Genomic DNA, 72089 nt, shown 5'->3' on the forward strand with positions numbered 1-72089 from the left:
GATGGTCAAAAGATAAAGGGAAGCTAAATAATTATGGATTAATGCTGTTAGATTTATGTAAAGAAACCGGATTGCCTATTTTAAATGGTCGATTTGATAGAGATAAAAAAAAAATAGCCCTTTTAATATGCAAGGGCTTTTTCTACACATTTTGGGAACACAAAATTGGACCTTTATTTGGGAATATTTATAGAATAATCCTTAATTTGGAATGGAAAGTCCAGGGGTAACCTGATAAAATAGGAAATTCTGCATGATTTTAAATTAATTTGCAGTTGGGAATGGGTCTGAATATCTGACCTGTGGAGTGGCTAGAAAAAGGCTTGTATGCATACACTAATATATTGGAGCGGGCCTTATCAATATATTGTTTGTTTTTCAAGAAATACATTGTTTTCACAGAATCTGTGTTCACAAATCAGGAAAATATTATGTTTCTTTCAAGGGAAATGGATGATTTTTTTGCAATTGGAAACAGCCTTTAGAAGGCAGAATATTGCACCAAGACAAATCATGAATGTGCAAGTCAAAAAATCTTGTTCATTAAAAAGCAGCTAGACTTCATATTAAAAGGTTTTCAGATATTTAATGCAACAGCCAGCTGGCTTTTTCTTGGAATGGTTCAACGTAGAAACACAAGAGGACAAAATTCTATTGAGGCTCATAGAAACATAGAAACAATCTTAAGTCGTAATTCAATTTTCAGAGTGATGCTGGTTTGACTGGCCGTAAGATTATCGTTGACACATACGGAGGGTGGGGGGCACATGGTGGTGGAGCATTCTCTGGTAAAGACTACACGAAAGTTGACCGGTCTGCTGCTTACGCTGCCCGCTGGGTGGCCAAGTCCCTTGTCAAGGCTGGCCTCTGCAGGCGGGTTCTTGTACAGGTAGGTTGGGCCAAAACTTTGTGTTAGCTATTAAAAGAGCTATATTTATTATAATAAAATAATAATAATAATAATAATATCTTTACTATAAGCTATTGCTATTGCTATTGCAGTTCAACTGACAAACAAATGGTGCTATAAAGCAACACGGTTCAAATTGTACCAATTCATTCAACATTGATGGTTATAACATACTTCAAAATTATCTTCGATTGCAATGTTGTCGTCTCGATAAACTTCACATGTCTTTAACTACGGTAATATTTTAGATTGACTTTAAAAAAAATTGCATATAAAATGTTCATTGTTTCCTTTTTGTTAATCCAATGATGACCAATACCCCATAAATTTTAGTAGTGGTGCATCTATTAAATGTTGTTTGTTGTTTTCAGTTGTCGTATGCCATTGGTATTGCCCAGCCCCTGTCTATCACAGTTCTCAGCTATGGAACTTCGACCAAGTCAGAGCGGGATCTGCTGCAGATTGTCAGAAACAACTTTGACCTGCGACCTGGCAGAATTGTCAAGTATGTGCTGGTGCTTTAATGTACAAATGTCACTAAAATAAGGATTGATTTCATGACCATTTGGCTTATCAAAATTGTAGCAAGCCACTTCTTTTTACCATCGCTATTTTTAAGAATTTAGATGAACAAGCCAGAATCAATTAATATTATTCAGCTTTTCAAAATTGTATCAAGCTCAATAATGTGAGTTTTTCCAAAAACCAGTTCACAATTATTAAGCTTCTCAGTGTGTTTAAATTTTGACCCTTGGTTTAAAGGTTGTATGTTAAGTCTGACATACTGGAGATGTGTAGTATATTACAAACTATCAAAATGTTTGATCACATTAGGAGTTTAAATTTTATTCAAACCTATTTGTTCTTGACTGTCATTCACTTGATAATTTCTGTTTAATTGGGTTATCTCGCTGTTCATTGAAGTGATTTAGGTGATTAAATAAGCTTTCAGGTGATAAAATGTTATGGGTTAACCTTGAGCCAAAAGCAAAAATTGAATTGTATTTCTCGACTTCAGGGAGCTGAACTTGAAAAATCCTATCTACCAGAAGACTGCCTGTTATGGACATTTCGGTCGCCCCGAGTTCACTTGGGAACAGGCAAAACCTCTCAAGCTTTAGTTCTGCAGTGCAAACAAACATTGTTGTGATCTGTTTTATTGTTAACTTACTGTATTTGGTGCTCTGTCTGAAAAACTACGAAGGTTCTAGCCAGATTCTGATGTCAACATGAGAACAGTATAGGTTCATGGTCAATCGTGAGATCTGGGGCATCCATTTTGTGGTCTTGACTTGTTTCAATTATTCTTGGCATTTGTTTTTGTTGATGATGATATGTATTTTATTGTCATTATTTATATTTTAATAGTAGTTGAAATTGTGCACTATGTATTGCAGAAACTTTCTTTTAGTAATTGTCACTATATTTCATTTGAATTACGACTTACACATATTCTTACACATTTAGATAAATTGCCCATGTTTTAACTATGATCATGTATGAAATGTTGGTTGATGCATTATGTGGGGTAACTGTATCATTTTATTATTATTATTATTATTATATGTTGTTTTACATATCCACCTGTATTATCTGTGTGTTTGTGATTCATTGGATAAAAGGTGCATGTTAAATGCCAGCTTTTATTTGGATATTGAGAGAAAACCCCGATTATGAAACTTTGTTGCAGCCTTGTCAGTTTGTCTGTCTCTCTCCAGCCCGATACTGGGCCATCTTGTCAAGATTTGTAATCAAACTAAATTGATAATAGTTCAAATACTGGGCCATCTTGTCAAGATTTGTAAAAAAAAATGGATTGACAATAGTTCAAATACTGGGCAATCTGGCCCTGACAGTGTAATTTATCGTCACGTACTGGACAACTTTTTGAATCTATGTAAGAATTGTACATCAAATATTGCACTTTTACCTCAACTGAGGTGTCCCAATATGATTTATATGTACCCATTTTTGACTGGTTAATGTTCTGGAGTTCATTGTTCAAGTTTATATATGTTAGTTATCTTGGACTTAAAATGAATTAATCCAGCTGTATAGTGCTGCAAAGTGTCAATCTCTGTTTCTGTAAAAGTGACCACTGATATATGCTGATATGAACTTGTGGAGCACAATCTTACAAACATGACAGTAAATATTCAAAGGTTGAGTAGTGTACACAATTTATTCTTAGCTGTACATTAAATAATCATATTTGATCAAATGAAACCTGTCTAAATGCTTACACAAGACTTGCTTTTATGTCCACTGCTGGCATGTACAAAATACAAATCTGTATTTCCTGAATAATATACATGTAACGTGCTACGTCAAAGACGCAACAGATCCCTTCAGAGAAAAGCATGCTCGACCCTGAAGGGGTTCCGCTGGTCTTTATATCCAGTAAATTCTCAATCCACACAGAGCCCGGGCTTTGCTAATTTGCATATTACCAACCAAGTAAACATATGTACTATGAACATACTTCCGTCTATAATGGAATGTTATACTATGAACGCACATCCACCGCCTACAGCGGACTGTTACATTATATAACATGTTTTTTTAAACACTTTTATATCTGCCGAGTTACATCATCAGTAGATAAAAACAATCAAACAAAGGATTTGACATAAATTTAATGCACTGTTTAATTATTTCATTTTTTAGTGTATAAGCATACAAACATAATATATTTAAACTGCTATAAGGTAAGATAATTGAAGCAGTTGTAAAACAAATCAAAATGTTCAGCTGTGACTTGAATCGCCCCCCCCCCAAAAAAACCCAGATAAAAATGCCTTTATAAAAAAAGGTTTGTCCCTTTCTTCTGATACATAGGGTTTCATGAGTTATTTACTGAGTATGTTAACAATCTTACAGAATTTATATTAAAATAACTGCTGGTGATGATGATGATTTAAAAGTAACTTTTATGAATGAGTAGAACAGGAAAAGGAAATGAAAAAACAAAGTTCCTGGATCTTTAGCTCCACTTAGAATAAGGAGGCTTTACTACTGGCCTCGGTGTCCGCATCTGGTTACGGTTTTAAGACAAGTTGGCATTTCACTTATAACTTCAATACCCTTCATTCAATTCACATCATACTTCACACAGTTGTTCAGGACCGTCACACAACGAGGTTACATAACTCCATATTAGCCTATATACAAATTATGGCCCCTGATTGACTAAGAAACTTAGGTTTAAGTTTTAGGGCACATTGTGTCAGGTTAAAGTTTAAGGGCAAGTTGGAATTTTCAATAATAACTCCTATATCCTTCATTCAATTCTCTACATATTTCACACAATCTACAATTACATTACATAACTCCATACTATGGCACATATAATCATTAATGCATTCATTTCTAAGACAAAGTGGTGTATAATCGACCATTCTGTCCTACTCGAGCGCTTGTTTTTTATGAGCTCTGAAAGAAAGTCATTCGCACCTGTTTAAAATGGCCAAATTCTTGTGCACGAATCTTTCATTCCCATAATACCATTCTATAACCGCCTATAGAAAAAACAAAATCAATACTTTTCAATGGTATTATTTTGGAAGTCTCAGTGAAGCAATTTGGGAAACCGATTAACACATACAGCATAAACTTGCAAAATGAGCATGTCTAACAACGTGCTTGCAAAAGATGGAGCTTACAGACGTGCTCGACTGGCCGAGGAAAAACTGAGATAAAACCTTCTGGGGAAAACTCAGAAACCTCTGCCAGTTTGTCATCAAGATTTACAGGATTTGTCTCATACCACAAGATGTCGGGCCTCATCACCCGTGAGCTCCTTAACAATTATGTATAAAAAAACATATGATTTATATAATTCATGTATTTTTATACATACTAGATCAAGTTATACAAGTGATAATTACAACCATACGACTATGTATACAAGTGAGTACAAATAGATCATTCATATGATGAAATTGCATAATAAGAGAAAACTTTCACCTGAAACATTTGCTTGTACAATTTAACAATCAATTGTATCGATGTGAACTTTCGGCTTCCCAGCGCTGAATGCCTTTACATTTATATGCGCACAAAATACTCATGCATATAAATCACTCGTGCTTATAAAACACCACCTGGCGGTTATTCCATTATAAACAAGGGAAAATAATTTTCTTCTAGTTTGTTTTACTCAAACACAGAAAATAATGTTTATGCATGGTTTTCCTTCACTATTATACGAAATGCTTTTCACAAAATAGGAAAATCAGGGGATCAAGTGCTGGATGGTAGGCATCATTCTTTGTGCACGCACATGGTTAAATATTTGAACTACAAGGGAGCTAAGAGCTGAAAACTAAATATATTTAAAACAACGGAGTTTGTTTCCCTTACGCTATATATATACATATAATATATGTATTTTAGGAATGCAAACAAATGGCAAACTTGATATTTGAATATTGGATAATTTTTTCAATCAAATATTTGATTACCAAAATGAATCTTTTAGAGGTGTAGAAGACTATTATTATAATTTGCTATGGTAATAGCCGAGGCCTTTTTACCATTATTTGTCGAAGCCTGTACATGTGAAGGACCCTGATCTTTCCCAAAATTAGCCTCTGAAATTCATCATTTTCAGAAAAATAAATCCAACAAAATGCAATAGAATTTGATCATACAAAAAACAACTTCAAATAATTTTAATTCCTTTGCATTCGGATTTGTAAGCAAGGTGAAGATCATATATTTCTGGTTGAATGTCGTGATGCACCAACGGAAGGTCGTTCTGTAGGACGAACAGCCTGTGTGTGTGACGTTCTGAAATTGACCTCTACTAATTATAACTATGGAAAATTCACACCAACTCGAGAACAAATTAAATAATAAAACGAAAATTTTGATTGATCTTTTGTACAAAAAATATGTCCTAAGACGCTATTCTATACAGTTACATTTCATAGCACAAATGTTATATTGAAACATGGAAAACAGTTTATAGCACATTACTAGCTCATCATTTATATCATCACAGTGATGCACCGATTAATCGACCTCCAAGGCAACACTTTGGTGGCCGATTCTGTAAATCCTTCAATCATTAAAAATTGCCGAAAATAAATAAAACTTGTTCGACGTCACTTGTCTTATAGCCATTTTAGAGCTGTTTATGTTCCCCAACGATAGATCAATAATTGACATATGACGCGCGTATAGTGCATTTTCATCACATTCACCCCTCTGACATTAGGTGACATTAGTTGTAAAAACAAGACAAGATTAGATTATACAAAACAACACAGTTGTAGCAAAAAAGTTTATTATTTTATTTACTAAAAATCATTGAATATAATCAAATTCTGATTTTGACATTTGAATACCAAACGTCCGATCGAATATTCGTTTGCATCCCTAAATTATATATATAATATAAAAGATGGCATTAGCTTGGCATGCTATGTGTCCACTGCCAACAGGCAATCCAGTATGTTTAAATCATGAAATTAGGGCCAGGCAAGGAAGCTATGGATGTACCCTATTTACCTGGCAGACATAAAGCGATGTTGTTCATGACCTCATTATTTCCAGTGTCAAAAGTTCATGTCCTCTCTAACTTGGAAGTTTTGTTATCCAGTTTTTACCAAACTTGGTTACAAGGTGTATATGCATAATAGATCAAACAGTTAAATTGCACGTTTACCCAAGAAATCCTGAATTGTGATTATGTATGTCAAGGTTTGTGTAATGCTAGTGACTTTTAACCATTGACAGACACAAATAATTAGTACACTATAAAATCCTGCTTTTTCTCATTGAATAGGATACAATCAAAACCCGCTGGCTGGATATTGGCTCGATATTACAGGGACCAACTTTACCTTATCAAATAGTAATTTTAAAAACTCTTTGCTACTTTGTTACTTTTGTCCTAAAGCAGATTGAATATCAAAAAGGTTTCTGTATTGTTGAGTAAATTGAAACACAATTGGCAGAGGAATTAGTTTGAAATTGGTTCTAGAGAGTCTCTCCTTATGGCTAGGGCATGTCTCTTTATGGCTAAGGAGTATCCCTTTATGGCTAAGGAGTATCTCTTTATGCCTAGGTAGTCGGTCGTTATGGCTAGAGGGTCTCTCTATATGGCTAGGTAGTCTCTACATAGCTAACGAGTCTCTCTCTATGGCTAGAGTCTCTCTTTATGGCTAGGTATTCTCTCTTTATGGCTAGGGAGTCTCTCTGAATGGTTAGACAGTCTCTCTATATGCCTAGGTAGTCTCTCTTTCTGGCTAGAGGGTCTCTCTATATGGCTAGGTAGTCTCTCTTTATGGCTAGGGAGTCTCTCTGTATGGCTAGACAGTCCCTCTATATGCCTAGGTAGTCTCTCTTTCTGGCTAGGGAGTCTCTCTGTATGGCTAGACAGTCTCTCTATATGGCTAGGTAGTCTCTCTTTATGGCTAGGGAGTCTCTCTGAATGGTTAGACAGTCTCTCTATATGCCTAGGTAGTCTCTCTTTCTGGCTAGAGGGTCTCTCTATATGGCTAGGTAGTCTCTCTTTATGGCTAGGGAGTCTCTCTGAATGGTTAGACAGTCTCTCTATATGCCTAGGTAGTCACTCTTTCTGGCTAGAGGGTCTCTCTATATGCCTAGGTAGTCTCTCTTTCTGGCTAGAGGGTCTCTCTATATGGCTAGGTAGTCTCTACATAGCTAGAGAGTCTCTCTATATGGCTAGGTAATCCCTCTTTATGGCTAGAGAGTCTCTATATGGCTAGGTATTCTCTCTTTATGGCTAGAGAGTCTCTCTATATGGCTAGGTAGTCTCTCTTTATGGCTAGGGAGTCTCTCTGTATGGCTAGACTGTCTCTCTATATGGCTAGGAAGTCTCTCTGTATGGCTAGAGTAGAGGGGATCTCTTTATGGCTATGTAGTCTCTCTTTATGGCTAGAGTCTCTCTTTATGGCTAGGTAGTCTTTCTCTATGGCTAGAGGGTCTCTCTATATGGCTAAGGAATCTCTCTTTATGGCTAGGGGTCTCTCTATATGGCTAAGGAATCTCTCTTTATGACTAGGTAGTGTCTCTTTATGGCTAGGTAATATCTCTTTATGGCTAGAGGGTCTCTCTATATGGCTAAGGAATATCTGTTTATGTCTAGGTAGTATCACTTTATGGCTAGGGAGTCTCTCTTTATGGCTAGGGAGTCTCTCTTTATGGCTAGGTAATATCTCTTTATGGCTATGGGGTATCTCTATATGGCTAAGTAGTCTCTCTTTATGGCTAGGTAGTCTCTCTCTATGGCTAGAGGGTCTCTCTTTATGGCTAAGAAATATCTGTTTATGGCTAGGTAGTCTCTTTTTGGCTAGAGTCTCTCTATATGGCTAAGGAATCTCTTTTTATGGCTAGGGGGTCTCTCTATATGTCTTAGAAATATCTGTTTATGGCTAGGTAGTATCACTTTATGACTAGGGAGTCTCTCTTTATGGCTAGGGGATTTCTCTATATGGCTAGGTAGTCTCTCTTTATGACTAGGGAGTCCCTCTTTATGGCTAGGTAGTCTCTCTTATGGCTAGGGAGTCTCTCTTTATGACTAGGGAGTCTCTCTATATGATTAAGGAGTATATCTTTATGCCTAGGTAGTCTCTCTTTATAACTAGGGAGTCCTTCTTTATGGCTAAAGCATCTCTCTTTATGGCTAGGAAGTCCCTCTTTATTGCTATGGACCCTCTATGGCTGGAGATCTTTCTATGGTTAGGAAGTCTCTCTTTATAGCTAGGAGTCTCTTCTTTCTTTATGGCTATGGAGTCTCTATGGCTAAGGAGTTTGTCAGGCTAGGGAGTCTCTCTTTATGGCAGAAGATTCTCTCTTTATGGTGGCATCAGTTCAAATTCAATCCTTTTCTAGATATATTCTTAAATGTTTTAAACATATGTTGTCAGTAAAACAAATTGATCTTTCACATAATTATGAATTATATCTTTATATTGTTCCGCTTTCAATGCATTGTTGTAAACAAGCTTACAGCAGATGAAGCCAGACATCTAGTGGTTGGAAAGTCGGCTAACTCTGGGGACAAACTGGTAGGTGTCTTGAGCTTTTCCCTAAAGAGGGTTTTAATCTCAAATTAACTTTTGTCTTTACGAATTGCCAAGTCTGTAAGCTTAATTTTCTGTTTTTCAGTTTATTGTGAGAAAGATAGTTAGGATAAATAAAAACAGCTGTACTGGTATTGATATATTTGTAAGAAACAAAGGAAATATTACATCAACAATAATACTTACAATCTTAAAATTACTTCAAAATTTTGATTTACTTAGCAAGATCATAGTTTAGATATAAGTTTAATTTCCATATAGCTACAACCATTCGATTGACCGAGATACACTCGATTGACATGAAGCTGAATCAACGATATAAATATTCATTGTTTAACTTGGAGATGCAATTGTCACATTATAACTCTTGACAAACTAAAGCTATCCTCGTCTTCATGAATATCCAAGAATGTCGCCTGGCAACACAGGAATGGTTAAACGCCTAGAGGTGGAATTGACAAGCCTTTTAGTGTATTGTGAAGGAATGACAGGTACACATCAGCCTAGGCTAACCTATTTCCATCAAGTTTCAATAGAGTAGCTACAATACTTTCGGTGCTTCATACATGCTTTTGTTTGTTTATTTGAGTTTATCAAGGTCTGCCCACGCCCATTGGCTGCATTTATAGCTTGACCCTGCCGTGACGCCATCACGACTTAAATTGTGTTTAAATGCCATAAGTGACATGAGATAGAAGTGACAGTACATTCAAATCCAGACATTGGAAGACTTGAAGAAACAGAGTGAGATACAAGAGATCCGGGTGCGATACCCTAGCTCTTTGCGAAGAGACCTCTTGGTTCTTTAACCTGCTTGGTGTAAAGTACCGATACACGGGATACAACTTTCCTGGGTAGAACCAGTACTGAGTACACCACTTTTCCAAGCACTACCCTTTAAATGCCGAGCGCCAGGCAAGGGAGCTACTTGTACCAACTTTTAGCATCTTTCGGTATGACGCGGCCAGGGATGGAACCCACGACCTCCCGCTCCGTAGGCGGACGCCTTAACCACTAGGCCATGGAGACGGTTACATACATGCCTCACAGACCATTCTTTATTAAGTCAAGGGCAATAACTCTTATAAAATCAGGAATTGTCACCAGCACAGCCCTTGCTCCCCAAAATTCCCATGATGTGTCTTTAGTGTGGTGACAATACTTCTGGTATTAAATGTGTACATGTATATAGTTTTTACAGATATAAGTTTAATTTCCATATAGCTACAACCATTCGATTGACCGAGATACACTCGATTGACATGACGCCGAATCAACGATATAAATATTCATTGTTTAACTTGGAGATGCAATTGTCACATTATAACTCTTGACAAACTAAAGCTATCCTCGTCTTCATGAATATCCAAGAATGTCGCCTGGCAACACAGGAATGGTTAAACGCCTAGAGGTGGAATTGACAAGCCTTTTAGTGTATTGTGAAGGAATGACAGGTACACATCAGCCTAGGCTAACCTATTTCCATCAAGTTTCAATAAAATAGCTACAATACTTTCAGTGCTTCATACATGCTTTTGTTTGTTTATTTGAGTTTATCAAGGTCTGCCCACGCCCATTGGCTGCATTTATAGCTTGACCCTGCCGTGACGCCATCACGACTTAAATTGTGTTTAAATGCCGAGCGCCAGGCAAGGGAGCTACTTGTACCAACTTTTAGCATCTTTCGGTATGACGCGGCCAGGGATGGAACCCACGACCTCCCGCTCCGTAGGCGGACGCCTTAACCACTAGGCCATGGAGACGGTTACATACATGCCTCACAGACCATTCTTTATTAAGTCAAGGGCATTAACTCTTGTAAAATCAGGAATTGTCACCAGCACAGCCCTTGCTCCCCAAAATTTCCATGATGTGTCTTTAGTGTGGTGACAATACTTCTGGTATAGTTTTTTCAGATTTTTTTTTAACTAGTTCAAGGGCTATCACTCATGCAGGACCAAAAAAAATCTGAAAGAAATGGCATGTGCATAACAGCCAATGCGGCGCGGTCTAACATTTCTTTTAAGTTTCATATGTGTAGGTGCAATACTTTTGGAGGTATATGCGACACAAGATCATTCAGGGGTGTGACGGGACACCAGGCCTACCACATCTTGTTCAGCCAATTGCAAGCATTTCAAACACAGCACAATAATATTCGTGTGTTTTTTTTATCAAATATTTTATTTAAGTCACAAAGGACATTTTCATTTCACAATGATCAATATTACAAAAATTAAACATGCAAGCATCATTTACACTACATTACATAATCTGTACAATTCATTTTCAAAACTGACAAAAAACATCTCATCATATTTTAGGTCTTACTGACAATCCATGTATGTAAGAAATAAGAGTAAGTTATCTGCAGGGATTAACGCAATTTCATTTATGGCTATTTTTGGAGAGAAATATGTTTTAACCAGAAATGCCATCATATGTGTTGATACTTCATTTATGAAGAGATCTAGACAGGGTTTTAGTTGTCAATAATGTAAATGTTTTATCGTTGTGTCTACATGTTTAATAAAATTGTCAGCACATTTCAGTACATAAGAGGAATTAAAAGATTGAATAAAAAACAGTTAAAATACCATAAAATAAGTTACTGAAAACCATTCATATACATGTACCAGTATAATATACAAACTTGAAAAAAAATATTAAAAAATATGAACTGTACAAATGTAATGTTTCACCTCTAATTCTTTATTTTGGAATTATGCAAAAGGCAAAGCAACTACATGAAATTCAGTTGAATTCTTTATTTACTAGAGAAAAGCAAATGTACATGCACCCACAAGGCACCACTCTCCATTCTAAGGGGTCAGATCGTTTTGTTATATACAAGCAACATGTTAAAGCTCAACAGCAAAGATCCATTAAATCCAACATTTTTCCAAACTTAAAACTTTCAGCAAAGTATATTGACTGACAAAACAGAAAATCCACTTCTAACAATACTTTCTATGTAAATGGCAGCCATATTGGATGCAATCTTGCAATCAGATGTTTTGCAAGAAATTGTGTTTTTTTAATGTCAGTGAAAAGACTTTCTTTTGTGCAAGTTTAAGATTTGGACAACAAATTGAGAAAAAGCCCTCAGCTGTCTAAGGAAGATTCTGATCCAGCGGTATACAGCAACATAATGTTGAGATCAGGGTGTTCACAAGACTATAATTATGGAGTATTCCATATGATAAAGCTAGAGTTTGAACATGTATGCTTGTGATATTCTCAATAATTTAGCTATGCCCCACATATGTTAGTGTCCAACACTGCCTGAATGTGAATGGAATTTCGAAATGGCTTAATGGTACTAGACGTGAATTAATGCCCATGTGGAATACTGTAATGATGCTTTAAAATGAAGAAAGCATAACTCTGAACGGCAATTATTCCTTTACTGCATGCAATTCATCAAACGGCACCTATCAGATTAAACAACTAATAAACAATACATCTCTATACTGAGTATACATTACAAACAACATGTTCAATTCAATAATGATGACAACTAAACACATTTAATGAATTACTTGCCAGGGTAAGATTAGAACCTAGAAGCATGTTTAAGACTAGTCCATAAGGTATTAAGAAGAGCCATATTATTAGATTAATCAAAGTTGTTAATATGGGTATGTATTTGTTCTTGTTCTAGCCAAAAATGTTAAACCAAGCAAATTCTGTATGCAAGATGATGAACCAATAAAAAGCCACTTAAAGATGTGATGATACGAGTGTTGTGATATAAAGCAGTCAATCTAACACAATGGGTAGCTGGAGGGTGTGTGGACGGTGTAAGGCCGAATGGGGCAGGGAGTAAGGGTATATTCACCCTTGTATGTTGCTTATTGCAGAAATTGTGGTGAAAAGAACCCATTTATGTGGCTAATTAATATGTAGGGATAAATACAACCTTGTATGTCACTGATAAAGGGGGTGGGAATTAAAACACCCTTGTATGTCACTGATTGAGGGGGTGTTGGTTAATACACCCTTGTGTGTGACTGATTGAGGGGGTGTTGGTTAATACACCCTTGTGAGTGACTGATGGAGTAGGGGTTTATAAACCCTTGTGTCTGCTGGAGGTGTGAGGGTAAATACACCCCTGTATGCCACTGGAGAGGATGGGGGTACATACACCTATGTATGTCACTGGTTCCCTTGTATGCCACTGATGGAGGGGGTGGGACTTATAAACCCTTATATGAGACTCAGATAAGACACAGATAGCTCAACTTTTCCCTGATATTAACTTAGCTGCAGCAGAGGTGAACGCAATGGACCAAATGCAGGGTAAACGTGTGACTGATCATATGTGTGATCATTAAACATGAGATGTGATGTTTATGGCTACCAATATCTTGCATTGTATTATAAGGTATGTGTTAAACACAACATGCAGGACCTCGAAGGGCACACAGGAATTTGATGCCCTGATGAAGGAATCAATAATTACAGTAACGTTGAATAACTAGCTTGAATAACTAGCTTCGGTAAACCTGTTGTTACTCAACAACACTGTTTGACATTTCTAAAATTATGGGAAAAATTATGATTGTTTGTCTAATACCTAAAGAGAAACAAATTTACAAACGGTTTTAGTTCTATGAAGTTACAAAGTTGAGTTTCCTTTTAAAAGCTGACACATCCTATAGAATTTAAAAGCTGTTGCTTTATCAAGAGTATCTCAAACCATAATTGAATAATAACTTCTTTTTCCCAAAGGATAGCAGATAGTGCAGCTAAACAATAACATTAAAAACTTTATATTACAATGCTGCCCCCCCCCCCCCCCCTCCCGCCCCTTAAAAGCTTGGAAACACAGAGAAGACAGCCAGTTCTGACCTTAAATATCATATCTAAACAACAGTGTTGAGGAGAAATGGCAAAGCACCAAATAAATCATAGTTGAAGATATATAAGAACAATGGGATCATTAATACTGGTCACCGGAGAGAATTGATCATTATCTGTATTTATACTGGTACTAAATGTTTGGACTAATGCCCTAGAACATGTCAGTAGACTGGACATTATGCCAACCTGGAATTACAACATTATAATCAGTGGATTACACCCTTGTCTAAGTCTGGATATTATGATTGCTTAGTTTGTATAGTTATATAATCAATAATGCTCAAAGACATCTTAAAATATATGGTGTTGCACTGACAAAGTATGGTCCTTCGGTAAGATTAATCGTATTTAGGGTTGCTTAGGTTCTTATATTAAGGTTAATTCTGATAAAACATTGTCTTTTATATTTTCAACGACTTGTGTCATTTGTTGGCTGGTAAAAATACAACATCAAATAGTTGACCTGAACAACATTTTTGAGCAAATCTACACTTTCTCAAATACATGAAACAAGATCTGTACAACATAATTTATAAAACCATGTTTTAATGCTTAAATCCTTTTACACTTCATTTCTAAAAATAACTTTTTAACCTTTTCTTCAAAACAAGATTGTTGATTTCTTATTGATACTTTTGAAAAAAAATGACAAAAAATGAAAGACCTGAAAGTGACAGGAGCATCAACACCTGGTGAATGAATTTCCCTTCTCAATGGCAGAGACCAGTACACATTCCAATAATGAATAAGGGCATTGAAGGACACAGCGGAGGAGCTATCTGTTTTTATTTTCCCTGTGGACGCCACTGCCAATTGCACCGAGGGAGCTTGGCTTGTGAGAATCTTCCTTGAGAATGGTATTGATGTCTGGGTACGGCACAGGCATCTCAAACTCGACAAACAGCGAGAAATGATCCGAGGGGATATGCGGGTGTGGGCAGCCAACAACCTTGTTCTCAATAAACCAGTTCTCATCCATAGGCCCAAGTACACCAAGCAGGTTCATGTATTTGCGAGAGTAGAAGATGTAGTCGATAATACCCTTAAACTCAAACCTGAAACAAATAGCAGAAAATTTAAACTCGTATCACTGTAACTGAAAGAGTTTGGCTTATTAGTTTTGAAATGTTCTGAACTTGCCCAAATTTTAAATACTGGCAAAATATGAACAGTACTACCAAAATTGATGTCAGTAAATTATATACAATTCTAAAGATCCATGCAGCCAATTGAATAAGATCAATTAAGGTTTTTGGTTCAGTCAAAGTTATCCAAACAAGAGATGTTTGTCAAACATTATGCCCCCCCTGAGCGCCATGTTGTCAGGATTATATGGACAATTGAATGAAATACATTGTATGCATGGACCAAAATGACAGCTGATTTGTCGCTGACATTGGATGCCGTTGAGGCAGTTTTAAGATTATGACCATTCAAAGTTTGAGGATAGAGTGTGTTATGACCATGACTTTTGACTCTATGACCTTTTACCATTCAAGGTCACTGTGACCTTGACCTTTGGCCCGATGACCCCCAAAAACAATAGGGGTCATCTACTGGTCAGGCCCAACCTCCAAGTCAATTATGAGGGCCATGGGTGCAGGCATTGTTAAGTTATCACTTGGACAACCTCTTACCATTCAAGGTCACTGTGACCTTGATCTTTGACCCGATGAGCCCCAAAAACAATAGGGGTCAGCTACTAGTCAGGCCCAACCTCCAAGTCAAGAATGAGGGCCATGGGTGCAGGCATTGTCGAGTTATCACTCGGACAACCTTTTACCATTCAAGGTCACTGTGACCTTGACCTTTGGCCCGATGACCCCCAAAAACAATAGGGGTCATCTACTGGTCAGGCCCAACTTCCATATCAAGTTTGATGACCATAGGTCTAGGCATTGTTGAGTTATCACTCGGACAAGCTTTAAAATTACTTTACCATTAAAGGTCACTGTGACCTTGACCTTTGACCCGATGAGCCCTAAAATCAATAGGGGTCATCTACTGGTCAGGCCCAACCTTCATGTCAAGTTTGATGACCATACGTCCAGGAATTGTTGAGTTATCACTCGGACAAGCTTTGGTCTACCGACCGACCGACCGACCGACCGACATACCGACATGCCTGTGCAAAGCAATATACCCCTCTTCTTCGAAGGGGGGCATAAATATAAAAGAATTGGTAAACACTAAGTCTTGTAGGAAGTAACAGAATTTTGTGTTGCTTGTAAGAAAGTAGCAGAACTGGTAGATTCTTGTAAGAAAGTAGCAGAACTGGTAGATGCTTGTAAGAAAGTAGCAGAACTGGTAGATGCTTGTAAGAAAATAGCAGAACTGGTAGATGCCTGTAAGAAAGTAGCAGAACTGGTAGTTGCTTGTAAGAAAGTAGCAGAACTGGTAGTTGCTTGTAAGAAAGTAGCAGAACTGGTAGATGCTTGTAAGAAAATAGCAGAACTGGTAGATGCTGGTAAGAAAATAGCAGAACTGGTAGATTCTTGTAAGAAAATAGCAGAACTGGTAGATGCTGGTAAGAAAGAAACAGAACTGGTAGATGCTTGTAAGAAAAGAGCAGAACTGGTAGATGCTTGTAAGAAAGAAGCAGAACTGGTAGATGCTTGTAAAAACTTGTAAGAAAGTAGCAGAACTGGTAGATGCTTGTAAGACAAGAGCGGTCACAGACAGCTATATCCCCCGCCTATGGGGGCATTTTTTGTAACGAAAGCCAATCAATGGTAAGGGTAGTTTCTTAGGAACATAAGAAATGCGTAAAATTAAGAAAGGGCAATAACTCTTCCTAAAAGAATCCCTTCATGAAAGCCCATAAACAATTTTAAATGTAAAATAAACAAAGGGCAATAACTCTTTCAAAAAAGGTCAAATCGCAAAAGCCTGACAATATGCGCTGCGTCATTGCGAAGAAACCAATTTTAAATGTAAAATAAACAAAGGGCAATAACTCTTTCAAAAAAGGTCAAATTGCAAAAGCCTGACAATATGCGCTGCGTCACTATTATAGTCATCAATCTGTGAAAGTTTGGTAGAAATCGCATAAAAACGTAAGAGGAGTTGCGAAGAAACTAATTTTAAATGTAAAATAAGCAAAGGGCAATAACTCCTTCAAAAATGGTCAAATCGCAAAAGCCAGACAATATGGCTGCTTCACTTTATGATCATCAATCTGTGAAAGTTGGGTAGAAATCGCATGAAAATCGTAAGAGGAGTTGCGAAGAAACCAATTTTAAATGTAAAATAAGCAAAGGGCAATAACTCTTTCAACAAGAGCGGTCGTAAGACAGCGCGCTCGACTACGCCGCTTTGACTTAGAATACGATAACGATGCAATAATACCAAGTTTGGTCTCTTTATGTCAAACCTAACTACAATTAATCGATACATAAGGTGACTTTGATGCTGCCCTCCCACCAGCCCGCCCAAACAACGTTGCAAGTCATTCAAATAACTTGATTTCCCGTTATGAAAATGTGGTTAAGAATATGCAAATATGCCTTTCAAAGGAAATTTAAAAAAAAAAAAAAAAAAAAAAAAAATTCAAGGGCCATAATTTGTATTTAGGCTTAAAACGGAGTTATGTTTCTTGTTGTAAGATGGTCATAAATAATTTTGAATTTTATTAAGTGCATTTAATGAACGGTATAGAAGTTTCTTATTAAAATCCCAACTTGCCCTTAACTTTTACTTGCCTAAAACTTTAACCTAAGTCAATCAGGGGCTGTAACTGGTATTAAGGATATGGAGTTATGTAACCTCATTGGGTAATGGTCCTGAACAATTGTGTGAAGTATTAAGTCAATTGAATGAAGGGTTTAGAAGTTATTAAACAATATCCCAACCTGCCCTAAAACTTTAACTTATGTTCCATAGTCAATCAGGGGCCATAATTTGTATAAAAGATAATATGGAGTTATCTAACCTCATAATGTGATGGCTCTGAACATCTGTGTGAAGTATTATGTCAATTGAATTAATGGTATTGGAGTTTTAAGAGAAAATCCCAACTGGCCATAAAACTTTAACCTGCCCTAAAACTTTAACCTAAGTCAATCAGGGGCCATAACTTGTATTTAGGATTATATGGAGTTATGTAACCTCATTGTGTGATGGTCCTGAACAACTGTGTGAAGTATTAAGTCAATTAAACAAAGGATATAGAAGTTATTAATAAATATTCCAACTTGCCCTAAAAATTTAACCTAAGTTCCATAGTCAATCAGGGGCCATAATCTGTGTAAAGAATAATATGGAGTTATCTAACCTCATCATGTGATGGCCCTGAACAACTGTGTGAAGTATTAAGTCAATTGAATGTAGGGTATTGGACTTATAAGTGAAAATCCCAACTTGCCCTAAAACTTTAACCGGACGCCAACGCCGACGCTGGGGCGAGTAGTATAGCCCACCTATTCTTCGAATAGTCAAGCTAAAAATGGTCGAATCGGGAATGCCCGACAATATGCGCTGCTTCACTTTATGATCATCAATCTGTGAAAGTTTGGTAGAAATCGCATGAAAAACGTAAGAGGAGTTGCGAAGAAACCAATTTTAAATGTAAAATAAGCAAAGGGCAATAACTCTTTCAAAAATGGTCGAATCGGGAAAGCCCGACAATATGCACTGCTTCACTTTATGATCATCAATCTGTGATAGTTTGGTAGAAATCGCATGAAAAACGTAAGAGGAGTTGCGAAGAAACCAATTTTAAATGTAAAATAAGCAAAGGGCAATAACTCTTTCAAAAATGGTCAAATCAGGAAAGCCCGACAATATGCGCTGCTTCACTTTATGATCATCAATCTGTGAAAGTTTGGTAGAAATCGCATGAAAAACGTAAGAGGAGTTGCGAAGAAACCAATTTTAAATGTAAAATAAGCAAAGGGCAATAACTCTTTCAAAAATGATCGAATCGGGAAAGCCCGACAATATGCGCTGCTTCACTTTATGATCATCAATCTGTGAAAGTTTGGTAGAAATGGCATGAGAAATGTAAGAGGAGATGCAAAGAAATGAATGTGGGACGCACGCACACATGCACAGACGCACAGAAACGCGCCTACCATTACTATATCCCCTCGCCTTTTCAATGGGGGGGGGGGGGATAAAAAGAGCAGAACTGGTAGATGCTTGTAAGAAAGTAGCAGAACTTGTAGATGCTTGTAAGAAAGTAGCAGAACTGGTAGTTGTTTGTCAGAAAGAAGCAGAACTAGTACTGTGAAATCATAAATATTTGTAGGACATTGATTTTCATGGATTTCATGGGTTGGCTTATCCACGAATTCAAGATCCCAACGAAAATTGGACCTTTAATTCTGAAATCATACTGGCTATGTAAAAGGGTATAAATGTATTCACATAAATATACATGGTCGTGGTATACAACTTACAAGCGAGTTAAAGCACCTAGCTCATTGTTTATTTTACTATAAATAATGTTTTATATTTTATATTATTTAACCTCAACGATAATAAATTAAAGTCAATTATAAGTACTTGCATGCAATTTTTTGTATGACATTGCCAGTCATTGCAGAACATTAAAACAAGCTGATTATCAAGCATCTGTTCGGCACATGTAAAATGTGCTTATTATTACTGTGTTTGAGTCGCCACTTGATTTATTTCTTTGATAATATCTAATCGATTATTTAATTAAATGCTCTTCCTGTGTTTTCACAGTTTGCAAAAACTCTTCATTGACATTCAATTGCTTCACTATTTTATATCCTTGTTATGGTGCATCTGTACTTATGAATTACTGATCAAGCCAAAATTGACATGGGTATCTGCGATAATTGTCCCATTGTAGTCCATACACTGCATTTTGTATATGATACATAGCACGAGATCGGCGCATGGTGATTTTGCAGACGATTTAGGATCACAGTTTCGATTATTTATTTTCAATAAATGAAATTGTTATTTTTCGTAAAACCATGAAATTTCAAGCTCACAAATATAAATGATTTCACAGTAGTTGCTGGTAAGAAAGTAACAGAACTGGTAATCACTTGTCTGAAAGAAATAGCACTGCTTGCAAAAATCATTTGTACATTAACAAACACAACTACAGCTATCACAGTTGTGATGAATAGCACCAGACAATGCCTGAACACAGGAATGGTTAATTGTTGAGATATGGAAAACAACAGTGATAGCTGAAAGAAATGGCACGATCCCACCAAATTAGGCCGACCAATATTCCTATGAAGTTTCATGAGTTTAGGTGCAACACTTTTGGTGCTACATTGGAAACAAGCTTCTCAGAAAGAAAAAAAATGATGTCAGGAAACTCTCTTTAGACAAAATGAAATGTCAACAAAATTGCAGGCGCACAATTTTTCCCATGCTGACCAACATTCATCTAAAGTTTCATAAGTGTAGAAGAAACACTTTTGAAACTTTTTGTGACATCAGATTTTTCAGATATTTTTTTCCGAGTCAAAGCCCATAACTTATGTTAGCCTGAGTAAAATGTGACCAAAAAAGCAGGTGCACAACAGACAATGCTGACCAACATATCTATGAAGTGAACTGTATGTAGTTGCAAAAGTTTCAGCACTACATGTGACATAAGATTATATATCTAGGGGTATGAAAATGCTACATCGAATAAAATAGTTATACTTACGTGTAATTAGTGTATTTCATTATGTTGTCCTCGTATGCCTTAGCAAGGCGGAACATATGTGTAAGATGTGTGGATGTGTCGTGACAGTTGAAGGCCTGGAGACTGGCCTCGTAACCAAGCTCCTTGAAGTCAATGTGGTTGCTAGGAACCTTCCCTGTCTGCAGGTACTCTATCACACCTGCAACAGCAAGTTGGCATGTTTAGTTTATATATTGTTTAGGCATGAGCTTTAAGGCGTGAGGTGTTTACTATACTACTAGAAAACTCTTTCCAAGGTGCAGATTTTGTTTACAACATCTGTATGGGAGGTGGACACCTATACCCCTACATCACTCTTAACCTGGTGGGGATTGAACCCAAGACCTCTGAGTTGATTGTTAACTACATCATTGTGTGAGACATAACTTTTGTGGAATCAAAGTCATACACACAATAACAGACATGATTTAACCAGCATGCCCAGTATTTCTACCATCTATATTATTCTTTTGTGTGGTTTTTGTTTTTTTTACACACTGATTCAAAATACGGACAACTTTTTCACTGTAGCAAAAGGTACATCTATATTTTTACTTGAGTGCAGCATTTTTATATTTGAGCCACAAACTTCCAACAACAGCTTTCTGTTTAATAAAAGGAATATTCTACAGCAGAAGGACAACACATTTTTCTGATAGATTTAGATGAACACAATCCATTTCTATGGCAATCAAAGAGTGGGACATTTTTGTGCACATATTATTTCAAGGTTTTATATGAAAGTGTTATGATTTTTTGTGAGATTTATATCATACACTAATCTCTTTGCAAAATTATCCCTTATATCTGATTATCATTGAGAGATTGATGACATAGTATTCTAAAATTTCTTATAATGGACAAATGATTGAAGAAAAATATGTACAAGTAGGTGGTCCAACACAAATCAGAGCTGAAATATACATCTCTGGTCACTTCAAAGTGAATTCATGAAATGAAAGAATAGGATTAAGTAGGTGGCTCAATGGTGCTTTCTAAGCTAAGATTCCTTAAAACACCTCATCAACCTCAAATGAAAAACAAAGCTAAGAACTTGTGAGAGCAGTAAGCAGTAGAATCTTGTTGATACACTAGACAAAACATAAATGGTGACAAAGCTGGATTTATTTTCTTGTCTTAGGTTGCCTTAGCCTGGATACTGGAAAAGGCTTCTTGCTCAACTGCTGGATAAAGAGGGGTAAGCTAGCTAGTTTATTACCTGTGCTACTTTATAAAGCTTGATTTTGAAATTACCTGGATTAAATCTTTTGTTCATGACAAAGGAATTATCTCTGAGTAAAGCAAGGGTATCATGTGCATGCAATTTATGTTGTCAGAATCAGAAATGTGATTTCACCATCTTTATTTCAGAACTGTTTTATATCAATAACTCTGCCAGCATTTATGCATCTCACGAGGTTCATTGCACAAAAAACCCAGACCTACCCCAGCAGCAGGCTTAAATGTTGCCCAAACCCACCTATAGCATCTAGCATAAATGATTCCCTTAACCCAACCCAAGCAGCTGACAAAATTGTTGCCCTAACCCACCTCAATCAGCACGCAAAATCTTATGTGCTCCAACCAACATCTAGCAGCTGGCAGCTGGCATTAATGTTCACCTAACCCACCCCAGCCTGCTGCCTTTAATGTTGCAACCTGAACCCACCACTAGCAGCTGGCATAAATCTTGTCCAGCCCACCCCATATCATGGATTTTTCATACCTGACTCAGGAAGGGAGTTGAGATCACCACAGAGGATGATAGGAATGGAATTACAGTCGCCTTGCTCAGTGGACTGGATGGATGCGTTACTCTCCTCTACGACCTTCTTCAGCTCAGACATGAGCATCATGGTCTGGATGAGCTTCACGTCCGAGAACTCTGGGTCCCAGTGCATGTGGGCCGTTGTGATCAGCAGACGCTGGTTTATCTTCCCCTCCGGTGGCAAACCACCTGAAAAACACACAGGATCAGCTTGTATGAGAAAATTGTTTTTCAGCTGCTACATGTTTTCCCAAAATGACAGCCTCTACGAGAATGAAAGAGAAGCATCTAGTCAGTTAAAGCATTGTTACAACAATACAAAAAATGTAGAATTTTACATTGATTTCCACCTCCCTATTTTCAGATTGTCATAACTTCAATTAACAAAATATATCAATCGTGATGGTCTTGATTGGAAAAGCTGATGTCCTTATAAGGAATGAAAGCAGTTTAACATTATTTAAATATTTATAATCAGTTCTCAACATATATGAAAGAAGTTGTCAAGGCTTTCTAAATATGAAAAGATACCAACTAACAAAGTTATGGAAATTTAAAGTTTTGTCGCAAAAATGAGACAGTCATGTGACGGGCAGCTATTTTTTCCTCATGCTATCTACTACATCAGCAATGGCTACTATAGGGGCTTCATAATTTTCAAGAATATCCATTGAAGAAAATTATTTCAAATCAAAATGAATGTTGTAATTTATAATTACATATTGCTATTACAAATTACATATTTAAGGTATATTTGACACATAAATTATGTGCCTAAAACTTAATATGTTTATTTTTTTAAATTCATTATTCAAACAGCTTTCACTACCTTTAAAACTGATTCAAAGAATTTTAAAAAGATGTTGCTTTAAAGTTATTTGGTGTACTTTAATACAAGTTCACATATATGACTTTCATCTACAATTCATCTTTAACATAATCAAACGCACAAGATTAAACTGTACTGTATCATCTCAGAAGTAATAGTTCTGGCACCCACGGCCCGGGTCATTGAGATTAAACGCAAGTGCTTTGGTGCATGTCACAAGGTTTGTGGGTAACATGACTGTTTTATAACATTGCTGTAAAGGCCACATTCAACAAATGGTGTGCAGTATAATTTACCTCCATGGTAGATATTGAAAAGTAACGCCCATTTTACTTGTAATTCTAAATGAACAGCAGCCCAAGAGCATATCACTTATGTAGCAGGAATAAGAGCAATTCAACAAGTTTCATTGAATATTCAGCATCAACTTCTCAACTACTTTGTCTGATAACTGGTCATTCAAAAATCAATAAGTAATTCTGTTTGAAACAAGATAATTAATCCCTTGATATCTACATTATAATAATAATTCAATAATTGTTCATGTATTGTATTTTCAAAATTGCCTGATTTTAATGTCGATCTCAGGAAAAGTTCCTTACAAAATTCAAAGGAAATGGCGATCATGGTAAAGCTAGAGCCACACCAAACCAGATTTAACACGGACCACCCCAGATTAATCAAAACACACCTGGGGTGGTCCTGGGTAAAATTGAGTTGACATTCACTTGACAGTTGCAAAAAGACCAGCCCGGACCAAACATGGCATCACAATGGATCAACACTGATTACCCTGGAACAACCACAGCAGCCGGTTGGTGAGACTGGGGCTTTAAATACAAAGAGTTTACTAGCTATATATATTATAATGTGCCATTATTGAAGATCCAGCACAAGTTAATGGTATCTCATCATACAAAATGACAAAATTTTATTTCCGCCTGATGCATCAGCTATTTACACAGAGGAACTATATCAGGGCAATGAACTTTATACCGATCATCACTTTCCTATTTGAAATAAGCTAAAAACAGACAATTAGGCCTTAAAAATATGTATGTTTCTGGTAACAGCCTTAAACAAGAGGGCCATAATGGCCCTAAATCACTCGCCTGAGTAAAAGAGTTTAACCTTTGTAATCAATATAGCTTGATATTTGTTCTCAAAGAATAGCTGAGTGGTTATCAAACATGTTGCCTGGATTATCACTGACAGGATTTGTCAGTTGCCTGCACACTGAAAGGACTTGTCACAGTTTCCTGCACACTGACAGGATTTCGTTCAGTTACCTGCACACTGACAGGACTTGATAATTGACTGCACACTGACAGAATTTGATTCTCATACCTACACACTGACAGGATTTTGTTCAGTTGCCTGCTCCCTGACATGACTTGATAATTGACTGCACACTGACAGCACTTGGTACAGATACCTGCACACTGAGAGGACTTTTTTAAGTTGCCTGCACACTGAGAGGACTTTGTTCAATTGCCTGCACACACACAGGACTTCGTTCAATTGCCTGCACACTGACAAAACTATGTCAAATTGCTTGCACACTGAAATAACTTTCAGTATAGGTACACAAACAACAAACAGTGCACCATCCAATAAAATCAATAAACTGCCTTAAGCTCTTAAAATCAAATATCAAAACTAGGGTTGGCAACGAGCACCCGAGTACTCGATGGAATGTCCCAGTACTCAAGTACCAAATCACTACTCAAGTACTCAGATGTTTTTTTGTAATAAAAATCACCAAATACACGATTTACAGACGAAGTATCAGATCTGGTTAGTTGCGAAGAGGACAATTTACGGTCCCTCTAATCCCCGCTGTGTACATAAATTTGTTGAGAGTTGGAAACTGTCAACAAAGGGCCCCGATTTCCAATTAGCACTAATGTCAAATAGCGAAGTTTTGATAGCGGTACTTTCACCTACACAATTCTATTGTTTACCAATTACAGACCTTTTACCAAACAAAGGACACTAACGAGCGAACGAGTAGCGAACGTTACCAGCATTTATTTCTTTATGAGGGTATTTAAACTATTTTTGCAAAGATTATCATTAGCTGATTGGTTGATTTCTAAAATCAAGAATTATGAATATTAACGAGGTAAAAGTATAATGTCTGACGGTTGAAGGCCGCAGTTTGTATCATTAACATGCTATTGTTAACTACTCTTCAGTATTGATCATAAACAGTAATTTGGCCAAACTGTCGTATAATGTCTGACGGTTGAAGGCCGCAGTTTGATTAACATACTTTTGTTAACTACTCTTCAGTATTGATCTCTTACAGTTATTTGGCCAAACTGTTGTATAATCTCTGACCGTTGAAGGCCGCAGTTTGAATAACATACTATGGTTAACTACTCTTCAGAATTGATCTCTTACAGTAATATGGTCAAACTGTTGTATAATGTCTGACGGTTGAAGGCCGCAGTTTGATTAACTTATTATTGTTAACTACTCTTCAGTATTGATCTCATACAGTAATTTGGCCAAACTGTTGTATAATCTCTGACCGTTGAAGGCTGCAGTTTGATTAAACAGTTTGATTTTTCATTTGAACCTCCCATTATGGTCAACAGCCACTTCTTATTGAGAACAATGCTTCAATCATTATGAGAATAATAAAGAAACGGTTTACAGCGTAAACTTCGATCGGCCAAATAAAATTTGTAAAATAAAAATCGATTATTATGACACAATCCGAATCGGGATGTCCGAAATAATGCTACATGCGCAAAATTCATTATCAGTTTGATCACTTTCTATTAACTTAAAGAGAAACGTTTCGTGAATTTCTCTTGAAAATAATTGGCAAATATACCCTTAAAATCGACGAATCGATGTTTTTAGAGGTTGGTGGTGGTCGTTTTTTTTTCCAATGCCCGTTTATTCGTCTTCGTCGTCTGTCATATCCGGATACTGTCTTCCAATCCCATCGGTAATTTCCGTAATAACCGGATGCTATCTTAACCAATCATATAGCTCGATTGCCAAGACGTAAATAGGTTCGTTAATTTCCGGCTTTACACTTCCGGAAAAATCACCTTTCGTACCCATATTGTTCGAACTGAGCTCGATTCGCTCCTGTACCCCTCCCCCCTAGAAAAAAACTCAACGGATTTACATTAATCTCAAAATCGATCCGTGAGGCCTTAAATCCGGAATTCCGGATTAATCCGGATTTTTATCATCCCTGACAATTATTTAACTCTCATATTGAAAACGCTTATCAATTTTATAATTGTATGCATTAAATTTACAGTATTGCTTACTTACACTGTTAGTTACTTAATAACTAATACACCTGTTGGCATTGAACAAAACACTTGTACTACCTATATCCCTTGCATAATGATGTGATTACACTTTTATAGACTCAGATTATGTGCCATTGTCCTTATTGCCATTCCATTTAAACATATAACAACTGGGGAGATTTTTTTATTAGTTCACTCCCCTACAGAAGCAATTTTACCCTTTTAAGTTCAAATTACCGAACAAAAACACACCCATTCATGTACTATTATAATAATTGTTTTTTCCCCTGTGAGATTTATGTTTTACTGGAATAGCTGTTGCATGTTTCTTCGTGTCCTTAAAATATGATCATTTCACACATTCATATTCTTACATGTACATTGTATATAACTGTGTATAAAGTTGCTGTTTTGTTCTTTTAATGAATGCTCATAATGTCACTCTATCATATACCAACCTTTCTGTTGAACTTTTGTTACACAAAGATAACATTCATTTGTGGAAACAACTAAATCTATTCCATTTACAAAACTTTTCAATAATCCTTTCCCATTGCTATAAAAATTCTGACATTCTCATTCCCATTCGTTATCATCGAACTGCTAAAATAAAATGTAAATACCTTGCACATTTGCAACAAATGTTCATTTCATAAAACTGTATGCTGTTGTTAAAATTCTTCATCTTAAAATCTAATGTACTTTTTATTTTTTATTTTTTTATTATTCAACATTGACAAATATTATACAACACAGCACATTGCAAACATATATATATACATATCATTGAGACATTTATATAGCGTACTTGTTATTTGTATTACATAATATTTGTTTTTAAGTATTGGTGTATGAACGAATTATCACATGCAAAAACATATTGTACAAAAAGGTCTATATAGGTGGCTGCCAATGCAGGAAGCAGGTTTTTTTTAATATTTCAATATTTAAGTGTTTAAACAATAAAGAGCAAGAAGATAATAATGGAGAAGGGTTGGACGAATAGAAAGGATAGAAAGAATAGAATAGAAAAAGAAATAGAATAGATAGGAGGTATTTATGCATTTATGTAGTTAATCAACAGATGCCATTTGTTTTCATGGACGTTTATTTTGTTATTGTCTAGAGCTGTTTCACGCTCTATTTTTTCTCTAAGTTTTACATAGTTCAAAAAGGATGTAAAGGTTGGTATAGTGTTACTGTTTTTCATGCTTAATATAAAAAACTTCATTAGCAGTATTAAAAAGTTTACTATTGTCTTATGTTTTAATTGTTCAAGGATGCCAAAGCTTACGGTTTTTACGTTTAAATTGATCAAGTTTGGATTAATATGATCAATTATTCTTTTTAATTGAGACCAGGGATTTTGTGTAATTCTACATTCCCAGAATAAATGTTCCTGTGTTTCGATGTATTCCCCGCAAAAGTCACATAAACTTGAATTTGAGATTCCACACTTGTATAAGAATTTGCTTGTAGGTATAATTCTGTTTATAAATTTGTATTGAAAACTACTCAGGGTAACATCATTGGTGCTTCTATAGTAAGGTGTGGAGATTAATTTCCATAAAGTGTATATGTTCATCTGGTATGACCCGTTTCCATTTTTCATCTATTAGGCTGTAAGTTTCTTTATAAAACTGGATTGAGTATAGTAATGTGTTTGGTTTTACTTTGCTTGTTTCGATTTTGTGTTTTAGCGTGTCTTGAGAGTCGTTTATTGGCATTGCAGCTCTCATTTGATCTCTCATTGACTGTGGCAAACAAGCTATTAATTGATAATATTTTAGGTAATCGTTATTTTTTATATTGTATAAATATTTAATATCTTCAAATTTGTAAAAGTCTTTTGAACGATAATCAAATATGTGTTGTATGAATTGTACACCTTTATCATACCAATCTCCGTAATGAAAGGTGCTACCGTTGTTATTAATGTGTTTGTTGTTCCATATTATGATTTTATTTGTCGGTATCTTTGGGTACAACTGATTTACTTCTGTCCAGGAATGAATGATGTCAAATAAGAACTTATTTCCACAACAAATTCTGTTAATCAAGGTGTCGTTTAAATTACACTCAAAAACAAGGTTTCCACCGTAATTGTCGATAAGATTTGAATAAAATGTTTTATATTGGCTTTTGTTAGAGCGGTCTAATATTCTCTTTACCAAAGACGCTTTAATTGAATTTACAAGTTTATATATGTCAGGTACTTTCAGACCTCCATGTTCGTAATCTTGTATAAGTAAATTTCGTTTTATTTTATCAGGTTTGTGATCCCATATAAAGTTAAATATATCTTTGTTAATATCGTCAAGAATATGTTTTTTGCAGGTTTGGTAAAACAGTTAATGGATATATAATTTTTGGCAGTGCGAATGTTTTTAGAACTGTCACCTTGCCAAGAAGAGTGAGCTTTCTGTGATGCCAACTTTTGAGACAGTTTTTGGCATCACAGAAAACTCAGTCTTCTTGGCAAGGTGACAGTTATAAAAACATTCGCACTGCCAAAAATTATAATAGGTAGAAAATTGAGGTCTAGGAAGTTATTTTCAACATTTGTGAAATTTATATCAAGTGTTTTTGCTTAGTTCGATGTCCATAACTAATGTACTTTAATCTTTATTTAAAACCAATCCTGCCTTTTGTATCGGACTCCTCTAAACCCCTGCGAAAACTTCCAGAACAGTTCAAGAATAATTCTTGAACTATTCGGGAATTTAAGTTCAAGAACGTTCTTAATTAGTTCAAGAACATATCAAGAACAGTTCTTGAACGTTATATGGCCCATAAGTTCTTAACATGATTATGTCAAGAACTGTTCTTAAACACAGTCAGTTCTTGAACTAACGTTTGTCAAGAACAGTTCTTGAATTATGCTGTTTAAGAACAATTCTTGAACTGTTCTTGACAACATTAGTTCAAGAACAGTTCTTGAAATCATAATGTCAAGAACTTATGGGCCATTTAACGTTCAAGAATTGTTCTGGAATAGTTCTTGACATGTTTAAGAACAATTCTGGAATATTTCTTAAAATAATATTCCATTAGTTCAAGAACAATTCTTGAACTGTTATCGACCATGGTAGTACAAGAACTGTTCTTGAAATAATTATGTCAAGAACTTGTTGGCCTTTTATTGTTCAAGAACTGATCTTGAACTAATGAAATATTATTTCAAGAACTGTTCCAGAATTGTTCTTGAACACAAACGCACGCACGGACAGACAGACACACTCGACAGACATTAGGACGGGTATTTCTCGCTACCCTCGCAGAGGACTCGACAAAAAAAACATCAAGAATAAATATTAACTGGTATTTTTTTAAATTGCAAGTCCATCTTAAAATACAGCTTCAAAAGGGTTAAAATACATCACGTTTGACAAAAGACTCAAAATTATCTTATTACAGGATCTTCATATTATTCTCTCTGACAAGTGGCCAATCTAGATAACAAGATTCGAAATGATTAGTTGAAAAGTGCAATGGTCTTAATCCTTTACCACATGTGCTATTTTTAGAATATAATTCACAAGGAAAGAATCTCATGAAAAAGATGAATACCTATAAGAGCAAGGACACATAATTTTGAAAATATTGTGAAAAATTAAGCATACATGCTTATAAGACTAGTTATTACATGTTAAGATGTTTGGTCCAGAATATGTTTTAGGGTATAAGCTTTGTTTAAAAACACGGAATACGTTCTGGGAATCTTACTAAACCAGCATACTCCGGACAATGTTCCTCGTAAAACATCTAATGGTTGCCAAATAAACAACAAATCACTTAAAGCAAACCGCTCAACCATAAGCTAGACCAACAGATCAAAATAAGTCTTCCACATTACTATTCACTAAATGTATATAAAAACTAGTTACATTGTAATTAGATGGTAAATCTTAACTTAAATTGCAAAAATGTAACAACATTAAAATAACCAAGAGTACGAGTACGAAGCTATTGGTTACGAATAACATAATCGCGAAAATATATGACATTCGTTAAAATACTACTTAAAGTTTGTAAACAAGACAAAAACTAGAAGATATTAATATATAAAAGTACCATACTTATGGCAATATAAGAAACTTACACTATGAGGGGCTCAAGGACTAGATATTTTAGGTTTAGATGTGCGGAGCGCACACAGCATACGTTGGAACAACGACACAATCCCGTCAAAACGTGAAAAAATACCAAAGTCAAATTAACAACTAACGACGTCTAAACACATAAAAAATACATATCAATTTCAAAAACCATATGGAACTATATGAAAGTTCCAAAACACTCCCCGTCTGGTATGCCTATGCCACTTAAATTACATTACAAAAAAATCATCAAAAGAAAAATGGTCTCAAGTCGCTTTAACCAAGTTCCACAAATTGTATTATTGAATGTTTAGAAATTATCAGTACATGTTACAAAATAACTTCTACACCTATAAACGGTACACAATGAACTTTAAATAAAACTTTAATTTGCATACAAGTATTACAGAAAAGAATACTTGGTATTAAAGGAATAAAATCACATGTTCAAAAATGTTCTGTACAAAGCAAAAGAATTCAAGACATTCTGGTTACTAATGTACACACAAATGTATAAAAATAAAAAATAAAAAATTGAAATATCATGGTATTTAAGAACATATTAATATCAATGAATCACAAACATATTATGCATAAATTGTGAAACGATCACAAAATGAGTTTCAATGTTTCTTAAAATCAATGGAATAAGTCTATACATAAATCATGTTCAAAATAAGATTCACTTGTTTTAATATTTTACTGCTCATCACTACATATATTTTATAAGCTCAAGCCAAAGTCACAGGTAGATGTAGATAAATGGAACACATTTAGGTGAAACCTCAGTTTGTTCATGTATTATTCACATCTGGAACTGATGAGTTTTGTTTATGACCCCTTCCGCTGTCGGCGCTGGGAGGCCGATGGCGGGGGTCATACTTCACTGATAAGAAACTTCAATTTCCTTTCTTAGAAACATTATTATCTAAACCGAACACTCTAGCAATCTCTAGAAATATAGCAAATATTTACACTGATGTTAACAACAAATTACGCGTTATCACTAATAATCTAGCTCTACAAGAAGAACCAGCTCAGTAACTGGTCGCACATAATTCACACACTTTCCGTTCTTCACAATACGCACTTCAACCGAACGCACTTTGTCGTCCGATTCACTCGCGAAACAGTGAGGTACATTGTAAATAGACTATTATACTGCCAATTAGGTTTGTACATGTTGCGATTAAGGTATTTATACAATAGACATGGATACATTATACTTACATGTCTAATTTTAAAGCTTCTTGACATTTACGACAAACTGTTTTTTGTAACTTGGCTTTTAAGTTTAACAAGAGGATCTCACAAAATCATTAGGTCTCTCAACAACTATGATCACTTTCAAGACATTCTGTGGTTGCTGAAGTAAATCACATAAAGACATTGAAGGTTCTCACATTTTTTTTTAAATGTTCAGTATTTCAAGAACAAAGTTCATAAGAACGCATCAAGAGCTGGTGAAGTACTGAACATTAAAACTGATAAAAAAATAATCTTGAACAGCTCTTCATTATATTATAAAACTTTTTAAAACATTTCAGAGCAGCTGGTGCATTTGTTTAGTTCCTGAACTGTTCTTAAAATGTTCCATATATAAAACAATAAATATTTAACAACTTTTCAAGGCACTATCAATTCTTGTACTGTGAGTATCCACTAACAAGTTCTTGAAATGTTCTTAATCCATTCATTATTGTTTGTTTAATAAACAATAAAGGAACCTTTCAAATTCTTGAAATGTTCTTAATGTGTTCACAGAACATTATAAGAACAATTCAAGAACATATCAAGTTCTTGACATCCCCAGTAAAAATGTCAGTGGAATACCACTTGAATACCAGCGGTATGCCGGTGGTATACCAATGGTATTTCAGTGGTATACCAGCGGTTAACTTTGGTGGTATACCACTAAAAGTTTACCGCTGGTATTTCAGTGGAATTCCACTGGAATACCAGCGGTAAACTTTTAGTGGAATACCACCAAAATTTACTGCTGGTATTCCACTGAAACTCCACTGAAATACCAGCGGTAAACTTTGGTGGTATTCCACTAAAAGTTTACCGCTGGCATTCCAGTGGAATTCCACTGAAATACCAGCGGTAAATTTTGGTGGTATTCCACTAAAAGTTTACCGCTGGTATCCTACGATACCAGTGGAATACCAGCTGTATCTTTTAGTGGAATACCACTAGAATCTGTGACAATAATTTGAAACAATATCCATATTACATGTTACAACATATTTACTTCCAGGTCATCTTTATCAACAGCATTACAGAACAAAAACTTAAAGAACAAAAACATTTGATATTAAAAAAACTAAGTAATGCAATTGAACACACATTAATTTATAATACTAATTCATTAAAGTTTGTAATTGTTTAAGAAGTTATAATAAAACAAGTCTAATCATTAGAATCAGGAAGATGTCCATTTACAACACTTCCACTTTTTATGGCACATAACACTGTTGTGAGTATATACACATTGCAAAATGATGTAATTATTGTAGACGATGATGGTTCTTCTTCTTTAGGGTTGATGTAAGAGTTAGTAATTTATTTAATCACAGCAACTTGCCAAACTTTTTTTAGCATCTAGTTAGTGTAAGCCAGTCCTTCACTATACAGGAACGGTTTTTACTTCTTCTTTAGTTAAGATAGTGTAACTCATATTTTTGAACAGTTTCCAAAATTGCATCTGTATCAATGTTGATGCCCACAGCAACTAACATGGAGTTGGTAGATGATTTGATTCTATACTGCAGTGCAGTAATATATATCGCTCATGTACTCCTTTTCTTTCTCAAATGGCAGTTGCCTTCCTCTATTTCAAGTCTGTTTTCCCTGAAAAACATATGACATTGAATTTAGATTTTAATGATAAGAAGCAAGTTTAAAATAAAGTATTCTTTCTTTAAATAAGGCCAATTGTAAATTTTAACTCAAGAGGATTATAGAATTGATGAGATTTTAAGTAGTTCACATTGAAGTTTTACTTTGCAGTTGAAACAAAAATTGCTTGTATTAATTGTAGGTACAGGCCGATTTACATAAGCCTCAAAGTAAAAGTAAACTATTTGCAATCTACTGTCAAGTTCTCAAGTCTTATGACAGTTAAGGGGCATTGTTCTCGTAGTAGAATGACTTATGTTTGAGAAAAATGGGTCCTCCATGGAAAAAAAATAAATGTACGACTTTGTATTAACAGCTACACTCACTTCTGTCAAATATATATTTGGTTCCATTGAAATCCACTCTGACGCTTTCATGAGTCGAAAAGAAAAAACTTCATAAATTTTAAAATTATCTTAACTAAAATCCTTACCAATAACCCTAGTATCGTAAACAAGTGAGCACCTGCAGAAATTGTACAGGACATGTTGGTGGGCTCTGTACGGTGTCAACGTGATCAGGGGTCAGGCGTACCGGTAACGGGGAAAGTTGACATCCTCACTTTAACTAACTGCATAACTGGTTGTGTATTACTTGTCTCCATTGAGTCTAAAATGGACAATTATTTCAGTGAATATCATAAACAATTATGAGTAACACATGATTTCTTCACCCAATCACCCAAGAACATTAAAAGAATGCAGTCACAAGTCATAAATTCTAAAATGTCACATATTTTCGCGACTTCTTTAAATTGTCTCTTTTCAGATCAATTGAAAGTATTACACAAGTAAAACCATTTCAAAGCGATGAAGCGAAATTGCAATAAGTGCTTATGGGTTTTTTTTTGTTAATAAAATCATAATTTTTAGTTATAAGAAATTAAATTAGTTAAAAGAAAATTCAAACTGACGATTGACATGCTCTTTCCAGAAATAACAGTCACTTAATATTTTCATTGAATAATTTTGTACATTTAGTAAGGCTTCAAAACCAATTTAGTTCAACAATAATCTACAAGTGATAGGTAAAAACTCACCAGTTTGCCATAGTGGTCAAATTATCTACTCAAAAATTGAAAGCTTCATCCATTATCGTCTGCAAAGTGTACTTCCGGTTTATTTCAAAATGGCGGCTTATTGTTGTTATTCAGTTGTGTGTGCAATGTTTTTCAGAAATAAAGACAATCAATGCACTTTGAATTGCTGTAGAGGATAGAAATCACATAGTTTAATGATCTTACCAGCTATCAGCCAATGTGTTTCATTTTCACGCTGTCTAATAGAGTGGAGATTAAAAACTACTGTTTGGCACATTGACGTCATGGCAAACCAAAGACTCCAGACATTTGCTTAAACAAAACGTATGTATGTATGTATGTATGTATTTCTTTAGACCTTGCGATCAAGGATAACCCGTGAAAGTGCAAGCACTTATTTCCAACGGGGTCCTTTGTTTTTGCTGAAGGGACAGCACGCTGAAGAGACAGTGGTGGGATACAAGGAAGTCCGGGTGCGAGACCCTAGCTCTTTTTCGAAGAGACCCCTTGGTTCTTTTACGTGCTCGGTGTAAAGCACCGATACACGGGGTACAACTTTCCTGGGTTAAACCAGTACTGAGTACACCACTTTTCCAAGCACTACCCTTTAAATGCCAAGCGCCAGGCAAGGGAGCTACTTGTACCAACTTTTAACGTCTTTTGGTATGACGCGGCCAGGGATCGAACCCACGACCTCCCGCTCCGTAGGCGGACGCTTATCCACTAGGCCACGGAGACGGTGGTCAAAACGTAAGTCAATTGTGAAGTTTAAAAATCATATAAACGACTATGAATGCCTATCAATTATATATGTACAGCATGGTCACTAAAACAGAAGTTGTATGAGAAAACTATTTCTTAACCAATTCAAATTTTTGTTTTAGAACCAGTTGTTTGGGTTCATGAAAAAATCTTCTTTTGATTTTCAACACCTTGTTAAGAATATTTCTACAGCCACAAATCCATGACCAGCTGTACACGAAGTTGATGAACAAGAAATGTTAAAACATCCCCTCTCAATCCTTGGTGTACCCCCGCCCGGGGGTGGGGCGTGGGGGTGTGGTTACAATTGTCTGACTGGTGCATTAACAACTAGAAAAGCTACGTTTAAATGCAATCTTGGAACATAAAAATGCATATTTCCCACAAGCTTCAAAAGGGCCAGCCGCCCTTTGCCTATCACCAGAGTACATCCCTAAGACCAAGGGGCCTACTGTGTCCCCCATCGACCCACAGAATAGCATGTATGAATAATGTAACCAGAATCCAAACTAACCCTTATACCTTATCTTACATTTAGCACAACCTGATTTAATTTCATTTCTTATTATAATTTTCTTAATCCAGTCCACTGGAAATCCATTGGTATACAACTTAAATAAATTTGACCAGTGGCATACCACTACTGATTATTGGTTACCAGTGGAATACCAGTGTTGTTATGTTTACCACTGAAATGCGTTTGTATTCCACTGGTATTATGTGGTATTTCATTGGAATACCAGTGTATTTATGTAAACCACTGGAATACAGTGGTATTCCACTGGTATTCCACTGACATTTTTACTGGGGATGTTCTTAATGTGTTCACAGAACATTTTAAGAACAATTCAAGAACTTATTCTTGACTTGTTCTTAAATTGTTCATTAAATAGTTCAAGAACTGTTCAAGAACTTAAGTTCTTGAATTTCTATTAAGATCTGTTCAAGCACAGTTCAAGAACTGTTCCCATCTGTTCAAGAACTGTCAAGAACTGTTCTTGAAAACAGGAACTGCTTTTCGCAGGGGAAGACTGCTTCACTGTGTTGTGCTTTGTTGTATATAAGTATGTATACGTATATGTTAACATCCATTTATCCCATTTCAAACTATTCATTTAAGACTTTAAGTTTGCTATTTCTCAGGGTTTTTATTAGTACCTGTATATGTTATGAAACTGTGTATTACATGTTGCATATTTCATACTTTGACACATCTGTGTTTCAATACCATATATTGTTGATTGCATTCTGAATATCATGTCACACTCATTTCTAGTCACTTCTTTTGTTTTACTTGCATTTATATTGTTTCAATTTCAAATTTTGAATACAAGTGCCATTTTTTATTTCTCAGTTCATTTTGCCCCATTTTACATTGTTTCCTGACTAACATGATTAGAACATTTATAGTGCCTATTCGTTTTAATTTCGGCACTTCAAAATACACAAAGTGCAGCTTTTTATTTTTTTCAAACAAAGTTCTCATTACAAATCGTTTCAATGTATATTACTCAAAATCCGTCTTATAGTAAAATAAAGCTTTAAAATTGTCCTGCATTTTTAATACGATTTGTTAACTCATCAATGTTTGCATTATATATATGTAATAAAACGAACCCAGGCTGATTGAAATTTTCATGTGTCAGTACTGAAACTGCAAATTTCGCTCCCTCACAAAACACTAACTGTACATTGCTTTGGATCGATTTAGAGCGAGCCTTTTTTGCTGTCTCCTTCAGCAATTTTGTACTTGTTTTGTATATGCTTTGTTAAAAGTAGAGTCTTAAATATCACGATCGACATGCGTTATCACTTAGGTAAAACGTTTATCAATTAAAACACAGTACACATTTCTAATGCAATTGAAGAAAATAGTTACAAGCATTATATAATAAATAAAATTTCGTATTATAACACGTTTATAAAATAATTTTTGAATTTCACGTATAAGTCAGGGGCGTAGCTTGACGAAAATAAATGTGTAGGCCACTTTCTTGGGGGTCTCCCCTCCCGATTTTCGTTTTAGCTAAGTTGTCGTAGGTGCGTTTTGTTGTAAAAAACATTAATGAAAACAACACTAACACTGTGTTTTACCTTGAATTAAATCTATATCAAGGCGCATTTGTCGGGATTTCAAAGACCCTAACCCCCTATGCCTTCAGTTTTTATTGCAGATTTGGCATTTTTTTGTTATTTCGTTTTGTGTGCAAAATGTGTAGGCCGCGGCTAACACGGCCTAAAGAAAGCTACGCCCCTGTAAGTGACATATACATTTCCACTATTTAGGTAAAAATATACATTTTTCTTTTTACGCAAAACCTTTTATAGACACGTATATGCAATAAAATGTATTTAATCTGTTTTATTATGTAACGGCATTTAAAATATTAACTTATAAATAAATATGCCATATCGGCATAACTACGCTTTTGTACACTTCGGAACAATACATAATTCACTTTAACACACTACGGATATGATGAATATTGAAAATAGTAGCAATAACCGTAGATGTGTGTAGTAGTCAGTGAATTGAATATCATCATCAGAAGGCACATGCACAAAAGCGCAATGGAAATCCTATGATATGGAGATTGTGATTTTTATTCCTCTTCGGTATGTGCCACTTTTTATTTTGTATAACACTACTATAGGCGAGTTTTGTAGAAAGTGCTTCTCTATTCAATTTGTTAAATACATAAAGGATAATATTATTCATTAATACACTCCGGTAGTTCTAGTACTGACATTTCATCTATATGTATTTTAAAATTGCCGGAGACGTTTAATGTTATTTTCAGTTTTGAAATTTTACCACGTGTGCGTGCATAGATACACTATGGCAGTTTTAACTTTTGTAGTAACTCGGTATAAGTGTTACTTGTGTTTCTCATAAATACAATTCAGCTAGTATTTAATCTTTCTAAAACAGCAATTTTGTACTACGGTGGTGGAAAAAGGGTTTTAGAATTTTTTTTATTATACAATGCTTCAGATAATGTTTGAAAGGAAACGTTGCAAAACTTTTTTTATTTTAACCAATTTATGCATCAGTGTGTTGAATAAAAGAAAATTGAAGTAATCCACATAAACAATCTCTGGAATGCCATGTGTGACTGAACCATGTGTGTACAAATATGCTATTTTAGCCGTGCTTAATTTTAATGCATCACATAATGCATTTTCCAGGCACATGTCATTTCAGGTAAAAGTCAGTAACAAAAACTGAAACTTATGATTTGAGAAGTGATGTTGATATGTTTGTGTCACTAGTTCACTGTTGTTTGGGTCCTTGACTTGTACCCCTAAATAGGGCTTAATTTTGAATGCTCAGCTAATGGGCTTGTCCCTGCAGTTTTCATTATATTATGAATATTTCTATTTCTTTTATCATTTACACATGCATAGAACGGTCACAAAACAATATACTTTATATCAAATAAATCAAAAAGGAATTAAAATAACAATCCACTATCATGATATTTTACACACACGTTTATTCATTTCCCATATAAATGTATACTTATATGAATAAAATCCATATACGGATTTACAATTCATTTTTACATCAAGGTTAGAAAATGTAAACATCTTGGATTGAATTTCATTCATCTATTTACATCATAGGAACATAGAGAAAACATGTCTAGAACAAGCCTGAAATAATAAATGTACATGTGTTTGATTTAAACCTGACTTGGCCTAGAATAGTGGTTAACTGGCTGTTTGAAAAAACACCTTTGTGACTACTCGTGAACGGCAGTTTTTACAGGGTTTTAAAGAGTTTCTCATAAGATGGAAATATTGATGGAAATATTTTTGAGGCCTTGCCCGGATTTAAAAAGGATAAAATGATGCAGAAAAGTGACAGGGTGCTACGGGTTAAAAGGGTAAATTTTGAATAATACGAACTTGAAAATTATAAATTCGGCAGAAATTGTAAAAAAAAGTGTGTTATTTGAAGTAATATTAGGTCTCAACTGCCAGATATGTAAAGCGTGTGTATTTATTATCTAATTATAAGTCTTAGACAATACAAACAAATGTTTACTACTATATAGCATTTAATTCTATACATCCCAAAGTACACATACTTGTCTCACTGGGCAGAAGTTTTCCTACTGAAAACGGACAGGGTGCAGCCACCCTCCATAAGTTAACTATTTTAGCTTTAACCCTTTACTCAATAAATGGATTGTCATTCCGAATGGAATAATTTCCGATATGAACTCATATACACTCATTCTCAGTAAAATAGAGATGATTATCTGTCTTTAACATTTACCTAGTCCACGCCTTCTAACATATTAGATGTCCTTAAATACTTGCAAGAGATCAAAGCCTGTCTTTCTTCTCACGAATCAAACAGAGAACTTTATCCACTTGTTCACACAAGATATTACATCTGTCTGTTGGAATTTTTGAAGAGCTCTTAACGCCTCAACCAAATGTACGCTTTAAAGATATGTGTCGTCACCAGAGCGGTCTAAACACGTCCAAGAAGCTATATTTTAGGAGAAAAGCGGATGATGGAAAAGGATGTTTTATAGGAAATCCAATTTACTTAGTGGGAGCCGAAGGCAGATTTATATCGCTGTTAATAACACATATAAGGGAAGATAATTGGTTATATTCATTCTGTTCCACAGTCTGGTAACGATGCAGCAAATTAACGTATTGTTGTTATAACTGGGCAATCAAGTAATCTGTGTCCATGAATTTCAGATTTCGTTACAAAATCCATAAACGGGAGACTTCAAATGACTTTTATGCTGCTGTAAATAAGTTGAGCAAGATATTACATACTCAACAATAAGATTAGCTTTAACGATGTGACCCTAGTCATCTATCAATAACTAAAAAAAATCACGTTTGATGCATGTATTTAATAAGAATAATGTGGTCTTGGTCACATCGATATAAAGTCAACAAACATCGGGCGTCCGTTTTATCTTACTAAATGTAACACTTAATATAAACGACATAAAACTGACATTGTACAGGTTCGACCAAACGTTATATATTAACAAATCAACAACATGTTGGCGTAATGGATTTAAATATCAACGCATCGATTGGCGACTTGGCATTTCCCCCGGGTATTTAAAAAGTCATGAAAGCCCGGATGTTCCATGGAAATGAGAGTGTTATTATTCCAATGGTATCAAAACATTGATGTGCTTAGACGCGATACAATCTATGTCTGTTGTTTTATTTCCCACTGGAACAATAGTTTAGCTAGAGTTTAAAGCAGATTTGATAATTATGAAGATAACAAACGTTTTGAATATGCTTCAAGCAGGAGGTCGATACGTTAAACTTGTAGTATATGAAATTTGTATTTTCTATACATGTACATAATCCAGGTATGTGAAGGGTTTATATTGCATGTAGCTTGACGATGGTATGAGATAATACACAGCAAATACACATATGAAAGCTCCAGAAAAAGCAGAGCATGCTTAACGACACTGGCAATTAATAAAACACAACGCTGACAATATAGTACATAAATTCATAGTCGATTCATCATTTTGCGGCTTGGTTTGTGAAAAAGAACTATACAAAGAAAGAGAAATAAACCGAAAGATCACGCCTACAAAACTGCATTGAAAACTTTTATTTACCTTGCAAACATTTCATATTGGTCCGTTGTTGGGCCGATATGGATCATTTCAGGTGGCCCGGTTTAAATGTGTTGCACATCCGGGATCGGTCCGATGAAATGCCGATGTCGGCCATATTGGTATAATGCCGACGTATGACCAAAGCAAGCCTAAACTTACAGGCAAATTATATACTCACAAAATACAACATAATAATAAATAGCATGTATTCCAACATTTTTCCATTGTCTTGTAGAGGTTCAGTTCAAGATTGCATTAAAATCGGTTATAATAATAATAATAATAATAATAATAATAATAATAATAATAATAATAGTTCCAATGAGTTTGCCACTGTCTACATCTCTAATCCACGCATCTATTAAACTAGTCAATGCGGTAATACAGGAATGGTTTTCCCTAAACCCTGATTGTTTACTGAAAAAAATATTAGTTTCTTGGAAGTTAGACTGAAGTTTCTTAGCTACGTGTCTTTCAAAGACCTTAGATATTGTAGGTAATATTGAAATAGGTCGATAATTGTTTGGGTCCTCTTTGGAACCTGTCTAAAAAAATGGTAACACTCGTGCATTTTTTAATTTATCAAGAAACATTCCTTTCCTGCTACTATTATTTATGATGGAGGCAAATGTTGCTGTAATTATATCCCCACATTGTTTTTTAAATTTTTGGACCGATTCCGTCGAAACCGGTAGATTTATGTAAATTAAGTTTATCTATAAAACGTTTTACTTCTAAGGGAGTTGTGTATTCTAAACCAAACTTCTATAACACGTACTTTTCTTAAGACGAGTAAAACATATGGGATAGTGATCGCTTAGTGATAAGGATGATACAAATATGTTCTCTATATGACCAATACAATTTGCATAAATATGATCAATGATTGATTATGTTTTCTTTGTCACCCTAGCAGGCGTTTTGATAAGTTGTTCAATGTCAAATTTTAAGGGTAAGTCCGACCATTTATGATTATCAAATGTATTCAAATCATGGTAATATTTTATATTAAAATCACCAAAAAATATAATACTCCGTATTGTTAGAATCTACAGTATCTTATTGTGAGTCATACAAATAAATCCATGACTGGTTAGAATTTGGGGGGTGGATAAACAAAATATTTACCCATACAATACCCATTATTTCTAACCATAATGATTATATATCTGTGATTTCCAAATCAATTCTTCGTTTATATTTAATGTTTTCATTTATATATATCAGCAATCCACCACCACATTTATTAGAGCGATCGCTTCTTTATATACAATAATTTTTCATTTGCAATATGTCATTGCTGACTTTGTCTGTTAAAAAAGTTTCACAAAAGCCTAATATGTCGGGGGATTTTTTTTGTTGTAAATGAAAATTTATTTCATTTAATTTTGGAAGAAAATGCTGTATATTTTAGTTAGCAATATGAATTCCGGGCCCTTTAAAGTTAAAGGATGTATGATTGTTTTGAAGTTTGCTTCCTATTTTAGGTGTTGATTTAATTATATTATCAGTAATTACAATTGAATTCTGATTAGTTTCATGTGTTAAATCATTATCTATATTGTCATTAACCGAAGATAAATTGTCACATGAACAGCTAAAATTATTGCAAGTATTGCACAAATTGTTAAAAATATCAAATTTATTTTTTTAGAAACATACCGAGAGTGTTTGCAGGCGTTATCCTAATTTTTGCCAGTATTCTTGAAATTTTGGTAGCAATTATTTCTGTTATTTACAGTGTTCCACACATTGTTGTTTACAGCAGGTAGCAAAGGTTGCCTACAATTGTCACTTGGTCCTATGTATGATGGACTTACCCCAGTAAAAATGTCAGTGGAATACCACTGGAATACCAGCGGTATGCCGGTGGTATAACAATGGTATTTCAGTTGTATACCAGCGGTAAACTTTGGTGGTATTCCACTAAAAGTTTACCGCTGGTATTTCAGTGGAATTCCACTGGAATACCAGCGGTAAACGTTTAGTGGAATACCACCAAAATTTACCGCTGGTATTCCACTGGAACTCCACTGAAATACCAGCGGTAAACTTAAGTGGTATTCCACTAAAAGTTTACCGCTGGCATTCCAGTGGAATTCCACTGAAATACCAGCGGTAAATTTTGGTGGTATTCCACTAAAAGTTTACCGCTGGTATCCTATGATACCAGTGGAATACCAGCGGTAATCTTTTAGTGGAATACCACTAGAATCTGTGACAATAATTTGAAACAATATCCATATTACATGTTACAACATATTTACTTCCAGGTCATCTTTATCTACAGCATTACAGAACAAAAACTTAAAGAACAAAAACATTTGATATTCAAACAAGAGTGACACTCACAAAATACGCCCATCAATAATTTCTTGGATTCTAAGACAGAAAAGGCTCCTGAAAATCGTGTCTATAGATATAGACGATTAATCCCAAATCATGCCCAAAGACGATCAACGTGTTCGGGATTTGAAAAACAACATTCATGTAAAAATCGTCTCCAAGAGATGATTCATCCTTAATCATACCCAAGAGACAATCAGTGTGTACTTGGCAAAGCATTTATACCGGCAAACATTCTTGGTAAAGATTTCATAGCTACAAACATTTTCAGCAAGTTTGGTGAAGGTCAGATGAGAATTGTTCAAGTTAGAGAGTAGACAAAGCTTAAATGGCAAGGGCAGTAATCCTGAAGTGCTTCGGGGCATTTGGCTGATTATCATACTTGACCGATTTATTTTACCAACAAATATTTTCAGCAAGTTTGGTGAAGATCAGATGATAACTGTTCAAATTAGACAGTGGACAAAGCAAAAATGGCAAATTTTGACCAATTCAAGGGCCATAATCCTGAAGAGCCTGGCTGGTTATAGGACTTTGCCAAGAATATATACCAACAAACATTTATAGTAGCAAGTTTGGTGAAATTCGGATAAAAACTGTTCAAGTTTGAGAGTAGACAAAGCTAAAATGGCCAATTTTGATAAATTCAGGGGGCCATAGCTCTGGAGTGCCTAAAGCGATTAGGCTGGTTATCGAACTTGACCTAGATATTTCACCAACAAACACTTTCATGAAGTTTGGTGGAAATTGGATGAGAAATGTTCAAGTTAGAGAGCGGACAAAGCTAAAATGGACAATTTTGACAAATTCAAGGGGTCATAACTCTGGAGTGCCTAAAGCGATTTGGCTGGTTATTGAACTTGACCGAGATATTTCACCAACAAACACTTTCATGACGTTTGGTGGAAATTGGATGAGAAATAATCAAGTTAGAGAGCGGACAAAGCTAAAATGGACAATTTTGACAAATTCAGGGGGCCATAACTCTAGAGTGCCTACAGCGATTTGGCTGGTTATTAAACTTGACCGAGATATTTCACCAACAAACACTTTCATGACGTTTGGTGGAAATTGGATGAGAAATGATCAAGTTAGAGAGCGGACAAAGCTAAAATGGCCAATTTTGACAAATTCAGGGGGCCATAACTCTGGAGTGCCTACAGCGATTTGGCTGGTTATCGAACTTGACCTAGATATTTCACCAACAAACACTTTCATGAAGTTTGGTGGAAATTGGATGAGAAATGTTCAAGTTAGAGAGCGGACAACATTGTGGAGCCGCCCGCCCGCCGCCCGCCGCCCGCCCGCCATGGGTGTTCCCATAATACGGCCATCGTAAGATGGGCGTATAAAAACTAAGTAATGCAATTGAACACACATTAATTTATAATACTAATTCATTAAAGTTTGTAATTGTTTAAGAAGTTATGATAAAACAAGTCTAATCATTAGAATCAGGAAGATGTCCATTTATAACACTTCCACTTTTTATGGCACATAACACTGTTGTGAGTATATATACACATTGCAAAATGATGTAATTATTGTAGATGATGATGGTTCTTCTTCTTTAGGGTTGATGTAAGAGTTAGTTATTTATTTAATCACAGCAACTTGTCAAACTTTTTAGCATCTAGTTAGTGTAAGCCTTCACTATACAGGAATGGTTTTTACTTCTTCTTTAGTGTAACTCATATTTTTGAACAGTTTCCAAAATTGCATCTGTATCAATGTTGATGCCCACAGCAACTAACATGGAGTTGGTAGATGATTTGATTCTATACTGCAGTGCAGTAATATATATCGCTCATGTACTCCTTTTCTTTCTCAAATGGCAGTTGCCTTCCTCTATTTCAAGTCTGTTTTCCCTGAAAAACATATGACATTGAATTTAGATTTTAATGATAAGAAGCAAGTTTAAAATAAAGTCTTCTTTCCTTAAATAAGGCCAATTGTAAATTTTAACTCAAGAGGATTATAGAATTGATGAGATTTTAAGTAGTTCACATTGAAGTTTTACTTTGCAGTTGAAACAAAAATTGCTTGTATTAATTGTAGGTACAGGCCGATTTACATAAGCCTCAAAGTAAAAGTAAACTATTTGCAATCTACTGTCAAGTTCTCAAGTCTTATGACAGTTAAGGGGCACTGTTCTCGTAGTAGAATGACTATGTTTGAGAAAAATGGGTCCTCCATAGAAAAACAATAAATGTACGACTTTGTATTAACAGCTACACTCACTTCTGTCAAATATATATTTGGTTCCATTGAAATCCACTCTGACGCTTTCATGAGTCGAAAAGAAAAAAAACTTCATAAATTTTAAAATTATCTTAACTAAAATCCTTACCAATAACCCTAGTATCGTAAACAAGTGAGCACCTGCAGAAATTGTACAGGACATGTTGGTGGGCTCTGTACGGTGTCAAAGTGATCAGGGGTCAGGCGTACCGTACCGGTAACGGGGAAAGTTGACATCCTCACTTTAACTAACTGCATAACTGGTTGTGTATTACTTGTCTCCATTGAGTCTAAAATGGACAATTATTTCAGTGAATATCATAAACAATTATGAGTAACACATGATTTCTTCACCCAATCACCCAAGAACATTAAAAGAATGCAGTCACAAATCATAAATTCTAAAATGTCACATATTTTCGCGACTTCTTTAAATTGTCTCTTTTCAGATCAAATGAAAGTATTACAGCGAAATTGCAATAAGTGCTTATGGGTTTTTTTTTGTAAATAAAATCATAATTTTTAATTATAAGAAATTAAATTAGTTAAAAGAAAATTCAAACTGACGATTGACATGCTCTTTCCAGAAATAACAGTCACTTAATATTTTCATTGAATAATTTTGTACATTTAGTAAGGCTTCAAAACCAATTTAGTTCAACAATAATCTACAAGTGATAGGTAAAAACTCACCAGTTTGCCATAGTGGTCAAATTATCTACTCAAAAATTGAAAGCTTCATCCATTATCGTCTGCAAAGTGTACTTCCGGTTTATTTCAAAATGGCGGCTTATTGTTGTTATTCAGTTGTGTGTGCAATGTTTTTCAGAAATAAAGACAATTAATGCACTTTGAATTGCTGTAGAGGATAGAAATCACATAGATTAATGATCTTACCAGCTATCAGCCAATGTGTTTCATTTTCACGCTGTCTAATAGAGTGGAGATTAAAAACTACTGTTTGGCACATTGACGTCATGGCAAACCAAAGACTCCAGACATTTGCTTATACAAAACGTAAGTCAATTGTGAAGTTTAAAAATCATCTAAACGACTATGAATGCCTATCAATTATATATGTACAGCATGGTCACTAAAACAGAAGTTGTATGAGAAAACTATTTCTTAACCAATTCAAATTTTTGTTTTAGAACCAGTTGTTTGGGTTCATGAAAAAATCTTCTTTTGATTTTCAACACCTTGTTAAGAATATTTCTACAGCCACAAATCCATGACCAGCTGTATACGAAGTTGATGAACAAGAAAGGTTAAAACATCCCCTCTCAATCCTTGGTGTACCCCAGCCCGGGGGTGGGGCGTGGGGTGTGGTTACAATTGTCTGACTGGTGCATAAACAACTAGAAAAGCTACGTTTAAATGCAATCTTGGAACATATTTCCCACAAGCTTCAAAAGGGCCAGCCGCCCTTTGCCTATCACCAGAGTACATCCCTAAGACCAAGGGGCCTACTGTGTCCCCCATCGACCCACAGAATAGCATGTATGAATAATGTAACCAGAATCCAAACTAACCCTTATACCTTATCTTACATTTAGCACAACCTGATTTAATTTCATTTATTATTTTAATTTTCTTAATCCAGTCCACTGGAAATCCATTGGTATACAACTGAAATAAATTTGACCAGTGGCATACCACTACTGATTATTGGTTACCAGTGGAATACCAGTGTTGTTATGTTTACCACTGAAATGCGTTTGTATTCCACTGGTATTATGTGGTATTTCATTGGAATACCAGTGTATTTATGTAAACCACTGGAATACAGTGGTATTCCACTGACATTTTTACTTGGGTAGCTGTTGGTAGCCACCGAAGTAGTGTTCATTCTCCCGCCGCTGAAAATGCAGTCGGTTTGGAGGCTCCTGATAACCACCAGAAATAAGCACATCTCTTGCTGGGTACCATCTAACGTCCTGCTGGAGGTTTCGTTGGCCAAAAAAATTAGGGTACCAAATCGGGGGGGGGGGGTTACACTATGGCCCTGCTGCATGTCAAATTGGCCATTACGATCCTGGTTACTACCCGGAAGATGTTCCCTTAAGTTATGATTTGAAATCCAACGGGTCAAATGGTGTAGGTTTCGTTGACCGTACAGCATGGCCAACCGGAAATTCATCATGTTTACATCAAAGGTAGTCGTTTCTGGGCCTCATGGCGACCATTTAATATTTGCTCATTTTTTCTCTGCTGTAGGTACAGTTGGAGAGGATCGCTAAGGTGTGTAACCGGAAGATGTCCATTTACGACACATTGGAAGTCTGTTCGGCCGGTGTTATCATGGTTGTCACTGCACTGGCCTCCATCAAAGCTATATTTCAGATCAGGTAGGTCATTGAGCTCCTGGTAGTATCCGGGTACGTGTTCATTTCAGCTCAGATGAACGTCGCGTCTGTCTCGGATCTTTTGTTGATTAACCGGAAATTGCCAACACATGCCTTGTTGCAAATATGATTTGCTGGAAAGATTATTGTATCGTTGAGACATGTCTCTATCTCCGCCTCGTTGTATTTCCCGCTGGGCAGTTAGCTGCTGGTGCTTACCCGCAAGTTGTCCGCTTTTTTTCGTAAGTCATTTCCATGTCCGGTAACTGTCTGGAAAACATTTGAACGTTGCTGTTGGGAAACACCTCTGGGTGTATCTTTATTTTCCTTGAGCTTTATGATAGGAATGACATTGTTCATTGCTCTCACAAGCAAACTGGAGCCGTTCTGTTTAAATGTATTCCATCATGACTATAATAGTTTTGTGCTTGGATTCCATTTTTGTCTGTGAACTCTTTTAAAACTTCAGTTATTAAAAAGGGTGAAGGATTACCCAAGTTTAACTGCTATTGGTTCAGCGATTTCCCCCCGTGACGTCATTTCCGCCAATACACACAACGACCTTTTTGTACACGTCCATATCAAGTTCATTTAATTTCCGTACGACAGTGTCGATTACTGCACCTTTCATTGTCATAATATGAACGCTGTCGAGGAGGCCCTTTGTGTTAATTCCTTTCGTGATCGATTCACACTTTTATCAGTAGTATTTTTGTCCGCTTATCGGTCACACTTCCGGTAATACTGTTTTTCTGTAAATCATTTTCAGCTGGTTTGTTCGTCTGCTGAGAAACAGCGCTGACATCTGAGTGTTCTGTTATGATGCTACTTAACACAGACGAATCAGAGGAAAGGGTTTCTGGGCAATTTGTAGGGGTTTCATTGGTTTTTGGACTAGGGCACTTGTGGCCTAGTTCATAGCCATTACCGCGATGTCTGCATTGTCAAGCCGCATCTGGGGATTCACTGACGTAATGTATTCATACGCTGTATTTTGATTGCCGTTAGCGAATTTGAATAATCAAAGTAGTACCGGAACTGATTACAATGAAAAAAATCCAATAAAAATAGTTCTCCTAACAATTTAAGCTAACCGTATGTTCTTTTAATAAAGCACAAGAAAGTCATACGTAGCGAGTGAGTTAATCGGGTTAACTACATGAATGTTCTTGCATACGGTCAGATTACATGCAATAAGAGTATGAACATATTGGAAAAGTACTCATCGAAATTTCCCGTTCAATGCTCTGTATTGATAGACTGGTACCCTCTTTCTCTTTTATCCGAAAAGAAACCAGTATCACATAACCGCGGTGCCCATCGCGCATTCGAAATGTCTTGTGAATTCATACGTAAAGCGACTAAAGTGTGAGGTCTAAGTAGAAAACAACCAGGAAAGTTTGTTTAAAAAGTATTGTTAATATCCTTTGTATAGAATGTTGGTATTTATTTATAAAAACGATATTGAAGAAATTTATCAATAAAGCCGCCATTGAATGATTACCACCATCAAACGGATTTATTTTCATCTTACCGTGGGTAGCATTTTTAATTTGACACGTAAATGTTCAAGCAACACAAGTTCGTTTGATAAAATCAAGTGATTTCAATTTTGCAAAATGGAGATAAAAATATCAAATATGCGCATACTTATTTATTAAGTTTCATTCTAAATGAAGCCAAATGTATTAATATGTGCACAGGATCAGGCTTATGAATATGATGATTGTTTACCTATGTGCATAGAAAAGTCTTGGAGCTACTCTCAGTGTAAGTACATTTTGTACACATTGTGATAAACCATCGCTGTAGGTAAAACAATCTTGCCTGCTCAATTTTGATTTCCTCCCGTATAATGCACCAGTCAATTGTTACCACGGCCCCTTTGGGATATACCGGGTGATGTGGAAGTGCTGTGTTTAAACCTTACAGGTGTCCTCGTAGCTAAAGAACTTCAGCGAACACATTATTTATTACCTTTTTGGACTTTTTCAATGTGTTGTAAACATAAAAAAATAAATATCTACATTAAAGTTATGGAAGCCTGAACTAGTGTCCTCGCAATGCCGGGAGATTGCGGTGGTTTTGTCTTCCCGCAAATTATATCAGGGAATTGCTCTTACCTTAGATCCCCGGGGTGCGGTGTTATTCACGGGATTTTACCACCAGTTCGTTCCCGCAGGGCAGGGATTTTACCGGGGACTGGCTGGACCGAAAGTCTAAAGTACCTGCAGTTCACCGTGGGGGGGGGGGTTACAATTGACTGATGCATACTTAACAAGTTCTTTTTCTGAAGACGCTTTGTGCCCACGTTTTGTTTTCTAGCCAAGAATGAAAATCAATAATCAGTCAGAGATACAGTATGGTGATACATTGTTGTTGATATATCAATATAAATTTGTGAAATATTTGAGGGAAAGGTATTTGGTTATATAATTTACAAGTGTAACTTTTGAGTTTTATTTAACTATGCCGTGCCGAATATTGTGGAGATAGAATTGAATTAATTTGTATTAATAAGTTGACTTGTGGCGTTTAGGGAACAAAATTAAAATCAAAATATTCAATAAAGTTCCATTATCACCCAATTATGTTGTGGAATAGTGAAGTAATGAAGATTTAACCTCACAACAGTCTTTCTCAAATACTGTCCAGGCTTTTTTATGCTTAAGAATAACTAACCTGGCAATGTTAGAACAGAAATCGTCTTGGCATGAGATTGGATCACAAGGATCATTATGCACCAGTCAATTGAAAACACGGCTCTCACATCCGGGGGTTTACCGGGGATAGCCATGTTCTTACCTTTCAGTAGGCCCCGCAGTGCCGGGTCTTCCCGGAAAATACAGTGTGGATGGGGCTTAACCTATTAACCTAATGTCCCTTGGGTGCGGGTGCATTTGGTGGGGACTTAACCACCAGATTATCTCCGCAGGGCCGGGAATTCCCCGCTATTCCTGGACCGGGGGCGGGGGGGTGCATGGTTACAATTGACTGATACATTAGCTTGTGTATTCAGATTCAGGGTTTTGGTGCGCGGTTGAAAAATTAACTAATTGTCTAATTACATATTAAAAGTTAAGAATATATATTTATTTATATAAGTTATACTTTATAATCCAAATCAAAGATACATTGTACTATCAAACGCAAGAAATGTTTGTTTATTAAAGTAAATAAAGCAATCCCCATACCAAGGAACTGCAGTATTGCTTAACCAGCTTAATCGACATTATGAGTTCAAATTACTGCAATTAAAGGCACATCTAGTTTTCAGAATTATTCAAACTCTGATTTAGCAACCTAAAAAAGTGGTGAAAGTATTTGCCAAATGTACTGCAACACCTGATACATGTTGCCTACGAATCCAACAAAAATTTTGCATTCCAAATGTCCAGTACTATTCAATTTGAAGTGCCTGAAAAGAAAGCTTCTTGATTCTACATTCAACATCTTCTTTCTGTATGACATATTGGACCAGGAGAATCATGAACCTACAACCTTTTGCAACTATTGAGATAGGGAGCTATCAGGACAGTTACAGAGGACAATATATGAATGGTCAACTGCTGCATTTATTGAGTTATCTAATACATACAAATTAAGACGGAGAAAATAATTCTCATTTTTCCAAACTACTTTCTTAGCATCTTGTATGTAGTCTGACATGTAGTTGTCTTTTACAATGATTGTTCAAAGTTACAATGGCCCTGTTGGTTAAAGATGCTCTGTCCATGGAGTAACAGGTTTTGTACATTATAGGGTTATAAGTACTGCTTACAATGATTGTTCAAAGTTACAATGGCCCTGTGGGTTAAAGATGCTCTGTCCATGGGGTAACAGGTTTTGTACATAATAGGGTTATAAGTACTGCATACAATGATTGTTCAAAGTTACAATGGCCCTGTGGGTTAAAGACGCTCTGTCCATGGGGTGACAGGTTTTGTACATAATAGGGTTATAAGTACTGCATACAATGATTGTTCAAAGTTACAATGGCCCTGTGGGTTAAAGATGCTCTGTCCATGGGGTAATAGGTTTTGTACATAATAGGGTTATTAGTACTGCATACAATGATTGTTCAAAGTTACAATGGCCCTGTGGGTTAAAGATGCTCTGTCCATGGGGTAACAGGTTTTGTACATAATAGGGTTATAAGTATGCATGCAAACAATGATTGTTCAAAGTTCAATGGCCCTGTGGGTTAAAGATGCTCTGTCCGTGGGGTTACAGGATTTGTACATAATAGGGTTATAAGTATTGCATGCAAACAATGATTGTTCAAAGTTACAATGGCCCTGTGGGTTAAAGATGCTCTGTCCATGGGGTAACAGGTTTTGTACATAATAGGGTTATAAGTACTGCGTTTTGAACCAGGAGGTTGTATTCGACTCGAGTAGATTTTTGCAGATTCGGTATTCACAAGGCACAGCCGAGTAAAATCAAAATCTACAAAAAAAACTACCAGAATCGAATATGACATTCCGCCATATCCGGATCAAAACGTAGTACTAATAATCCTTTTATTATATACATTACTGATTAGATCACTTAGAAGCCACATCTTTGCATAATAAATTGCATTTTAAGGATGCACTCATTGGTCAATTTAATATTGCGCAACATACTTGTTATGACGTGACGTCACAAGAGTGGTATATGGCCGTAATGCACTGGAGCGGAATATGGGTTAAAGTATTTTGTGATACGTATTGCATGTGGATTGATGATGGGTATATAATAAAGAATATGATTATGATTGGTATTCCATTCTAACAAGCAGTGTGATGAACTGCTGACACCATGTTATGAAATTTGATGGTCAATGTATATAATGAATATCGTTTATCAAGTATGAAATATTGAAATGTCTTTTAAATACATTGTATTTAAAAGAAATGTATTTTAAAGACATTTCAATAGTTCATACTTGATAAACGATATTCATCTCATCTTAGTCTACTCAAATTGCTTTGTACAAAAGTCTGCAGCAGTAATAAGAATAGCATGAGACAGAAGGCTGTGCATAATATTTATCAACAGCACTAAGTTATCATGGTAACATTTTATATTAATTGAAACAAAGCACTAATTAAGAGTGAGAAAATAATTCTTCACTTTTCAAATAAAAACTACTTCCTAATAGCATTGTGCATGCAGTCTGACGTACGTGTACAATGTAGATGTCTTTTACAAAGAGTGTTCAAAGTATGGCCCTGTGGTTTAAAGCTGAAAAAGAGGTGACAGGTTTTCTATATAGTATATAATTACATCATTGAAAATCTTCTCTGAAACTGCAAATAACAGACCTTTTTTGTAAAAGAATTGACCAAATTAAAAAGTATGTGTACTTTGGTTAACATACGCCAAACACGTAAATTAATTTGTACAAGTCTGATTAAACGACTTTAAGAAATTTAAAAGAACTATGACTTTATCTGATTTAACGCTTAAGCCCCCCCCCCCCCCCCCCCCCTCACTATACACACACTTAATGAGATTTTTCAAATTTTCTTTGCAGCTTGCAAGCAATTTAAGTCAAAAGTTTAAGTTAGCCCATTAAACAGTGACCCCTTGTAATGTGAGCAGATTTTTTAAATGCTTATAACATGGTTGTCAACATTCCCCTAAATGAGGCAGAAATCAGCACTTTGATTGTCAAATCGATTGTATTCGGTATGAAAGGATCCACAAATTGCTCATTTCAAAACAATTAATTTTTGCAATCGGTCAATGTGTGAGAGTGCAGCTTTAAAGGATGCTAAACGCTTAAATTTTTTCGCATTATCTTGTTTCTTTACGTGATATTTTTATATGTTTCTTAAGATATTTGAAGCATTTTGAAAGCAATTCATCAGTCGGCAATAATTTCATCTGCAAGAAAAGATTGACATAAATATGTTATTGACTTTTACTTTCTACATTTAATTACTATCAATATTTATTGGTCAGCAACCTACGAAACAGTCAAAACCATTCATGGGCTGGGAAACCACCTCGCGGAGAGCACCCATCCGTTATCATTGTAAGGCCCGGGATTCGTCATCGTCCCAGTTGATTTGCGTTACAATTTTAATTCTCATCAACTACAAATGGCACATTTCAAGACAATTAATTTTTGAAATCGGTCAATGTGTGAGAGTGCAGCTTTAAAGGTTGTAGAACGCTTTTAATTTTTTGCATTTTCATGTCCATTCAGTAACATAGCACAAATTGCTAATTTCAAGACAATTCATTTTTTGCCATCGGTGAATGTGTGAGAGTGCAGCTTTATTTCCTCTCCAAGCAATAATTTCATCTCCAAGGAAAACTTGACATTAATATGTCACAAGGTATGTGCTTTTTCTTTGTTCTGTGCCATCCGTTTCCGGAGAATGGCACATTCTTGTCAATGTAGTAGTCGGTCATGTTAGATACGAAAGTTTTATATTGAAAGGATCCACAAATTGCTCATTTCAAAACAATTAATTTTTGCAATCGGTCAATGTGTGAGAGTGCAGCTTTAAAGGATGCTAAACGCTTAAATTTTTTCGCATTATCTTGTTTCTTTAAGTGATATTTTTTATATGTTTTTTAAGATAATTCAAGCATTTTGAAAGCAATTCATCAGTCGGCAATAATTTCATCTGCAAGAAAAGATTGACATAAATATGTTATTGACTTTTACTTTGTACATTTAATTGCTATCAATATTTATTGGTCAGCAACCTACGAAATAGTCGAAACCATTCATGGGCTGGGAAACCACCTCGCGGAGAGCACCCATCCGTTATCATTGTAAGGCCCGGGATTCGTCATCGTCCCAGTTGATTTGCGTTACAATTCTAATTCTCATCAACTACAAATGGCACATTTCAAGACAATTAATTTTTGAAATCGGTCAATATGTGAGAGTGCAGCTTTAAAGATTGTAGAACGCTTTTAATTTTTGCATGTTCATGTCCATTCAGTCCCATAGCACAAATTGCTCATTTCAAGACAATTCATTTTTGCAATCGGTGAATGTGTGAGAGTGCAGCTTTAATTCATCTCCAAGCAATAATTTCATCTCCAAGGAAAATTTGACATTAATATGTCACAAAGTATGTGCTTTTTCTTTGTTCTGTGCCATCCGTTTCCGGAGAATGGCACATCCTCGTCAATGTATTAGTCGGTCATGTTAGATACGAAAGTTTATATTGAAAGGATCCACAAATTGCTCATTTCAAAACAATTAATTTTTGCAATAGGTCAATGTGTGAGAGTGCAGCTTTAAAGGATGTTAAACGCTTAAATTTTTCGCATTATCTTGTTTCTTTAAGTGATATTTTTATATGTTTCTTAAGATAGTTCAAGCATTTTGAAAGCAATTTATGTGCATTTCCTTTGTCCTGTGCCACCCGGAACGGCACATTCTCGTTACTCTAGTAGTCGGTCATGTTAGACAAGAAAGGTTGACATGAAAGTATGAACAAATGGCTCATTTCAAGAGAAAAAAATAATGCAATCTGTCAATGTGTGAAAGTGCAGCTTTAAAGGATGTAAAACGCTGGTATTTTTTGCATCTTCATGTCCATTCAGTAAACTAGTTTTAGTTTCTAAAGACAAGTCAAGCATTTTGAAAGCAATTCATGATTCGGCAATAATTTCATCTGCTAGAAAAGATTGAGTTATGAAATATGGGCTTTTACTTTGTACATGTAATTACTATCAATATTTATTGGTCAACCACGTACGAAATATTCGAAACCATTCATGGGCCGGAAAAACCACCTCGCGGAGATAACCCATCCGTTATCATTGTAAGGCCAGGGATTCGTCATCGTCCCAGTTGATTTGCGTTACAAATTTAATTATCATCAACTACAAATGGCTCATTTCAAGACAATTAATATTTGCAATCGGTCAATGTGTAAGAGTGCAGCTTTAAAGGTTGTAGAACGCTTTTAATTTTTTTGCATTTTCTTGTTTCTTTAAGTGATATTTTTATATGTTTCTTAAGATAGTTCAAGGATTTTGAAAGCAATTCATGTGCATTTCCTTTGTCCTGTGCCACCCGGAACGGCACATTCTCGTCACTCTAGTAGTCGGTCTTGTTAGACAAGAAAGGTTTACATGAAAGTATGAACAAATGGCTCAGTTCAAGAGAAATAATAATGCAATCTGTCAATGTGTGAAAGTGCAGCTTTAAAGGTTGTAAAACGCTGGTATTTTTTTGCATTTTCATGTCCATTCAGTAAACTAGTTTTAGTTTCTAAAGACAAGTCAAGCATTTTGAAAACAATTCATCATGCGGCAATAATTTCATCTGCAAGAAAAGATTGAGTTATGAAATATGGGCTTTTACTTTGTACATTTAATTACTATCAATATTTATTGGTCAACCACGTAGGAAATAGTCGAAACCATTCATGGGCTGGAAAAACCACCTCGCGGAGAGCACCCATCCGTTATCATTGTAAGGCCCGGGATTCGTCATCGTCCCGTTTGATTTGCGATACAATTTAATTCTCATGAACTTCAAATGGCTCATTTCAAGACAATTAATATTTGCAATCGGTCAATGTGTGAGAGTGCAGCTTTAAAGGTTGTAGAACGCTTTTAATTTTTTGCATTTTCATGTCCATTCAGTCCCATAGCAAAAATTGCTCATTTCAATACAATTCATTTTTGCCATCGGTGAATGTGTGAGAGTGCAGCTTTAATTCATCTCCAAGCAATAATTTCATCTCCAAGGAAAATTTGACATTAATATGTTACAAAGTATGTGTTTTTTCTTTGTTCTGTGCCATCCGTTTCCGGAGAATGGCACATCCTCGTCAATGTAGTAGTCGGTCATGTTAGATACGAAAGTTTTATATTGAAAGGATCCACAAATTGCTCATTTCAAAACAATTAATTTTTGCAATCGGTCAATGTGTGAGAGTGCAGCTTTAAAGGATGTTAAACGCTTAAATTTTTTCGAATTATCTTGTTTCTTTTAGTGATATTTTTTATGTTTCTTCAGATATTTGAAGCATTTTGAAAGCAATTCATCAGTCGGCAATAATTTCATCTGCAAGAAAAGATTGACATAAATATGTTATTGACTTTTACTTTGTACATTTAATTACTATCAATATTTATTGGTCAGCAACCTACGAACTAGTCGAGACCATTCATGGGCTGGGAAACCACCTCGCGAAGACCACCCATCCGTTATCATTGAAATGCCCGGGATTCGTCATCGTCCCAGTTGATTTGCGTTACAATTTTAATTTTCATCAACTACAAATGGCACATTTCAAGACAATTAATTTTTGAAATCGGTCAATGTATGAGTGTGCAGCTTTAAAGGTTGTAGAACGCTTTTATTTGTTTGCATTTTCATGTCCATTCAGTCCCATAGCACAAATTGCTCATTTCAAAACAATAAATTTTTGCCATCAGTCAATTTTGTGAAAGTATAGCTTTAAAGGATGTAAAACGCGTAAATTTATCGCATTTTCTTTAAGTGATATTGTTATATGTTTCTTAAGATAGTTCAAGCATTTTGAAAGCAATTCATGTGCATTTCCTTTGTCCTGTGCCACCCGGATCGGCACATTCTCGTCACTCTAGTAGTCGGTCATGATAGACAAGAAAGGTTTACATGAAAGTATGAACAAATGGCTCATTTCAAGAGAAAAAATATTGCAATCTGTCAATGTGTGAAAGTGCAGCTTTAAAGGTTGTAAAACGCTGGTATGTTTTGCATTTTCATGTCCATTCAGTAAAATAGTTTTAGTTTCTAAAGACAAGTCAAGCATTTTGAGAGCAATTCATCATTCGGCAATAATTTCATCTGCAAGAAAAGATTGAGTTATGATATATGGGCTTTTACTTTGTACATTTAATTACTATCAATATTTATTGGTCAACCACGTACGAAATATTCGAAACCATTCATGGGCCGAAAAACCACCTCGCGGAGATCACCCATCCGTTATCATTGTAAGGCCAGGGATTCGTCATCGTTCCAGTTGATTTGCGTTACAAATGCTTTAATTCATCTCCAAGCAATAATTTCATCTCCAAGGAAAATTTGACATTAATATGTTACAAAGTATGTGCTTTTTCTTTGTTCTGTGCCATCCGTTTCCGGAGAATGGCACATCCTCGTCAATGTATTAGTCGGTCATGTTAGATAGGAAAGTTTTATATGGAAAGGATCCACAAATTGCTCATTTCAAAACAATTAATTTTTGCAATCGGTCAATGTGTGAGAGTGCAGGTTTAAAGGTTGTAGAACGCTTTTAATTTTTTGCATTTACTTGTTTCTTTAAGTGATATTTTTATATGTTTCTTAAGATAGTTCAAGCATTTTGAAAGCAATTCATGTGCTTTTCCTTTGTCCTGTGCCACCCGGAACGGCACATTCTCGTTACTCTAGTAGTCGGTCATGTTAGACAAGAAAGGTTTACATGAAAGTATGAACAAATGGCTCATTTCAAGAGAAAAAATAATGCAATCTGTCAATGTGTGAAAGTGCAGCTTTAAAGGTTGTAAAACGTTGGTATTTTTTGCATCTTCATGTCCATTCAGTAAAATAGTTTTAGTTTCTAAAGACAAGTCAAGCATTTTGAAAGCAATTCACCATTCGGCAATAATTTGATCTGCTAGAAAAGATTGAGTTATGAAATATGGGCTTTTACTTTGTACATTTAATTACTATCAATATTTATTGGTCAACCACGTACGAAATATTCGAAACCATTCATGGGCCGGAAAAACCACCTCGCGGAGATCACCCATCCGTTATCATTGTAAGGCCAGGGATTCGTCATCGTTCCAGTTGATTTGCGTTACAAATTTAAATCTCATCAACTACAAATGGCTCATTTCAAGACAATTAATATTTGCAATCGGTCAATGTGTGAGGGTGCAGCTTTAAAGGTTGTTGAAAGCTTTTAATTTTTTGCATTTTCATGTCCATGCAGTAACATAGCACAAATTGCTCATTTCAAAACAATAAATTTTTGCCATCGGTCAATTTGTGAGAGTATAGCTTTAAAGGATGTAAAACGCGTAAATTTATCGCATTTTCTTTAAGTGATATTTTTATATGTTTCTTAAGATAGTTCAAGCATTTTGAAAGCAATTCATGTGCATTTCCTTTGTCCTGTGCCACCCGTAACGGCACATTCTCGTTACTCTAGTAGTCGGTCATGTTAGACAAGAAAGGTTTACATGAAAGTATGAACAAATGGCTCATTTCAAGAGAAAAAAATAATGCAATCTGTCAATGTGTGAAAGTGCAGCTTTAAAGGTTGTAAAACGCTGGTATTTTTTGCATCTTCATGTCCATTCAGTAAAATAGTTTTAGTTTCTAAAGACAAGTCAAGCATTTTGAAAGCAATTCATCATTCGGCAATAATTTGATCTGCTAGAAAAGATTGAGTTATAAAATATGGGCTTTTACTTTGTACATTTAATTACTATCAATATTTATTGGTCAACCACGTACGAAATATTCGAAACCATTCATGGGCCGGAAAAACCACCTCGCGGAGATCCGTTATCATTGTAAGGCCAGGGATTCGTCATCGTCCCAGTTGATTTGCGTTACAAATTTAATTCTCATCAACTACACATGGCTCATTTCAAGACAATTAATATTTGCAATCGGTCAATGTGTGAGAGTGCAGCTTTAAAGGTTGTAGAACGCTTTTAATTTTTTGCATTTTCTTGTTTCTTTAAGTGATATTTTTATATGTTTCTTAAGATAGTTCAAGCATTTTGAAAGCAATTCATGTGCATTTCCTTTGTCCTGTGTTACCCGGAACGGCACATTCTCGTCACTCTAGTAGTCGGTCATGTTAGACAAGAAAGGTTTACATGAAAGTTTGAACAAATGGCTCATTTCAAGAGAAAAAATAATGCAATCTGTCAATGTGTGAAAGTGCACCATTAAAGGTTGTAAAACGCTGATATTTTTTGCATTTTCATGTCCATTCAGTAAACTAGTTTTAGTTTCTAAAGACAAGTCAAGCATTTTGAAAGCAATTCATCATTCGGCAATAATTTCATCTGCAAGAAAAGATTGAGTTATGAAATATGGGCTTTTACTTTGTACATTTAATTACTATCAATATTTATTGGTCAACCACGTACGAAATAGTCGAAACCATTCATGGGCTGGAAAAACCACCTCGCGGAGAGCACCCATCCGTTATCATTGTAAGGCCCGGGATTCGTCATCGTCCCGTTTGATTTGCGATACAATTTAATTCTCATGAACTTCAAATGGCTCATTTCAAGACAATTAATATTTGCAATCGGTCAATGTGTGAGAGTGCAGCTTTAAAGGTTGTAGAACGCTTTTATTTTTTTGCATTTTAATGTCCATTCAGTAACATAGCACAAATTGCTCATTTCAAGACAATTCATTTTTGCCATTGGTGAATGTGTGAGAGTGCAGCTTTAATTCATCTCCAAGCAATATTTTCATCTCCAAGGAAAATTTGACATTAATATGTTACAAAGTATGTGCTTTTTCTTTGTTCTGTGCCATCCGTTTCCGGAGAATGGCACATCCTCGTCAATGTAGTAGTCGGTCATGTTAGACAAGAAAAATTTATATTGAAAGGATCCACAAATTGCTCATTTCAAAACAATTAATTTTTGCAATCGGTCAATATGTGAGAGTGCAGTTTTAAAGGATGTTAAACGCTTAAATTTTTTCGCATTATTTTGTTTCTTTAAGTGATATTTTTATATGTTTCTTATGATATTTGAAGCATTTTGAAAGCAATTCATCAGTCGGCAATAATTTCATCTGCAAGAAAAGATTGACATAAATATGTTATTGACTTTTACTTTGTACATTTAATTACTATCAATATCTTTTGGTCAACCACGTACGAAATAGTCGAAACCATGCATGGGCTGGAAAAACCACCTCGCGGAGAGCACCCATCCGTTATCATTGTAAGGCGCGGGATTCGTCATCGTCCCGTTTGATTTGCGATACAATTTAATTCTCATGAACTTCAAATGGCTCATTTTAAGACAATTAATATTTGCAATCGGTCAATGTGTGAGAGTGCAGCTTTAAAGGTTGTAGAACGCTTTTATTTTTTTGCATTTTCATGTCCATTCAGTCCCATAGCACAAATTGCTCATTTCAAGACAATTCATTTTTGCCATCGGTCAATGTGTGAGATTGCAGCTTTAATTCATCTCCAAGCAATAATTTCATCTCCAAGGAAAATTTGACATTAATATGTTACAAAGTATGTGGTTTTTTCTTTGTTCTGTGCCATCCGTTTCCGGAGAATGGCACATCCTCGTCAATGTAGTAGTCGGTCATGTTAGATACGAAAGTTTTATATTGAAAGGATCCACAAATTGCTCATTTCAAAACAATTAATTTTTGCAATCGGTCAATGTGTGAGAGTGCAGCTTTAAAGGATGTTAAACGCTTAAATTTTTTCGCATTATCTTGTTTCTTTAAGTGATATTTTTATATGTTTCTTCAGATATTTGAAGCATTTTGAAAGCAATTCATCAGTCGGCAATAATTTCATCTGCAAGAAAAGATTGACATAAATATGTTATTGATTTTTACTTTGTACATTTAATTACTATCAATATTTATTGGTCAGCAACCTACGAACTAGTCGAGACCATTTATGGGCTGGGAAACCACCTCGCGGAGAACACCCATACGTTATCATTGTAAGGCCCGGGATTCGTCATCGTCCCAGTTGATTTTCGTTACAAATTTAATTCTCATCAACTACAAATGGCTCATTTCAAGACAATTAATATTTGCAATCGGTCAATGTGTGAGTGTGCAGCTTTAAAGGTTGTAGAACGCTTTTATTTTTCTGCATTTTCATGTCCATTCAGTAACATAGCACAAATTGCTCATTTCAAGACAATTCATTTTTGCAATCGGTTAATTTGTGAGAGTGTAGCTTTAAAGGATGTAAAACGCGTAAATTTATCGCATTTTCTTTAAGTGATATTGTTATATGTTTCTTAAGATAGTTCAAGCATTTTGAAAGCAATTCATGTGCATTTCCTTTGTCCTGTGCCACCAGGCACATTCTCGTCTCTCTAGTAGTCGGTCATGATAGACAAGAAAGGTTTACATGAAAGTATGAACAAATGGCTCATTTCAAGAGAAAAAATAATGCAATCTGTCAATGTGTGAAAGTGCACCATTAAAGCTTTTAAAACGCTGGTATTTTTTACATTTTCATGTCCATTCAGTAAAATAGTTTTAGTTTCTAAAGACAAGTCAAGCATTTTGAAAGCAATTCATCATTCGGCAATAATTTCATCTGCAAGAAAAGATTGACATAAATATGTTATTGACTTTTACTTTGTACATTTAATTACTATCAATATTTATTGGTCAACCACGTACGAAATAGTCAAAACCATTCACGGGCTGGAAAAACCACCACGCGGAGAGCACAAATCCGTTATCATTGTAAGGCCCGGGATTCGTCATCGTCCCGTTTGATTTGCGATACAATTTAATTCTCATGAACTTCAAATGGCTCATTTCAAGACAATTAATATTTGCAATCGGTCAATGTGTGAGAGTGCAGCTTTAAAGGTTGTAGAACGCTTTTAATTTTTTTTCATTTTCATGTCCATTCAGTCCCATAGCACAAATTGCTCATTTAAAAACAATCATTTTTTGCCATCGGTCAATTTGTGAGAGTATAGCTTTAAAGGATGTAAAACGCGTAAATTTATCGCATTTTCTTTAAGTGATATTGTTATATGTTTCTTAAGATAGTTCAAGCATTTTGAAAGCAATTCATGTGCATTTCCTTTGTCCTGTGCCACCCGGATCGGCACATTCTCGTCACTCTAGTAGTCGGTCATGATAGACAAGAAAGGTTTACATGAAAGTATGAACAAATGGCTCATTTCAAGAGAAAAAATATTGCAATCTGTCAATGTGTGAAAGTGCAGCTTTAAAGGTTGTAAAACGCTGGTATTTTTTGCATTTTCATGTCCATTCAGTAAAATAGTTTTAGTTTCTAAAGACAAGTCAAGCATTTTGAAAGCAATTCATCATTCGGCAATAATTTCATCTGCAAGAAAAGATTGAGTTATGAAATATGGGCTTTTACTTTGTACATTTAATTACTATCAATATTTATTGGTTAACCACGTACGAAATATTCGAAACCATTCATGGGCCGGAAAAACCACCTCGCGGAGATCACCCATCCGTTATCATTGTAAGGCCAGGGATTCGTCATCGTTCCAGTTGATTTGCGTTACAAATGCTTTAATTCATCTCCAAGCAATAATTTCATCTCCAAGGAAAATTTGACATTAATATGTTACAAAGTATGTGCTTTTTCTTTGTTCTGTGCCATCCGTTTCCGGAGAATGGCACATCCTCGTCAATGTATTAGTCGGTCATGTTAGATAGGAAAGTTTTATATGGAAAGGATCCACAAATTGCTCATTTCAAAACAATTAATTTTTGCAATCGGTCAATGTGTGAGAGTGCAAGTTTAAAGGTTGTAGAACGCTTTTAATTTTTTGCATTTACTTGTTTCTTTAAGTGATATTTTTATATGTTTCTTAAGATAGTTCAAGCATTTTGAAAGCAATTCATGTGCTTTTCCTTTGTCCTGTGCCACCCGGAACGGCACATTCTCGTTACTCTAGTAGTCGGTCATGTTAGACAAGAAAGGTTTACATGAAAGTATGAACAAATGGCTCATTTCAAGAGAAAAAATAATGCAATCTGTCAATGTGTGAAAGTGCAGCTTTAAAGGTTGTAAAACGCTGGTATTTTTTGCATCTTCATGTCCATTCAGTAAAATAGTTTTAGTTTCTAAAGACAAGTCAAGCATTTTGAAAGCAATTCACCATTCGGCAATAATTTCATCTGCAAGAAAAGATTGAGTTATGAAATATGGGCTTTTACTTTGTACATTTAATTACTATCAATATTTATTGGTCAACCACGTACGAAATATTCGAAACCATTCATGGGCCGGAAAAACCACCTCGCGGAGATCACCCATCCGTTATCATTGTAAGGCCAGGGATTCGTCATCGTTCCAGTTGATTTGCGTTACAAATTTAAATCTCATCAACTACAAATGGCTCATTTCAAGACAATTAATATTTGCAATCGGTCAATGTGTGAGGGTGCAGCTTTAAAGGTTGTTGAAAGCTTTTAATTTTTTGCATTTTCATGTCCATGCAGTAACATAGCACAAATTGCTCATTTCAAAACAATACATTTTTGCCATCGGTCAATTTGTGAGAGTATAGCTTTAAAGGATGTAAAACGCGTAAATTTATCGCATTTTCTTTAAGTGATATTTTTATATGTTTCTTAAGATAGTTCAAGCATTTTGAAAGCAATTCATGTGCATTTCCTTTGTCCTGTGCCACCCGGAACGGCACATTCTCGTTACTCTAGTAGTCGGTCATGTTAGACAAGAAAGGTTTACATGAAAGTATGAACAAATGGCTCATTTCATGAGAAAAAAATAATGCAATCTGTCAATGTGTGAAAGTGCAGCTTTAAAGGTTGTAAACCGCTGGTATTTTTTGCATCTTCATGTCCATTCAGTAAAATAGTTTTAGTTTCTAAAGACAAGTCAAGCATTTTGAAAGCAATTCATCATTCGGCAATAATTTGATCTGCTAGAAAAGATTGAGTTATGAAATATGGGCTTTTACTTAGTACATTTAATTACTATCAATATTTATTGGTCAACCACGTACGAAATAGTCGAAACCATTGATGGGCTGGAAAAACCACCTCGCGGAGAGCACCCATCCGTTATCATAAGGCCCGGGATTCGTCATCGTCCCGTTTGATTTGCGATACAATTTAATTCTCATGAACTTCAAATGGCTCATTTCAAGACAATTAATATTTGCAATCGGTCAATGTGTGAGAGTGCAGCTTTAATTCATCTCCAAGCAATAATTTCATCTCCAAGGAAAATTTGACATTAATATGTTACAAAGTATGTGCTTTTTCTTTGTTCTGTGCCATCCGTTTCCGGAGAATGGCAGATCTTCGTCAATGTAGTAGTCGGTCATATTAGACAAGAAAGTTTTATATTGAAAGGATCCACAAATTGCTCATTTCAAAACAATTAATTTTTGCAATCGGTCAATGTGTGAGAGTGCAGCTTTAAAGGATGTTAGACGCTTAAATTTTTTCGCATTATTTTGTTTCTTTAAGTGATATTTTTATATGTTTTTTAAGATAATTCAAGCATTTTGAAAGCAATTCATCAGTCGGCAATAATTTCATCTGCAAGAAAAGATTGACATAAATATGTTATTGACTTTTACTTTGTACATTTAATTACTCTTAATATTTATTGGTCAGCAACCTACGAAATAGTCGAAACCATTTATGGGCTGGGAAACCACCTCGCGGAGAGACCCATCCATTATCATTGTAAGGCCCGGGATTCTTCATCGTCCCAGTTGATTTGCGTTACAAATTTAATTCTCATCAACTACAAATGGCTCATTTCAAGACAATTAATATTTGCAATCGGTCAATGTGTGAGGGTGCAGCTTTAAAGGTTGTAGAACGCTTTTAATTTTTTGCATTTTCATGTCCATGCAGTAGCATAGCACAAATTGCTCATTTCAAAACAATAAATTGTTATCGGTTAATTTATGAGAGTATAGCTTTAAAGGATGTAAAACGCGTAAATTTATCGCATTTTCTTTAAGTGATATTTGTATATGTTTCTTTAGATAATTCAAACATTTTGAAAGCAACTCATCAGTCGGCAATAGTTTCATCTGCAAGAAAAGATTGACATAAATAAGTTATTGATTTTTACTTTGTACATTTAATTACTATCAATATCTTTTGGTCAACCACGTACGAAATAGTCGAAACCATGCATGGGCTGGAAAAACCAACTCGCGGAGAGCACCCATCCGTTATCATTGTAAGGCGCGGGATTCGTCATCGTCCCGTTTGATTTGCGATACAATTTAATTCTCATGAACTTCAAATGGCTCATTTTAAGACAATTAATATTTGCAATCGGTCAATGTGTGAGAGTGCAGCTTTAAAGGTTGTAGAACGCTTTTATTTTTTTGCATTTTCATGTCCATTCAGTCCCATAGCACAAGTTGCTCATTTCAAGACAATTCATTTTTGCCATCGGTGAATGTGTGAGAGTGCAGCTTTAATTCATCTCCAAGCAATAATTTCATCTCCAAGGAAAATTTGACATTAATATGTTACAAAGTATGTGCTTTTTTCTTTGTTCTGTGCCATCCGTTTCCGGATAATGGCACATCCTCGTCAATGTAGTAGTCGGTCATGTTAGATAGGAAAGTTTTATATTGAAAGGATCCACAAATTGCTCATTTCAAAACAATTAATTTTTGCAATCGGTCAATGTGTAAGAGTGCAGCTTTAAAGGATGTTAAACGCTTAATTTTTTTCGCATTAACTTGTTTCTTTAAGTGATATTTTTATATGTTTCTTCAGATATTTGAAGCATTTTGAAAGCAATTCATCAGTCGGCAATAATTTCATCTGCAAGAAAAGATTGACATAAATATGTTAGTGACTTTTACTTTGTACATTTAATTACTATCAATATTTATTGGTCAGCAACCTACGAACTAGTCGAGACCATTTATGGGCTAGGAAACCACCTCGCGGAGAACACCCATCCGTTATCATTGTAAGGCCCGGGATTCGTCATCGTCCCAGTTGATTTGCGTTACAAATTTAATTCTCATCAACTACAAATGGCACATTTCAAGACAATTAATTTTTGAAATCGGTCAATGTGTGAGTGTGCAGCTTTAAAGGTTGTAGAACGCTTTTAATTTTTTGCATTTTCATGTCCATTCAGTCCCATAGCACAAATTGCTCATTTCAAGACAATTCATTTTTGCAATCGGTCAATGTGTGAGAGTGCAGCTTTAATTCATCTCCAAGCAATATTTTCATCTCCAAGGAAAATTTGACATTAATATGTTACAAAGTATGTGCTTTTTCTTTGTTCTGTGCCATCCGTTTCCGGAGAATGGCACATCCTCGTCAATGTAGTAGTCGGTCATGTTAGACAAGAAAGTTTTATATTGAAAGGATCCACAAATTGCTCATTTCAAAACAATTAATTTTTGCAATCGGTCAATATGTGAGAGTGCAGTTTTAAAGGATGTTAAACGCTTAAATTTTATCGCATTATTTTGTTTCTTTAAGTGATATTTTTATATGTTTCTTATGATATTTGAAGCATTTTGAAAGCAATTCATCAGTCGGCAATAATTTCATCTGCAAGAAAAGATTGACATAAATATGTTATTGACTTTTACTTTGTACATTTAATTACTATCAATATTTATTGGTCAGCAACCTACGAACTAGTCGAGACCATTTATGGGCTGGGAAACCACCTCGCGGAGAACACCCATCCGTTATCATTGTAAGGCCCGGGATTCGTCATCGTCCCAGTTGATTTGCGTTACAAATTTAATTCTCGTCAACTACAAATGGCACATTTCAAGACAATTAATTTTTGAAATCGGTCAATGTGTGAGTGTGCAGCTTTAAAGGTTGTAGAACGCTTTTAATTTTTTGCATTTTCATGTCCATTCAGTCCCATAGCACAAATTGCTCATTTCAAGACAATTCATTTTTGCAATCGGTCAATGTGTGAGAGTGCAGCTTTAATTCATCTCCAAGCAATAATTTCATCTCCAAGGAAAATTTGACATTAATATGTTACAAAGTATGTGTTTTTTCTTTGTTCTGTGCCATCCGTTTCCGGAGAATGGCACATCCTCGTCAATGTAGTAGTCGGTCATGTTAGATACGAAAGTTTTATATTGAAAGGATCCAAAAATTGCTCATTTCAAAACAATTAATTTTTGCAATCGGTCAATGTGTGAGAGTGCAGCTTTAAAGGATGTTAAATGGGCTGGGAAACCACCTCGCGGAGAACACCCATCCATTATCATTGTAAGGCCCGGGATTCGTCATCGTCCCAGTTCATTTGCGTTACAAATTTAATTCTCATTAACTACAAATGGCACATTTCAAGACAATTAATTTTTGAAATCGGTCAATGTGTGAGTGTGCAGCTTTAAAGGTTGTAGAACGCTTTTATTTTTTTGCATTAATATGTTACAAAGTATGTGCTTTTTCTTTGTTCTGTGCCATCCGTTTCCGGAGAATGGCACATCTTCGTCAATGTAGTAGTCGGTCATGTTAGACAAGAAAGTTTTATATTGAAAGGATCCACAAATTGCTCATTTCAAAACAATTAATTTTTGCAATCGGTCAATGTGTGAGAGTGCAGCTTTAAAGGATGTTAGACGCTTAAATTTTTTCGCATTATTTTGTTTCTTTAAGTGATATTTTTATATGTTTTTTAAGATAATTCAAGCATTTTGAAAGCAATTCATCAGTCGGCAATAATTTCATCTGCAAGAAAAGATTGACATAAATATGTTATTGACTTTTACTTTGTACATTTAATTACTCTTAATATTTATTGGTCAGCAACCTACGAAATAGTCGAAACCATTCATGGGCTGGGAAACCACCTCGCGGAGAGCACCCATCCATTATCATTGTAAGGCCCGGGATTCGTCATCGTCCCAGTTGATTTGCGTTACAAATTTAATTCTCATCAACTACAAATGGCTCATTTCAAGACAATTAATATTTGCAATCGGTCAATGTGTGAGTGTGCAGCTTTAAAGGTTGTAGAACGCTTTTATTTTTTTGCATTTTCATGTCCATTCAGTAACATAGCACAAATTGCTCATTTCAAGACAATTCATTTTTGCAATCGGTTAATTTGTGAGAGTATAGCTTTAAAGGATGTAAAACGCGTAAATTTATCGCATTTTCTTTAAGTGATATTGTTATATGTTTCTTAAGATAGTTCAAGCATTTTGAAAGCAATTCATGTGCATTTCCTTTGTCCTGTGCCACCCGGCACATTCTCGTCTCTCTAGTAGTCGGTCATGATAGACAAGAAAGGTTTACATGAAAGTATGAACAAATGGCTCATTTCAAGAGAAAAAATAATGCAATCTGTCAATGTGTGAAAGTTCACCATTAAAGCTTTTAAAACGCTGGTATTTTTTACATTTTCATGTCCATTCAGTAAAATAGTTTTAGTTTCTAAAGACAAGTCAAGCATTTTGAAAGCAATTCATCATTCGGCAATAATTTCATCTGCAAGAAAAGATTGACATAAATATGTTATTGACTTTTACTATGTACATTTAATTACTATCAATATTTATTGGTCAACCACGTACGAAATAGTCAAAACCATTCACGGGCTGGAAAAACCACCACGCGGAGAGCACAAATCCGTTATCATTGTAAGGCCCGGGATTCGTCATCGTCCCGTTTGATTTGCGATACAATTTAATTCTCATGAACTTCAAATGGCTCATTTCAAGACAATTAATATTTGCAATCGGTCAATGTGTGAGAGTGCAGCTTTAAAGGTTGTAGAACGCTTTTAATTTTTTGCATTTTCATGTCCATTCAGTCCCATAGCACAAATTGCTCATTTAAAAACAATCATTTTTTGCCATCGGTTAATTTGTGAGAGTATAGCTTTAAAGGATGTAAAACGCGTAAATTTATCGCATTTTCTTTAAGTGATATTGTTATATGTTTCTTAAGATAGTTCAAGCATTTTGAAAGCAATTCATGTGCATTTCCTTTGTCCTGTGCCACCCGGATCGGCACATTCTCGTCACTCTAGTAGTCGGTCATGATAGACAAGAAAGGTTTACATGAAAGTATGAACAAATGGCTCATTTCAAGAGAAAAAATATTGCAATCTGTCAATGTGTGAAAGTGCAGCTTTAAAGGTTGTAAAACGCTGGTATTTTTTGCATTTTCATGTCCATTCAGTAAAATAGTTTTAGTTTCTAAAGACAAGTCAAGCATTTTGAAAGCAATTCATCATTCGGCAATAATTTCATCTGCAAGAAAAGATTGAGTTATGAAATATGGGCTTTTACTTTGTACATTTAATTACTATCAATATTTATTGGTCAACCACGTACGAAATATTCGAAACCATTCATGGGCCGGAAAAACCACCTCGCGGAGATCACCCATCCGTTATCATTGTAAGGCCAGGGATTCGTCATCGTTCCAGTTGATTTGCGTTACAAATTTAAATCTCATCAACTACAAATGGCTCATTTCAAGACAATTAATATTTGCAATCGGTCAATGTGTGAGGGTGCAGCTTTAAAGGTTGTTGAAAGCTTTTAATTTTTTGCATTTTCATGTCCATGCAGTAACATAGCACAAATTGCTCATTTCAAAACAATAAATTTTTGCCATCGGTCAATTTGTGAGAGTATAGCTTTAAAGGATGTAAAACGCGTAAATTTATCGCATTTTCTTTAAGTGATATTTTTATATGTTTCTTAAGATAGTTCAAGCATTTTGAAAGCAATTCATGTGCATTTCCTTTGTCCTGTGCCACCCGTAACGGCACATTCTCGTTACTCTAGTAGTCGGTCATGTTAGACAAGAAAGGTTTACATGAAAGTATGAACAAATGGCTCATTTCAAGAGAAAAAAATAATGCAATCTGTCAATGTGTGAAAGTGCAGCTTTAAAGGTTGTAAAACGCTGGTATTTTTTGCATCTTCATGTCCATTCAGTAAAATAGTTTTAGTTTCTAAAGACAAGTCAAGCATTTTGAAAGCAATTCATCATTCGGCAATAATTTGATCTGCTAGAAAAGATTGAGTTATAAAATATGGGCTTTTACTTTGTACATTTAATTACTATCAATATTTATTGGTCAACCACGTACGAAATATTCGAAACCATTCATGGGCCGGAAAAACCACCTCGCGGAGATCCGTTATCATTGTAAGGCCAGGGATTCGTCATCGTCCCAGTTGATTTGCGTTACAAATTTAATTCTCATCAACTACACATGGCTCATTTCAAGACAATTAATATTTGCAATCGGTCAATGTGTGAGAGTGCAGCTTTAAAGGTTGTAGAACGCTTTTAATTTTTTGCATTTTCTTGTTTCTTTAAGTGATATTTTTATATGTTTCTTAAGATAGTTCAAGCATTTTGAAAGCAATTCATGTGCATTTCCTTTGTCCTGTGTTACCCGGAACGGCACATTCTCGTCACTCTAGTAGTCGGTCATGTTAGACAAGAAAGGTTTACATGAAAGTTTGAACAAATGGCTCATTTCAAGAGAAAAAATAATGCAATCTGTCAATGTGTGAAAGTGCAGCTTTAAAGGTTGTAAAACGCTGATATTTTTTGCATTTTCATGTCCATTCAGTAAACTAGTTTTAGTTTCTAAAGACAAGTCAAGCATTTTGAAAGCAATTCATCATTCGGCAATAATTTCATCTGCAAGAAAAGATTGAGTTATGAAATATGGGCTTTTACTTTGTACATTTAATTACTATCAATATTTATTGGTCAACCACGTACGAAATAGTCGAAACCATTCATGGGCTGGAAAAACCACCTCGCGGAGAGCACCCATCCGTTATCATTGTAAGGCCCGGGATTCGTCATCGTCCCGTTTGATTTGCGATACAATTTAATTCTCATGAACTTCAAATGGCTCATTTCAAGACAATTAATATTTGCAATCGGTCAATGTGTGAGAGTGCAGCTTTAAAGGTTGTAGAACGCTTTTATTTTTTTGCATTTTCATGTCCATTCAGTAACATAGCACAAATTGCTCATTTCAAGACAATTCATTTTTGCCATTGGTGAATGTGTGAGAGTGCAGCTTTTATTCATCTCCAAGCAATATTTTCATCTCCAAGGAAAATTTGACATTAATATGTTACAAAGTATGTGTTTTTTCTTTGTTCTGTGCCATCCGTTTCCGGAGAATGGCACATCCTCGTCAATGTAGTAGTCGGTCATGTTAGATACGAAAGTTTTATATTGAAAGGATTCACAAATTGCTCATTTCAAAACAATTAATTTTTGCAATCGGTCAATGTGTGAGAGTGCAGCTTTAAAGGATGTTAAACGCTTAAATTTTTTCGCATTATCTTGTTTCTTTAAGTGATATTTTTATATGTTTCTTCAGATATTTGAAGCATTTTGAAAGCAATTCATCAGGCGGCAATAATTTCATCTGCAAGAAAAGATTGACATAAATATGTTATTGACTTTTACTTTGTACATTTAATTACTATCAATATTTATTGGTCAGCAACCTACGAACTAGTCGAGACCATTTATGGGCTGGGAAACCACCTCGCGGAGAACACCCATCCGTTATCATTGTAAGGCCCGGGATTCGTCATCGTCCCAGTTGATTTGCGTTACAAATTTAATTCTCATCAGCTACAAATGGCACATTTCAAGACAATTAATTTTTGAA

The 72089-nt window shown here is 35.4% G+C and overlaps 2 protein-coding genes across 2 annotated transcripts; one reads left to right on the plus strand and one right to left on the minus strand.

Annotated features, from left to right (window-relative positions):
- Positions 1-694: 694 nt before the first annotated feature.
- On the plus strand, positions 695-2609 carry LOC128213687 (S-adenosylmethionine synthase-like; the record flags this gene model as incomplete). Its single annotated transcript, XM_052919693.1, has 3 exons — positions 695-889; positions 1282-1415; positions 1929-2609. Coding segments are annotated over 3 exons (432 nt in total), but the record flags the coding sequence as incomplete, so codon positions are not given.
- An 11148-nt stretch (positions 2610-13757) lies between these two features.
- Positions 13758-23852, minus strand: LOC128213695 (CCR4-NOT transcription complex subunit 6-like). The gene is made up of 4 exons (XM_052919705.1): positions 23780-23852; positions 22218-22448; positions 20474-20651; positions 13758-14885 (listed from the first exon to the last, which is right to left on the minus strand). The coding sequence occupies exons 1-4, from the start codon at positions 23850-23852 to the stop codon at positions 14606-14608; spliced, it is 762 nt and encodes a 253-aa protein (XP_052775665.1). The 3' UTR covers positions 13758-14605.
- Positions 23853-72089: the final 48237 nt, after the last annotated feature.

Source organism: Mya arenaria, chromosome 2 (assembly GCF_026914265.1).
Source record: "Mya arenaria isolate MELC-2E11 chromosome 2, ASM2691426v1".
Lineage (NCBI taxonomy): Eukaryota > Metazoa > Mollusca > Bivalvia > Myida > Myidae > Mya > Mya arenaria.

Coding starts and splice junctions, on each gene's coding strand:
- LOC128213695 (XM_052919705.1), bottom strand. CDS start 23,852: ATGTTTGGTCCGGGCTGGTCTTTTTGCAACTGTCAAGTGAATGTCAAC. Junction 22,449..23,779: donor TTTACCCAGGACCACCCCAG/GTGTGTTTTGAT, acceptor TGTGTTTTTCAG/GTGGTTTGCCACCGGAGGGG. Junction 20,652..22,217: donor CAACTCCCTTCCTGAGTCAG/GTATGAAAAATC, acceptor TTGCTGTTGCAG/GTGTGATAGAGTACCTGCAG.